At 41.4% G+C, this 72,089-nt stretch overlaps 1 protein-coding gene, 2 non-coding genes and 1 pseudogene across 3 annotated transcripts; 1 reads left to right on the forward strand and 3 right to left on the reverse strand.

Moving 5' to 3' along the window:
• Nucleotides 1-7,572: 7,572 nt before the first annotated feature.
• Nucleotides 7,573-7,763, reverse strand: LOC123454991. The gene has a single exon (XR_006633626.1). It is a non-coding gene; the product is annotated as a U2 spliceosomal RNA (small nuclear RNA).
• Nucleotides 7,764-21,679: 13,916 nt separating this feature from the next.
• Nucleotides 21,680-21,865, reverse strand: LOC123454994. The gene has a single exon (XR_006633629.1). It is a non-coding gene; the product is annotated as a U2 spliceosomal RNA (small nuclear RNA).
• A 6,576-nt stretch (nt 21,866-28,441) lies between these two features.
• On the forward strand, nt 28,442-54,098 carry LOC101609267 (sulfotransferase 2A1-like). The gene is made up of 7 exons (XM_045134199.1): nt 28,442-28,537; nt 30,630-30,835; nt 32,144-32,352; nt 42,444-42,570; nt 43,924-44,018; nt 47,292-47,469; nt 53,758-54,098. The coding sequence occupies exons 2-7, from the start codon at nt 30,703-30,705 to the stop codon at nt 53,868-53,870; spliced, it is 855 nt and encodes a 284-aa protein (XP_044990134.1). The 5' UTR covers nt 28,442-28,537; nt 30,630-30,702; the 3' UTR covers nt 53,871-54,098.
• Nucleotides 54,099-57,122: 3,024 nt separating this feature from the next.
• Nucleotides 57,123-57,824, reverse strand: LOC101613227 (annotated as a pseudogene).
• Between the last annotated feature and the right edge of the window lie 14,265 nt (nt 57,825-72,089).

Consider the following 72,089-nt stretch of genomic DNA (forward strand, 5'->3'; position numbering starts at 1 on the left):
AGGTGTGTTTCTTGAAGACAGCAGATTGAGGGGTCTAATTTTCTGATCCTCCCTGTAAGCTTGTGTCTCTTGATGGGTGAATTAGGGCCATTTATATTTAGGGTACTAACTGTGAGGTTTGATTTGATCGATCCCTGCCACATTATGTTGGTGTATGTGGTTTGGTGTTTTTATGGACTTTTTAGTTTTTTGTGCCTTCTCTGAGTTTGGTTATTGTGATCTGCTTCTTGTAGGCATTTGAGGTTGAATATTTGATTCTTCTGTGTGGAGAATTTCCTGAAATACTCTCTGTAGGTTTGGTTTTGCGTTCATATAGTTATAAAGCTGAGTTTTGTCATGGAAAGTGTTTCTTTTACCATCTATTATGAGGGATACTTTTGCTGGGTAGAGTAGTTTGGGTTGGAAGCCATAGGTTCTTAGAGTTTGCAGTGTTCCAGTCCAGGCCCTTCCAGCTTTCAAGGTCATTTATACCCAGCATCTTAACAACCAGAAAGTAACGTACCCTCTTGGTCTGACCCTATCTGAACTCCTCAGCCTTCTCAGCCCTCTCTCGTCACTTGCTTCAGGTTACTTCTTCAGACATGAGGTAATAGTACAAGCAGATAATGGGGGACAAGACATGACAAGCAAGCACCTCCTGTGCTGTAACGGTTAGAACACTGAGAGTAACGAGGGTGGAATGAGGCACATTGCGCAGTATGAAACGGAAATAAGATTTTGCATGACGGCATGATATTCCTTGAATATCTCCATGTGTATGCATGTTGGAGGCTTGGCTCTCAGAGAGACAAAGTGGAGATGTGGTGGTAACTTTAAGAGGTAGGGTCTAATAAGAGGTGCCCTGTCATGACAAAGGGCTAATGTAGTTCTCCTTATAGGATTGTGATCAAAGCTGGCTTCCTACGGCACATGCTTCTGCCATTGTTATCATGCATGAAGATGCTCCACCATGACATAAGTAAGAAGTCTGTGAGGTGATAAGTACATTGAATTACTTTGTGTTTACCACCTAGTTATTTCTATGTATAGGTATCCCAAAACATTTTGTGGAATGCTGCAAACATGTTAGTTTAATTTGACAACTACATTTTATTAAAGATGACTCATTTTACAGTCAGCTCCAAACTGATGGATAAAGGTCAAAACTATACACAGTTTCTGTGAGAAATGACATTTATTTTAGGGTTATAGATCCAGAGGAAGTTCTATAGTGGTGGAAGAGGCTGGCCCCCTATACTACATCTATGCAGAGAGAAAAATGGCCTCCAGCAACACAAACAAGCACACTGTGGGAACCTAGGCAGAGCTCAATCACTCTGATTACCTTAGGCTGGAAGTCAGATCCACGCCAAGTAATACCTTAGAGCTGGACCGCAGAGTTTGCCCACAGTGATATTTCTTCCAGAAAGGCAGCTGGAAATACAAGTTATAAATTTTCATAAACCACTTGAGTCTAATGGGGAACATAAATTCAAACTACCACAGGTGGAGTTGGAGAAACATGATTACTGAGGAGACCTCTGCTTTCATTGATTGCCATCAACACACTTTCAGCCTCCCCCAAACAGTGCCATTTGGATCATGGTTTGAGCACATCTGAGGCTGGATGTCCACGAGAAAGAGGGACAGCTTCCTGGTACTCAGTTATGAAGAGCTGAAAAAGGTACCATCATTCTTTTAAGTTACTCACTTGTTTGGCATATGTGTGTACTATATGTAGTAGGTGACCAGAGAAGGACACAGGGTGTACTCTCTCCCACACTTCTACCTGAATTCCTTGAGACAGAATCTCTCACTGAACTTCACATCATCTTTTAGGTAGACTTGGGAACCAGAATGTGGGCTGAGATGAACCTGACTGCCAGGGTCTAGCCTCAGTAGGGTTGTAGAACTCAAAGAGGATGTGTGGAGTCAGTGCTGTTCAGAAATGATTTGGACCAGTAGTTCAGTTGAAGCACACTGGATGAAGAGCAAAACTCTTCTTTATTTATATTTTTATAATACATTATATTTTTTGTAAGCAATTTATTCATGTAGCTTTTATTCTGTAAGAAATCTTGCACAATATTTTTCTTGGATTCCCCTCCTTTGGCTTAACTCATCATAACTCATTGCCCCATACACATTCTGTTAACATCTTAAACTAGAAAGTCAAAGATTGTAAGCTGGTTAATATCTTATTCAGGCTTATTGAAACTAGCCAAGAGCCCTGGCAGGTAGCTCTTGTGGTTATAAGATGAGACATTTTTGACCTCAGAAAGTGCTGTGTTAGCCACTCTCTACAAAATATTAATTTGCATCCTGAATAACAGTACATTTTTCTATTTCTAATCCAGTTTTGAATTAATTGTCTTTCTATGACCTTTCTTTGTTGCTCCATTTTGCAGTTTGGTATTGACCTTCCAAATCTCACCATAAAAGGAAGATTTTGATATATAACTCATTCTAGACCATCCTTACTCCATTAATGTATACCCCTGTATATGGTAAAGTTAATCCATACAACCAGTGTTTTGCACTGATATCTTTCCTATAGGAGTGCACCAAACTCTATTGTTAATTCTGAAAATTACATGTTTTGTCTTACTTTCTTGTGTGGGCCCAACCTAATTATCTGAAAGATGTTCACTTTTGCTTCCTAGCATTTCAGGCTCCTTTTCTAGTAAGTCATCTGTAGGTTCAGGAAATGTGCCCATTAATTCCTGTAATTGTAAGTGATTTTGTAATGTTTCCAATGCAGATATATGTACCTGTTTTTTTTTGGCCTCCTTACCTTTTGGGTCAGCTTCCAGTCTCAGCAATGCTGAGTGCCCACCTCGATCCCTCCATGTTGTGCTGTGGAGCTGGTGCTCTGGACAGCTCTGCTGGCTGCGCTGGGGGCTGAATGCTGGAGGTTCACAGTTCTGATGGTGGGGGAAGGAGAGTTCAGACTTCTGGAGTTCCTCACACAGGCCTACCTGCATGCCTTTCAGTAGCTCCTTAGTTGATCTTCAGATTTCTTAGCTTTGCAAGAAGGCTGATGAAGTTGAAAAATCCCCTTGTTTGGTCTCTGCTGCTGCCACTGCTTGGTGCTCCTGGTGGGGTGGTGCCAGGCAGGCGTATGGATCTTGGGGATCGATAGACTACAAGCACTTCATTGGGATTCTGGCCGTTTTCCTCCTCTCTGGAGTATTTTGTTCTCTCTGGCTTCTCCGCTGTGTCCAAAAGTAGCCTATACTCTTCACTTTTCAGAAGAAGAGCGTATTTTGCTGGGGTTTTGCTTAAATTCCTTCCTAGGCTGGTTTGGCATGGCTCCTATGCTGCCATCTTACCTGGAAGTCCAACCAGTGTTTATCATTGATGTGTTTCCTTTAGGAGCCAACCAAAGTCTATTGTTAATTCTGTAAGTTTCATATTTTGTTTTACTTCCTTGTGTGGGCCCAACACAATTATTTGAAAGATGTTTACTTTTCCCACCTAGCACTTTGGGCTCCTTTTCTAGTAAGTCATCTGTAGGTTCAGAAAATGTGTCCATTAGTTCCTGGAACTATCTTGACAACAAGAATTTACTTGTAAGTAATGTTTCTTGGGAACAATTGGTAAGGCATATAGCATTGCAAAGAACATGTCCTATTAGGTGAAATATACATTTGTGCATTGAGAAACTTTGTACATTCACACTAGTCATAGTTTCAGGATCCATAATTTATTTACCTTTTTAAACATTACAGCCTCAGAAAATTCTGTAGAAACATGCTTTTCCTGTTTAATCCTTAGTGACTGTATAAATATATCTGAATTGGATTCCCCTGTTACTACTGAGAAGGGAAAAATGAAAGCAAAAATAAGCAGTAATAAATATATAATAATTCCAAAATTCCAAGGAAAAAATAGCAATAGTGCAAATTGTCAGGCAACTGGCACTCCAGGAGGTCACTGAAAGAATTCTTGGCCCTGCCAAAGCATGTCTTGGATGCCTTTTGTACAAACTATAAAATTTTATTATTTCTTTCTTAGTAACTTTAACTCTTTTTTTGTGTTGGGTAAACTTAATGATTTTTGCATAAAGCAGTCTATCCTCAGATTTACTCTGTCCCATTTACAGAAGGCAATAGAACTTCTCAAGTTCTGAACCTATTCACCTGTCTCACCACACCTATATCAGGAGGTGTGCAGTACCCTGAGGTGAAGTCCTGTCCATACTGCAAATCAGGAAAACTTACGTCCTTTGAGGCCCACGTTGGGCACCAGTTGCAGAGGTCCAGCCTCAGTGGGGCTATAGAACTCGAAAGGGATGTGTGGAGTCGGTGTTGTGAGGAAATGATTTGGACAAGTAGTTCAGTTGAAGCACACTGGATGCTGAGCAAAACTCTTCTTTATTTATATTTTTACAATACATTATATTTTCTGTAAGAAAGATTTCGCAACTTATTCATGTAGCTTTTATTCTGTAAGAAATCTTGCACAATATTTTTCTTGGTTTCCCCCTTCTTTGGCTTAACTCATTAGCATCTTGTCCCATACACATTCTGTTAACATCTTAAACTAGAAAGTCAAAGATTGTAAGCTGGTTAATATCTTACTCAGGCTCATGTAAACTAGCCAAGAGCCCTGGCGGGTAGCTCTTGTGGTTATAAGATGATAGACATTTTTGACCTCAGAATGTGCTGTGTTAGCCACTCTGTACATAATATTACCTTGTAGCCTGAATAACAGTACGTTTTTCTATTTCTAGTCCAGTACCGATTTAATTGTCTCTCTATGGCATTTCTTTGTTTTTCCAGTTTACAGTTTGGTCCTTGTTATTTTTGTCAGCAGCTATGACATCAAAACTCCAGGTGTAAAGGAAGGATGAGCATTCAGAGGCAAGGAATAGAGGGCTTGGGGCAAGAGAAAGGAGGCAAAGTGGCATTTTGGGGTCAGGGGAAGAGTAACAACACAAGAGCACTTAAACTTGAGAGTGCCCACTGGGGTGGCAGTGTATTTATCCCTGGATGAGGTAGGGTAAGTGCTAAGAAAGGAGGGAGTCCGAGGAATAGTTCTGATTCTAGGTAAGGCAGGTGGGAGATCTGGGATCAGGGTAGGTGAAGTTAATCAGGGACAGGCAGAGGCAGAAGGCATGAGTCAATGTAAGAGTTTAGTATTGTAACTCAGCAACAGACAGGGGAGCCTATTAGTCTGACTCATTGCTTATATTGTAGTTATATTTTTCTTGTTGGGTGATTAAGACCATGTAGGCTGACAGAATTAACTGTATACTTTTTTTAAAAAAATTATTTATTTATTTATTTGAGAGCGACAGACACACAGAGAAAGACAGATAGAGGGAAAGAGAGAGAATGGGCGCGCCAGGGCTTCCAGCCTCTGCAAACAAACTCCAGACGCGTGCGCCCCCTTGTGCATCTGGCTAACGTGGGACCTGGGGAGCCGAGCCTCGAACCGGGATCCTTAGGCTTCACAGGCAAGCGCTTAACCGCTAAGCCATCTCTCCAGCCCTTAACTGTATACTTCTGAAGGTCAATAATGGCTCTGTAGGAAAGCCTTTCAGGGACCTGTGATGAGTTCTATGACTCTCAGCATTGTCATTTGCTAGGATAAGTCAAGACCGTGATGAACATGTGTCCCTCCCTCTTTTGGGAAACCTAGAGGACTGATTTTTTCTCTAATTGTTGTGCCAAAACCCCTGACCAGGAGCCAAGACCCCCAGTGACCCAGGAGTCACTCAGAGGGCTGCCACAGAAGCTGAGACACTTGAATGTAAAAGCAACAGGTTTCTTTTAATGTCAAGCTTAAGCAGGGACTCAATCCACACAGACCAATGCAGTGGGAGTGGGAGAAAGCCCCGACCTTCTAAAAGTAGGGGTTTATAAAGGAAAAGAGCAGGAAGAGGAAAAAGGGGTTACATCACATTGCATCTTTTAAAATGATTGGTTCCAAGAAGGCATGCACAGGAACATTTCTAGTTGATTATTTCTGGTCAGCAGACTGTTTGCAGAACCTATCTATTGCAAGAGGCCGGAGGCCCCCACAGTTAAGTATTTCTGGAATGTCCTGTTGAGCAAGTGAGCATGAGTTACAGAAGCAAAGGTCAGTGCATTAGTCAGCTAGTTCCCTATCTGAGCTGATCCTGGGCTCCTCCTTTGTTCACAATGGTTTGTCCTACAATGGCAGTCTCATTGTTTAATTAGTTATGTGTTATTTCTTTCTGGTCTCTCATTTCCCCCTCTCTATGTATCTTGGGGAGCCTATCTAGGGTCCCTATTTGAGTGTTCAAATATTTCCTGTATCTATGTTGGTTGTCACTGGTTGGTAGGAGTAATTTCTTTGTACCATCAATTGGATGGTGCCTAGCCGTTGTTTCATAAACTGTACCAGCTTATTTAAAATACAGGGGCGGAAAGTAAGCAACAGTAGTAGGATGAGTAGGGGTCCTAGGAGGGTGGATATCAAGGTAGTGAACCAGGGGGAGCGATTGAACCATGATTCAAACCATCCTTCTTGAAGTATGCGTTCACATTGCTGCTTCTCTAATCCCTAATTTTAGTCATTGATTCCTGCCCTGGCCAGCCGGGAGTTGAACAAGGACCCAAGGAGAAGTTAACATGAGTGGGAAAAGGCAAACAGACACAAGAAGGAGATCATGCTAGGTGTTTGTCAAGGCCTCGAGAGTTTATTCTTACATGTAGGTTTATATAAGGTTGTAGGGGGAAAGGGACATAATCAGACCAAAGATCACAGAGTTACTGGTTAAGCCACAATGCCTTGGTTTCTTCATCAGCTACTGGCAGCAGGGTGAGTAATCAGCCAAGCGTACGATCCCTTTCTTTCTGGTAGTTGAATATTAGGTGAGGAAGTAGAAACTTAACTTGCTACATGGCAGTCTTTGTTTCTGGTAGTTGAGTAGAAACTTAACTTGCTATATTGTGGTTTCTGTTAACATGGCCAAGGTTTGGTTCATAGCTCCCAACATCTCCTCGCTTCTTTTATACAAAAAGATGGGAGGCCCACTTTGCAGCGGAGGGCATTAACCAACTGGAGGAGTAGGGACCTGACTCCTCCTGTGGGATGTCTTTTCCCCACAATCTTTGGCCCCTGGTACCTTTTGGGGAGGGGAGGCAGGGCCTATGTGGCCGGAGAGCAAGGCACGGCCTTAGTGATAACGGTTATGGTTCCAACCTCTATGTAAGTCAGGTTTTTCTCTCAGGGAATCCAGAAGTGGTCAGAAAGGGACCTTCCCTTATGGTGCTTAAATTTGATAAAGCTTAAGCAAGCTATCCCAACATATTTTAGCCTGAAAATTAGTTTTTTTTTTTTTCTTTAAGAGTTTGTAAACAGTTTAAAAACCTCTAACTTTAGGCATGGTGTTTGGGTTTAGCCTGAAAATTTCTTTTTCTTTCTTTCTTTCTTTCTTTCTTTCTTTCTTTCTTTTTTTTTTTTTACATCCACACACCTTATTTATATACTTTAACATTCTGATGTAAGTACCACTCAAAAGGCATTTTTAACAAGTAATCATTGAAATATTCCTTCCCAGTTCCTTCAATCAATTAATCTTACCCCATCATTAATTATTATTATTTTTTAATTTCCCTGAGGAGGTGCACCATTCCTTGAGGTACTGCAATACCAGGTCAATACGTGGAGTAGACAGAGCAAGCTCCTATTCCAACTCTGAGCTCCAAAAGTCCATTTAATATATTGTCCTCAGATAGAGGGTGTATCAGATATCAAATTGATAAGAAAGGATACTACACTTGATCTTAGCCAAAAGGCCAAGAAGTAATTAATTATCTTTCTTATAAGGCTATTAAAAAATTACACCAAATTGATTAATCCTATTACTAACAAGAAAGTAGTCTTAATACAATTTTATGTCATTAATACCAATAACACACTTGGAAATGATTTCATTAGAAGTAACTAAGGCAAATTGTGTTGTGATCTTGAGGTAGGCTGCCACAGAAGTCAGGTCAGTGTCTCCTCCTTTTAAGTACATTACAATTTTTTTTTAATACCTGACATATTATAAGTTACCACTTTAGAGAGAATTTTTTATGAAAGTTGAAGTTGACCTAGAACATAAATTTAGTAATTATATTTATGATATCATGTAACAAAGTTGACACATTTTTTTACGTAAAACTTTATTTCTTTGTAGGCTGTAGTTAAATGTGACCTCTTTTTTTTGCCCCTTTTTGGTGCGCTGTTGTGGCTGGGTGGGGCTTGTATCACCTTAGATCAGCCCTGCCTTACTCCCTGAACTCCCCAGGGTCCGGTTTAGTACACATGGAGGTAATGGCCAAGAAGACTGCCGGGAGGCCAAGGATTCTGACTACCTGAAGGGGAAAGCGGGGGGGGGGGGGGGCTCCAGAACTGCCAAGAGGCCTCTGAAGAAGGTGGCCTTTTCTTTTTTAGCTGCAAGGAAAGTTTTTAGTGATTGCGCTTCCCGGGCAAGTTGGCGAGTCACCTGTTGGGTGACTGTTTCTAAATCACAATCAAGGGTTACAGGGGCACAGAAGTGACATGGCTTAGGCTTGTAAAGATAAGGTGGAGTGTCTAGACATGATTCCTCATCTGGGAAAGAGGGGCATTAGGGGGAGGGGTAACTGTAGTTTTGGAGAGAATAGGATAAATAGATTTAGGGGCAGGTGGGTCAAGTGAGTCACCCTTGGGCATAGGAACAATGACAGAAGGGCACGTTGAAGGGGTACCATTTGTCCTGCCTAGCACCTTTGCCTCCAGACCACTGCCTCCATGTCTGCCTGGAGGGCGGGACAGTTCGGGGAGGGAGCTGTAGCTGCTGCAGCTGCTGCAGCATGGGGATCCTGATGGCTGAGAGTTAGTTTATGAATGGGAGGGGTCTGGCTAGGTTTAAGAAAGAATTTTCCATCCCTAACAACTTTTGAAATGTCTGGTTGGCACTGGTGAATCTGTAGGACATCGTTTATTAAATTCCAATAGGAGAAGATCTGAACCGGGACTTTCTCAGGACCAAAAGTCTTATAATAGTCTTTTATACAATCTCCTACTCCCCCCCCCCCCATCTTTTTTCATCAATGGTACCTTCCTGGGGAAACTATGGACATAAATCTTCTAAGAAGAGGAAGAAGTGAACAAGGTCTTTTTTCTTAACTTTTGTCCCATGAGTCTTGAAGGAGTCTTTAAGTCCCTGGATAAAAAGTTCCTGCTTATTTAGGGTCTGGTCCATGATAGAAAAGGAAAGAGGAGAAACGGCAAGACCAGAGGGCAATGTTCCTGGTCAGAGAACCAGCACGGGGATTCCTCGTGAGCTTGATGCAAGCCTGTTCGCAAATTAAGGATCTGGCAGCCACCCTAAGGGCATTTACTGGCTGTTGCCTACCCAGTTGTGTTGATAGGAAGAGAGGCTAGATAGGAGGTCTTTGCCAATGCCTGAATGGGCTGTTGGGATTCACACAGGGACCTAGGGGCCTTCAGCCAATGCCAGAGGGTAGCCCTGGCCAAGAGGCTTCAGTTGCCCTGTTGCTATGTTGCAATTCCACACGATGGTGCCAACTGAAAGTAAAAGGAGGAAAAGAAGTGCAAAAAGAAATCCTGCAGTTCTCGTGTCTTGCAAATCTGACTAAATAATCTTTAAATGATTTGCCTAGAAGTCTGTGTCACTTGTCTTACCTTAGCGTATCTGTATCACAGGTGGGTTTTTTCTGTGGTGATTGAGGAGCAGATCTTACAGGTGTATTGCCTGTAGTGATCTATGTGAACCTTCACTCACCCCCCGGGGGGGGGGGAGTCCAATGGCGAGGACAGCCATCCACTCGAGCGATGCCCAGGTCACACTTCGTACCTTGAGCCCTAAGTTCAGGCGCCACTTGACCCAGCCAGTGGGGAGTTGAACAAGGACCCGAGGAGAAGTTAATATGAGTAGGAAAAGGCAAACAGACACAAGAAGGAGACCATGTTAGGTGTTTGTCAAGGCCTCAAGAGTTTATTCTTACATGTAGGTTTATATAAGGTTGTAGTGGGAAGGGGACATAATCAGGCCAAAGATCACAGAGTTACTGGTTAAGCCACAATACCTTTGTTTCTTCATCAGCTACTGGCAGCAGGGGGAGTATTCAGCCAAGCATATGATCCCTTTGTTTCTGGTAGTTGAATATTAGCTGAGGAAGTAGAAACTTAACTTGCTATATGGCGGTTTCTGTTAACATGGCCAAGGTTTGGTTCATAGCTCCCAACAGATTCCTTAATTACTCTGGAATGACCAACATAGAAACAACGTTCTTCTCCTAAAGCTTGACATAGTCCCCCTTGTTGTAGAAGGAGTAAATCTAAATGCATTCTAGTTTGAAGAACTACCTCTGCTAGGGAAGTAAGTGACTCTTGTAAATGGGAGATTGACTTTTCTAATTCTTGGATGTCTGAGTCTATTGCTATTCTGAGGTCAGCATACTGTTGCCTCTGAGTCACTATGGAAGCTATTCCCGTTCCTGCTCCTGCAAGTCCCAAACCTAGTAGTGAATTAACAGGGCGGTAATAGGTTCTGTCTTTGTTCTGATTAAGTCTACACCCAGATAGCAGTTTATCACTTTAGCTGAGTAGTAGGTTATTTTAGGGATTAATCGTACCTGAACACAGGAATCCTCAGCAGTGGTTAGCATGGCTGCATTAATGCAGGGTGTGAGCCCTGTATTGCAAACCCACCAAGAGTCTTCAGAGGGAATAAGATAGGAGGAAGAGGCATTGAGAAAAATGGTCTGATCACATAAGGGAATTGAGTTAGATTGGGCACCAGTGACACATAGTCCTTGTCTGGATATCTGTTGGAGGGTAAGTTTTATATTTCTTGGCTGTCGCATTTGTTTATATCTGATGATACATTATATGAATCATAGACTGCTATCCCTTCATAAAATGGGGGCCTCGCATTATGGCATAATCAACAGGATTCGGTGAGATCAGGTCTAGAGGAGTTAAGGAAACGATAGGTAGAGTCCTAGAGGGAGAGAAGAGGGTTGTGTTCTTCTTCCTCCATTGAATCCCTGCTAGGGTTTCTTTCTATGTCTTCTGCAGGCCTCCCTGGAGGTTTTTGTGTCGTCTTTTTATTGGCTTGTGATGGGGGGGGATGGGGCTTTGAAGGAGGTAGGGTCCTGGTGTTATTATGTGGGGCAAGGGGTTTGACCAGTGCAGCTTGAGTTAAAGCCTTATTGGGTCCTATAGCCTGCGGTGGCTATAGGGGTGTAATTTCTAAGAGAATGGTGAACAGGACTCTATTGTTTTATCCTGACTGGTAGAGTCACAATCCCCAAGAAAACTCTACATCCCACTTTGTCTCCTTTCTTCCTGTTTCAGTGAAGGAAATGACAATGAGATTACATGTAGGTTGCCTCGTGGTACATTGAGTGGCTTTGCTTCTTTGGACCTTAATGAGGCTGAAGGGTGATGGCTTTATCCAAGAACAAGTCCCAGTCTGTTCACATCCCCACGCTTTACAATAAATATCTGATTCTCCCTCCCATTTTGAGATTTTCTTCCTATCCATGGGGACTGGATATACATAAAAGCAGGTGCCCTGTAGTTTTTGTATGGCAGTGTGAGTTCCACATCCTGGTATTCCTATCCTACCTTGGTGATGGGGGTCCTGCTTAAAAAGGGCACATAAGTCTAAAGTCAGATCGGGCCACCAAGTTTTGGGGGGATGTGTTTTCCAAGTTTGCATCACCACCTGTTTGGAACTAGGGGTGATGACCTGCCAGAAAATATTATGTGGGAGATGAGGGTTGCTAGCAGCCCAGCAAACCTGGCTATTAATTAGGCAAACAGTAAGTAACAGTAACAATACTTGCTTCAATTTGGGTCTTTCCAGTGGAGGCGAAGCTTGAGTGGGTCCTTCAGGTCAGGATGGCTCGTCCATGTGTCTCCAGCCTGCAAGGGAAACTGCTTTACGTGGGCCCAATGGATCCATGATGTGAAGCCATCCACCTTTATGGCTGTGGGAGTGGTCATCAGCACGACGTAGGGGCCTTTTCATCTGGGTTCTAAGGACTTCCGTTGGTATCTTCTGACAAGTACTTTGTCTCCTGGTTGGAACCTGTGGGCTTTTGGGGGAGCAACAGTCTTATATCTGGCCCTTAAATGTGGCCAGATCTCTTTGTGAGTAAACTGTAAATGCTTTAAAGAGCGAATTAGGTCCTGGTCATCCATTTGTGCTAGAAGGTCATTTTGGAGGCTTGGGATAATAGGAGGCGGCACTCCAAACATTATCTCAAAAGGGGTCAGACACGTATGATATGTGGAGTTCCGGACCTGGAACAGAGCAAAGGGAAGGAGAGACACCCAGTCAGCGCCGGTCTCTAAAGCTAATTTAGCCAATGTCGCTTTCAGAGTTCTATTCATTCTTTCTACCTGTCCTGAACTCTGAGGGTGATAAGCACATTGCAACTTCCAACTGGCCCCCAGTGCAGTGGCTGTTCCCTGACTTACCTGAGATATGAAAGCTCGTCCGTTGTCTGAACCTAGAGAGATTGGGAAGCCATACCTGGGCAATATCTCTTCTAGTATCTTCTTAGCAACCACCTGTGCAGTCTCTGTTTTTGTAGGGAAGGATTCTACCCAGCCTGAAAAATGTATCTATAAACACTAGGAGATATTTATATCCTGTTTTTCCAGTCCTAATTTCAGTAAAATCTAATTCCCAATACACTCCCGATCTGGTTCCTCTCAGCCTGGTTCCTGGATTGGAGGGAAGAGCTGTAGCATTAGTCATACAGCAAGGCTGACAATTAGATACAATTTGCTCAATGGTCTGACTGGCATTTTTTATTTTGAGGTGGGAGTTACGCAGTAACTCCTGCATCCGCTTGATTCCTAGATGGGAAGAATGGTGGATCGTTTTTAGAATTCTCTGTCCCAATCTTTGAGGTAGAATCAGGCGGCTATCCTCTGTTTTCCACAAGTCATCAGACTGTTGAGCTCCTTTTAATTGTTTAATCCACGTTAAGTCTTCTGAGGTGTATTTTGGAACGTCTGGGAGTTTTCTGTCTCCGGGGTCTAGCAGGACAGAGGCTATCCTAGTTGCCAGGGCCACACGTTTGGCTGTCTGGTCAGCTAAGTTGTTTCCTTGGGGAATTAGTCCGTCCCCTTTTTGGTGTCCTGGACAGTGAATGATGGCCACCTGCGTAGGGCCCCAGAGGGGTTGGAGCAGATCTAGGATCTCTTGCTTGTTTTTAATGGTTTTTCCTTCAGCTGTCAAGAGCCACATCTCTCTGTAGATTGGAAGGAGTTAAAAGAGAGTTGAGAGATTTGAGGGAGAGTAAAAAGAAAGAAGACCTTAAAAAATCAGCTGGCCATTCTAAATGAAGACATAAAGAAATGCAAGGATGAATTCTAAGAATCATCAAGAAAATCAGAAAATGATGTGAAAAGGGAGCTTGACAGAGGGATGGAAATTATGCATAGAAAAGTAGTAGAAAATGCAAACTTAATTGAACAAATCCAAAACACTCTAGAAGCTCTCAAGAATAGAGTCAGCCAAGTGGAGGAGAGAAACTCTGATCTGGAAGACAAGATGGAAGAAACAGTTCGAGAGTTCAAAAATTTCAGGAAGTTCAAAAGTTCCTGTGAACAGAACATGAGAGAATTGTGGGATATAATTAAACATCCTAATATCAGGATCATTGGACTAGCAGAAGGAGAAGAAATACAGACCAATAGCATGGACACCTTATTTAATGAAATAATTAAATAAAACTTCTTCAATCTCTTAAAAGAAAGGCCCATCAAGATACAAGAAGCCAACAGAACTCCAAACAGACTTGACAAAAGGAGACACTCTCCAAGACATATGTCATTAAGACTCTAAACATTGACACCAAAGAGAAAATCCTAAAAGCAGATAGGCAAAGACTTCCTGAATGCAACCCCAATTGCTCAGGCAATAAAATCACAGATTAACCACTGGGACCTCATGGAATTACAAAGATTTTGTACTGCAAAGGACACTGTCAATAAAGCAAAGAGGCAACTTACAGAATGGGAAAAAAATCTTCGCCAGTTATATATCGGATAGAGGATTAACATCTAGGATACAGAAAGAACTCAAAAAGTTAAATAATTAGAAATCAAACAAGCCAATTAAAAAATGGGCTATGAAACTAAATAGTTTTCAAAGGAAGAAATACAGATGGCGTATAAGCATCTAAAAAAAATGTTCTATGTCCCTAGTCATTAGGGAAATGCAGACTAAAACTACATTGAGATTCCAACTCACTCCTGTCAGATTGGCTACCATCATGAAAACAAATGATCATAAATGTTGGTGGGGATATGGAAAAAGAGGAACCCTTGTACACTGTTGGTGGGCATGCAACCTGGTCCAGCCATTGTGGAAATCAGTGTGGAGGTTCCTAAAACATCTAAAGATTGATCTACCATATGACCCAGCTATAGCACTCCTAGGCATATATCCTAAGGACTCATCTCATTTCCTTAGAAGTACATGCTCAACCATGTTTATTGCTGCTCAATTTATAATAGCTGGGAAATGGGACCAGCCTAGATGTCCCTCAACCGATGAGTGGATAATAAAGATATGGCACATTTATACAATGGAGTTCTACTCAGTGGTAAAGAAAAATGAAGTTATTAAATTTGCAGAAAAATGGATGGATCTGGAAAGGATTATACTAAGTGAGGTAACCCAAGCCCAGAAAGCCAAGCGCCACATGTTCTCTTTCATATGTGGATCCTAGCTACAGATGATCAGGCTTGTGTTAGAGAAGAAAAAAACTCAGTAGCAGAGGCCAGTAAGCTAAAAAGAACATACAAAGGGAAGAGAAGGGAATGGAGGAGGGTACTTAATAGGTTGGAATTGTATATATGTAAGTAGAAGAATAGATTAATGGGGGTAAAAAGGCCCAAACTGAGGTCAGGAGAGGAGATTGAGTAAAAGAAAGGTGGAGGGAGGGCTAAACAAAATCTGAGAGGATATAAATAAATCAAATGGAATCCTTCAGTTTTGGACATTGGAACACTCAGGGGCCACAGATCGTTGCTAGAAAATTTTCAGTGCCAGGGATGGGATACCTTCCAGTGAGTTGTTGGCCAGGGAGGTCCCTGATGCCCCCAAAACATTATACACCATTGCCCCCCAAAACATTATACACCATTGCTGAGGCCCTTGGTTTCCCACCAGGAATAGATGGTAAGACCCTATTGCTGAAGAATCCACATACTTGGGCTGCAAGGCCACTGAGAAATCCTGCTGGAACTGAGCTGATAACCTCTTCCATGTAGACCAGCTGTCAGAAAGCTGGAAGAAGCCATTCTACATGCAGTTCAATGGGAGAAAGATACACCACCAGTGAAGATACTCAACAGTGGACAGTGCAAGCCTTATAATTGGCCAGCCAGGCCAAATGAGCCAATGGGTGCAGTAGTGACACGTCTGTCATGGTGGAAACCAACTGCCCTCCAATTGGACTGGAGGTCCACTTCAAGGGAGGGAATACGTCCCTGATACTGAAAACCTTAAACAGGGGTATTCATGAGCCCTAGGGTTGTAACATCTGCTGATGTCTGGATAAGTGTATATACTATGCTTATCAAACTGCCCAGTAAGCACTTCTCTTAATATTCATACCCTTATATTCATGCTACTCTCACTTTGGGTAGAGAATCTTCTCTTTTCAGATGGCAGTGACCTTGGGACAACTCAGAAGATATCATGGTGCTGGAAAGAAGTAATTAGAGTACCGAGTAACATCTCGATCACACCTTCCAAGGCTCAGGGTCTAATTCGGAAGAGGTGGTGGAAAGAATGTAAGAGCCAGAGGAAGGGTTGGTCTCCTTACAACGTGCTCCCTCCAGACAAAAACTTGGCCTCGATATCCATGACCTCATAGTGCCTGACACTACCTACATAAGACCATCATAAGAGGAGGGAAAGATCATGGCATCCAAATAGAGGAGAGACTTATTGAGATTGGGAGTGGATTTAATGGAGAATAGAATTTCAAAGGGGAAAAGGGGGAAAGGGAGGGCATTACCATGGGATATTTTTTATGATCATGGAAAATGTTTAATAAAATTGAGAAAAAAAAAAGCCAGAAGTGCTTGGAATGATGTATTCCAAGTTGCAAAAGATAACAACTGTCAACTGTAAGGGTCCAAGAATAGCTGAAGAAAGACCCCAGACTCAAGTAGTATGTAAAAACAAAGAGCATTTATTCTGCAGAATCAGCCAGCTTGTGGGGGTCAACCATTCATACAAAATAGTGACACAAGAGGAGCCTACAGGCCCCTTTTCAGCACAACTAGAGGAATTTTAGGTAGGTTAGGTAATCTTTATAAATGATTGGCTAGGCAAGAAACCGTTACAGTTGTACATCTCTGATTGGTTGGGGCACAGGACATGAAGGGTTGCAAAAGGGACACATCTCTAGAAAGTGACTCATCCCCCAGAGCCCACCACCTTGGACATGTCCTTTGTTTGCACATCTGGAGACGAGGTTTCTGGGGAAAGAACATGAGTGGAATCAAGGGCAGGGAGAGGAGTGTTTTCGGTTCAATCATCCACCACAGTTTGTATGCTGAAGCCCTACCAGCAGTCTCTCATAAAAAATGATAAGAGACCTGAGGTATGTCATGATATAAGGTCCTTAAATACAAAACATGAAGCTCAGTGAAGATTTCCCTAATACCATATTACTGGTGTCCTGACCAGAGGAGACTTGGACACGGACTGAAGCACAGAGACGTGACCCCGGAAGCATCACCTTCTACAGGCCAAGAGAAGCTGACTCCAGGAGAGAACAATGAATGCTGACCTTAGAGCATCAGGCTCCAGACTGTGAGAAGACAGATTTCTCTAAACTAGAAGTAAGACATGGCCCTAACAGAAGGTGTTATGTAATCTTGGATTTCCTATAGAAGTCAGAATTTAGCGAGGTTAATCATTGCATTTACATGAAGATGGTGTGAAATGGTAAGAACAGGAAAAAGGCTTGTGTAACAAGGTGGTGCCATGGAATGGCATCATGTTTTTGGCAGAGACACAATGAAGCAGATCTAGCAATATTTGGGACATAATACCACAAAACAGTCATAAATTCTCATTTTTTTTTTTCTAGAATAATTCTTCCAGCAGGTGAACCTGCTTGGTTTTTGGTCTCGCGCAGACACTGTTGGTATTTGTGACGCAACATGGAGAGTCAGCAGGAGTTAACATAATGACACTAATGACAGTTAACAGTGATCATGCACACATTGTCACAGACAAACTTCTGATTTGATTCCAAGAGTCACTCATAATTGAATTACTACAATGATCCCATTAGGCATGAAATTTTTGTATTTTCAGACCACTTCTACCTTTGACAATTGTTTTCTCATAATGGTATGATAACATATTTTAGCTAATAATCTATGAGGCCCATTGGAATTTGAGGTCATGGACGTTAGAGACTAAACCCTCAATCCCAATGCTTAACTCTGTCAGAATATTAGTACTGACTAGGTTGGGAATGAACTTATGGATGAAAAGTGTCAAAGTAAGAAAAGATGAAAAGGGGTAATATGTCCTTCTCCAAACAAGTTATCATCTGTTTCCTTTCATTGACTGGGAAGGTACAAGCTGACCCAAGGTGAATTTATTACCTCCATTTTTTTTTTAAAAGGTTGATTTGGCTCAGCCAGGAGTTAATTAATAGACCAATGTCAATGACTTATTTAGCCATGGATTTCCTATATATAACAATATGCCTTTTACTCCCTTGTGAGCCACTCTTCTCAAATGTTCTTACATGATGTCTGGCTATGATAGTTGTTCACTTAGGTTTCATGAGCCTGGTCTGAAGATAACAATAATTTTTTCCAGCTAATTGTGGTTCCTGAGTCTTCATTTTCAAGAATGGTGGCTGGTACAGAATATGAGTTTGCTGATATTTTTTCACAATCAGGAAAGTTAATAAATTATATATTATATCAACATGATTTGAATGAAGATAACATTTGATAGTTACTTTTCAGTCATTAAATTAAAACAGTAAGAAGTTTTTTGCAACTAAGAGAATGTGAATCTCCAAAGCCATTTCAGTGAAGTACTAAAGATTGCAAATATGACCATAAGCTCTGTGAAAATTTATTTAAAATTTGATATCCATGGCATTTTAAAGCCTCAATATTTAGAAGCTATAGGGAATGCAAATCATAGAGGGCATACCCACATTCAGTGAGTGCTAATACTAGTGTTTGATAGAACTTTTGTACAACGATGGAGTATCAGCCAAGATGTGCAGGCTAAAAAGTCTTCCAACAAAATTTGCCTATTGATGTCTTATCCCTCAGTACCTCATGATGGAGATAGGATGGTGGGCCATAATCTAATATGACTCCTGTACTCAAAAAACAACTGTTAGGCATAGAGTTACATAAAACACGATGAGAGCACAAGGGAGAAGCCTTGAGGCTACAGGCCAAGGAGAGCTTTACAATGGCCCTGCTGCACCCTGGCTTCAGACTTCCAGCATCCAGGACTCTGATAAAATTCAATTCTAAGCAGAAGTTTGAGAAAACAATGTGAAACATCTTGTTACGGTAGTCCAGATTGGCCATACAAGAGCTTGTGGAGATTTTTCAAGACAAAGAATAAAAGAGAAATCTAAGCAGAAATTGTTGCATGGAACAGGCATACAGTACATGAGATATTCTGGGTTTTGGATTAGTTTACGTTCATTTGCGTGTGTTTGGGGGGGGGGGCTGTTATGTAGCATCCCTGAAGTCTCTCTTGAGACCTGAATTATTAGTTTGTCAGCCTTATTGGATTTACCAAGACTTTTGTAGCTCAGAATTCTGTATGGCTTTCTAGCAGTCAGGTACGTTTTGGGTGGCATGTGGCAGAAAGAATCAAGAACAGAAGCTACTCTCATATTGAAGATGATTGTGAGCATGGGTATAAACATGGATGTTCACTGGGTCCCATTTACAGATAGGATATACTGTTATATTCATACTAATTGAAGATATATAAGATATATATATATATATATATATATATATGCCATCATATTAATTACTGTATTTGTGTGTTGTGTACCTAATTGGTTTAGTCAATATGCTAGTCAAATAAATTTAAATAATTTATCTGATACATCAAATAATAAAATATGAGTTCCATTGTGTATATTATTGGCTTCATATCTTGACCCATGTATACTGTGCTGGGTACTTTTTCCTCATCTGTTAAAATCAGATCAAGTTAATACCATCTTCATTTAATTAATTTTCTGAAGAGCTATGTATTAAGTATATACTATATATCTGATACTATGAAATTCTCTTAGACAATTTAAGGGTACTGTATGGTCCACAGTATAAAAGGGAAATGATTGGAGAATATAAAAAATGATTCTGCTGTGATGTAAATGCAGCCATGATGAGGGATGAGCAGTTCTGAATGCACTGGTGACAGAATCTCACTGAAACGGTTACACTGAAATGCAGACTAGAGAGAGGCCCGTGGCAAGATGTGACCGTCATGGACATCAGCCTGTTCATTCAAGGGCATCAGATGCCCAAAGTCAATGGACAACTACAACAACCCAATTGAGGTAGTGTGATAAATGGCCCAGATCCTTCAGAAATGAAGGTATGTATCACTCCTCCAGGTAAAGAACCAAGACCCGGAGAGGTGCTTGCTGAAGGTGGAGGAAATAGAGAATGGGTAGTAGAAGAAGGCAATTGCAAATACCAGCTAATGTCATGTGATCAGTTACAGAAATGTGGATTGAAATTGCCATGATTGTTTCTTGCCCCAACCAGCAAGGAGTTGAACAAGGACACGAGGGGAAATTAATCTGAATGAGAAAAGGCAAACAGTCACAAGAAGGAGACCATGCTAGATGTTTGTCAAGGCCTCAGAGTCTTTATTTTTTACACAGTGGTTATATAGGGGAAGAAGAGTGGGGGAAATAAGCTGGCTGATGTGATTTAGGGCTTTGGAATGTGTCAGGAAACCTAGAGGAGATGTAATTAGGTGTTCATCTAATCTTGCCTCAATGGCTTAACATCCTGACTGCACCAGGCCTCACATCCTGACCATAAACTGACCTTTTGCAAAAGATAAGATTCTGTAAGCAGTCTGATGACCAACGTTCCAGAAGTACCTAACTGGACCAGCTTTCTGAGTAATGAGTCAGCTTATGAGGAGGCCCAGGCAAAATGGAGAGGCTTTTGCTCTATGGCTCCTGACATCTCCTCCCTTCTTTTATATAAAAGAGGGGGAGGCCCTCTATTCAGCAGTGGGCTGCAATGCCTTTGTTTCTTCATCAGCTACCTACAGCATGGGGGAGTATTCAGCCAAGCGTACAATCCCCTGGTAGTTGAATATTAGGTGAGGAAGTAGAAACTTAACTTGCTATTTGGCAGTTTCTGTTAACATGACCGAGGTTTGATTCATAGCTCCCAACATCTCCTCCCTTCTTTTTTACAAAAAGAGGGGGAGGCCCACTTTGCAGCAGTGGGCATTAACCAACTGGGGGAGTAGGGACCCGACTCCTCCCGTGGGATGTCTTGTTCCCCCAATCTTTGGCCCTTGGTACATTTTGGGGAGGGGAGGCAGGGCTATGTGGCTGGAGAGCGAAGCACCACCTTAGTGATAACGGTTATGGTACCAACCTCCACGCAAGCCAGGTATACCTCTCAGGGAATCCAGAAGTGGTCAGATAAGGACCTTCCCCTGCAGTGCTTTGCCTCACAGTGCCCATATCACACTCACTTCATTGTGAGCCAACATGCATAGATCTGGATCCTCATGCAGCTCCCGTAGGAGGGGTAGCTATTTGGCCACACAGGTAGACCGCAGTGATAGCAGAGGTGTAGAGAACAGCAGTATAGCAAATAAGTACAGAATGTAAGATAAAGGGAGAGTGACAGCTGCAGGTGGTAGGTCTTCAGTGGCAACACCTTGATCCACCAGCTCAGGTCTGGGATAATGGACCTGTAAAGGCTGCATCTTAATGGCTTCAATCTGCTGACATACAAAAGACATGATTTTATTTATAATAACGGGTCAGATTGTGAGTAAGAGGATTAAGATAAGTAGAGGTCCTTCCAGCTTTTTCCTGTTAGGGAAAAAAGGGAGATTCTCTCAGGGAAGTGTTTCTTCCCTGGATATGTGAGATGTCACTGGAGGATCATCAGATTGTTTTACAAGTCTCTCTGGCAGCCATCTCATAGCATTTTCTTTGGTGTCAGACAAGCATACTGATCCTCGGCCCCAAATGAGTACTGGGTCTGGGCCATTCCATTTTAAAGTTAAAGGATCTTTCCACATGGCTTTGGCAAAGGTATTTTTGTATTTGTGTGCCAAAAGCGATCAGCTGCTGACTTTCCCTGAGTATCAAGGGTTAAAAAGTTTAGGACAAACAAGGCATGATGAAGAATATTTCTTGAACAGCCTTTTATGGGATATAAATCCCCCGTTTTTAACTTTTGGAGGGTAAATGGACCCAGAAGAGGGGCCCCTCCTGCCAGAACACCCCAGTGAATGTAAAGTCAGTGGCACAAATGACCAGGAGAAGAGGCTTTTTATAAGAGATAAAAGTGATCCCTTGGCTCAGAATTGTAGCCTCCACTATCTTCAGGGCCTCTAAAATTTACCACAGGTAAACTAAATGTAAAATGCTGATGATCCTCAGGGTGTAAGGGAATTGTAAAAAAGCAATCCTTTAGGTCCATAATGATTTTACTGCAATACCAGGTCCATGCGTGGAGTGGACAGAGTAAGCTCCTATTCCAATTCCAAGCTCCAAAAATTTATTTAATATATTGTCCTTAGATAGAGGATGTATCAGATATTAACTGATAAGAACAGATACTACACTTGATGTTAGCCAAAAGGCCAAAAAGCAATTAATTATCTTTCTTTTTTTAAAATTTATTTTTTATTATTATTTATTATTTATTTGAGAGAAACAAAGGAAGAGAGAGAATGGGTATGTCAGGGCCTACAGCCACTGCAAATGAACTCCAGACGCATACGCCCCCTTGTGCATCTGGTTAACGTGGGTCCTGGGGAATCAGGCGTCAAACCGGGGTCCTTAGGCTTCACAGGCAAGCGCTTAACCGCTAAGCCATCTCTCCAGCCATAATTATCTCTCTTATAAGGCTATTAAAAAATTATACCAGATTGATTAATCCTATTACTAACAAGAAAGTAGTCCTAATACAATTTTATGTCATTAATACCAATAACACCCTTGGAAATGATTTTATTAGAAGTAACTAAGGCAAATTGTGTTATCTTGAGGCAGGCTGGCTTAGAAGTCAGATCAGTTGCCTCCTCCTTTTAAGTAACAGGACATTACAGTCTTTTTTAAAAATATCTGACAAATTATAAGTTACCTCTTTAGAGGAAGTTTTGTTGTTTTTAATCATCCTCTATGTAAGGTGAACTTGACCTAGAACAAATATCTGGCAAATTCACTCCTGTAAAAGTCTTTAACTTTTCCTTTTTAATTTCTATGCTTAGGTCTTTGATTTCCTTGAAATCGTTCTCTAGTAGAGAAAGGGGTGTCACCTGCGTCCATCTCATCTCTTTAGTCACAAACAGTCACAAACATGACACAACTAGCAAGCACAATGAGCACACGTAAACACATACGCACACACATATAAAATTTGCTTACAGAACTTGAAGCAATCTCAATTCCTTGTGCTTTTAGAATGTCTTTTACTAGGCAATTAGCTCCTTTTTACTCTTTGTTAAATCTTTTTTTTTTCTTCACCCGTGTTCCTTGTGCCTTGAGAGAAGTTTTAAGCCCTTTAACAATTTATGCTTACTTAGGTCTGTCCCATGATAGAAAAGGAAAGGGGAGAAATGGCAAGACCAAAGGGCAATGTTCCCGGTCAAAGAACCTGCATGGAGGATTCCCCAGTGAGCTTGATGGGAGCCTAACTGCAATTTTAAGAACTACCAGCCACTCTAAGAGCATTTACTGGCTGTTGCATAACCAGGTTGTTGGTAGGAAGAGAGGCTAGGCTAGGTGTTTGTCAAGGCCTCAGAGTCTTTATTTTTTACATGGTGGTTATATAGGGGAAGAAAATTGGGGGAATAAGCTGGCTGACGTGATTTAGGGCTTTGGAATGTGTCAGGAAACTTAGAGGGGATGTAATTAGGTGTTCATCTAATCTTGCCTCACTGGCTTAACATCCTGACTGCACCAGGCTTCACATCCTGACCATAAACTGACCTTTTACAAAAGATAAGATTCTGTAAGCAGTCTGATGACCGACATTCCAGAAGTACCTAACAGAAAGCTGAATGGACCAGCTTTCTGAGTAATGAGTCAGTTTATGAGGAGGCCCAGGCAAAATGGAGAGGCTTTTGCTCTATGGCTCCCGACATCTTCTGTCTTACCTTGTTAAGAATGTTTGTACATACCTATACCAGTATTAAGATGCATTTGTTCTTTCACTATTTCTGTAGTAAGTAATGAATACTGATTAAGATCATATTGCTAGTTAGAGATTATTGAATTTATATTTGACTTATATTAGAGACTGAGCATTCCTCCTGGAATTTTGCTTTGTATGTGTGTGTGTGGGGGGGATATTGTGCATTTCTGGTTGGACAAGGGATAGTTATATCATGTTAGGTGGAGTTATGACCTTGTTACTATCTTCATTTGGAAATTAAGTGTGATGTAAGGAGATATGGTTTGGTTTCAAATTGGCAAGGGGTGGACTTGTGATGGTTAGGTTTGTGTCAACTTTATCTGTTTAGGAATCCACAGACATTCCTCATAAATTGGTCTCTGAGGTTGCTTCCAAGAAGGATTAACTAAAGGTGGAATCCTTCCTCCAGGGTGAGCCCTTCCTCCAGAGCAGGTGGCCCCTCTCAGAGGGGAGGCTGTTGCAGTCCGGTTCGCATTGCTGGTAGAAATCACCCAACAAAGAGCAGCTTCTGGGAAAAAGAGGTTTGTTTATTTTGGCTCACAGGCTTGAGGGGAAGCTTCACGATGGCAGGGGAAAATGATGGCATGAGCAGAGGGTGGACATCACCCCTTGGCCAACGTAAGGTGGAACACAGCAACAGGAGGGTGTGCCAAACACTGGCATGGGGAAACTGGCTATAAAGCCCATAAGCCTGCCCCCAACAATACACTCCCTCCAGGAGGCATTAATTCCCAAATCTCCATCAGCTGGGGAGCTAGCATTCAGAACACCTAAGTTTATGGGGGACACCTGAATCAAACTACCACATTCCGCCCCTGGCCCCCATAAACTGATATCCATACATGATGTAAAATACAATGCTTTCAGTTTGACTTTAAAAGTCCCCATAGTTTTTTATCAATCTCAATGATGTTCATATATCCCCATAGTTCAAGATCTTTTAACTGAGCCATAATACCAAAATATAACCTCAAAAAACCCATAATGGCACAGAATAAATATTCACACTGCAAAAGATGGCATTGGGCATAGCAAAGAAACATTCAATCAATACAAGATTTAAAACAACCAGGGCAAACATCAAACTCTGTAGCTTCAAGTCCAGCAACTCAAACCAGTGACAAATCTTCAAGTCTGATAATTCTAACCAGCAACAAGTCTCTGGCATTCCAATTCCGCCCCTCCAGCTAGGCTACTCACAGTCCTGGAAAACTTCATCGGGGCCGGCAGCTCCTCGGCAGCCATCTCATGGTCCCGGCATCTCCACTGGGTCTCCACTGCAAGCCACGGTTCATCTTCATGGCCCCATGGGGTCTCTATGCAGGCAACCAGCAAACCTGCTTCACACTGCCCATGGCCATTTCCAAAACACAAGACCGTGTTGCAAACTCAATGACCCTCTTTCCAGCATTTCTTATACTCCACAATACCAGGTAGGGTGCCAATTTGTTAATCCAGGGTGGAATAAAGCAGACTTTGAAGAACAGGACTCCTTGAGCACTCAGGCCCTTTCAAAAGAGTTGACATTCTTTCCGTTGCCCCAGCGCAGGTCAGCTAGCCCAGTCTCAAAGGTTGTAATCTCTCAGTTGCAGCTGAATGGGCAGCAGTTCACCCAAAGATTTTCCTTTCTGTGCCATATCCCTCTGCACACACCAGTTCATTTCTATGCAAAGCAACCCTGCACAACTTCTCAGGACATGGGCACAAGAGCAAACTTCTCACACAAACTGCTAGCCCAGTCCAGGCACAGCTCTTTCTCACCCTCATAAGCCAAACCTCACAGTCCATAGTTCTTACTGCATTCAGGTCTTGGAGCTCAGACCAGAATAGTCCATTAAGCTGTACTTACAGCACTGCAAGGCATCTCTTAGGCCAAGGTTTCAAATCCTCCCACATTCCTCTTGAAAATCAGCTCCAAAAGGCAAAGCCACACAGTCAGGTGTCTAGCAGCAATCCCACTCCTCGGTACCACTTTACTGTTGCAGTCCGGTTCGCATTGCTGGTAGAAATCACCCAACAAAGAGCAGCTTCTGGGAAAAAGAGGTTTGTTTATTTTGGCTCACAGGCTTGAGGGGAAGCTTCACGATGGCAGGGGAAAATGATGGCATGAGCAGAGGGTGGACATCACCCCTTGGCCAACGTAAGGTGGAACACAGCAACAGGAGGGTGTGCCAAACACTGGCATGGGGAAACTGGCTATAAAGCCCATAAGCCTGCCCCCAACAATACACTCCCTCCAGGAGGCATTAATTCCCAAATCTCCATCAGCTGGGGAGCTAGCATTCAGAACACCTAAGTTTATGGGGGACACCTGAATCAAACCACCACAGAGGCTTTCTGAAAAGAAGTTCTGGAAATAAAGGTATTCTCCTCCCCTCCCACCTGGCTGCCAGTGCTGCTTGCTGTTTTGCTGCTTTCCAGTGTGGACTAAAGACCATTGTGGACTGAAGAGCAGCTTCTCTCCAGGACACCTGCAGGCTTTCAGTGCTGGATTGGGATTGCTGAGGCATCCATCCTCGTGGACTGAGCAGCTGCCAGGTTCCTTGACTCTCGGGCCTGTAATCTGCTGTTGTTGGACTGTCGTAAACTAATCCAAGAAATTCCCTTTTAATACAACTCATTCTATCAGTTCTGTTCCTTGAGAGAACCCTGACTAATACAATTGCTAAGTGGTTAAGGTGTTTGCCTGCAAAGCCTAATGACTGGGGTTCAATTCTGCAGCATTCACCTAAAGATACCTGCACAAACTAGAGCATGTACCCGGAATTTACTCGCAGTAGTTGTGGTTGTGCACTTGCTGTTGTGGTATGTGGTTGTGTGGGGTGTGGTTACCCTGATGTGTCCATTATATTTGGCTGTCTCTTCTCTCTACCTCTCATTGCTTGCAAATAAATAAATCAAAACCTGTAAAAAAAAAAAAAATAGGACAGGCCTCTTGTTAGATTTTTGGGTTCTTGATTGTGGTGTTTTGTATTTAATGTGTAAGCTAAGAAAGTTGATCATCCCTGATGGTCCAGAAAAGCTGAAAGTGTGGAAACCCTGACGTAGATGCACCGGAGGACAGAGCCTGTGCTACTGCTGTTACAGGAGGAGCTGAGAGGTAAGTTGGGAATTCCTTTTGAAGTAGGGAGATGTGTGCATGGGCTCAAGGCAGAAGAGGGGTCCTCCACAAAGCCGTTGGTCATTAGCAGTAGTAGCCTCACTGAAGGCAGAAGGCAAAAACCTGTGGAGGGAGGAATATGAGAGGTGCTCAGATCCACTGTCCATTCTGTTCTCAGTGTGTACCTTCTGTTTTTCCAGGCATCTCTGGTGATTGGAAGAATCACTTCACAGTAGCTCAAGCTAAAGACTTCAATAAAATATTCCAGGAAGAGAAGGCATGTTTTCCTCCAGATCTGTTCCCATATCAATAAGGCTCAAAATATTCTAAATTTTATGTGGATATTGATATTTGCTTTTCTGTGTTTCTACCTGTGTATGATTGGGAATCATCTTGGAATAAAACCCATTATTTAATCTTAGAACCTTTAATTATCACATATCTGCTGTGCATAATGTGTGGGTTGGCAGTTTCTGTCTTTCACATTTTTAATTGATCATTTTAAGCTCTACTGTTTTTTTCCAGTTTCTCTTGTTAAACTGTAAGTTTTCCAATAGGCCCATCTTTGTAAGTTATTGGTGATTCTGTTTTTCTGCTTTCTATATACTTCCTTTGCTCTGTATTTAAATACTTTTTTTTTTAACTCTAATATGACAAGGTATGATTCTTTCTGGTCTTATCTGTTTGGTGTTCTAAATGCTTCATGCATCTGTATGGGCATCTCTTTTCCTGATTTGTAAAAATTTTCTTTTATGGGGCTAGAGAGATTGCTTAGTGGTTAAGGCAATCACCTTTGAGGTCTAAGGACCCCTGCTTAATTCTCCAGGTTCCATGTAAGCCAGAGGCACAAGGTGGCATATGCATCTGGAGTTTGTTTGCAGTGGCTAGAGGCCCTGGTATACCCATTCTTTCTCTCTCTTTCTCTCTCTGTCTCTAATAAATAAATTTAAAAAATGAGTTTATATGTTTGGGTTATGTTCTTTGGCATATGTACCAAGAAAATGGCTATATTTTTCTCGTCCTTAGTTTTATTTTTGAATCAATATTAATATTTTTTCATTCGTAGTTGGTATAAGCCTGCCATGTTAGGTACAAATGATGGCATACAATTTGTCCTGTGGGTTCTTATTCCCCTGATATAAATAGTATATAATATAATATTGTATAATTTTTGGTGTGCATGTGTGGATTATACATACACATGTGTATGTTTGTATGCAGGTGCACATGCACGGAGGCCAGAGGTTGATGGTGGGTGTCCCTTCCATCACTCTTCCCTTTATGTTTTACATCTGTAACTCTGTCACTGAACACTGAGCTCACCCATGCATCTAGACAAGTGAGCCATGAATCCCCAGAGATTATGAAATAGGGATAATACCATGGGGGCCCAAGACCATAATGCATGGTTCAAACACAGTGGAAATGTTTCTCTGTGGTCTCTGTGTGGGAGGTTTTGCTCTTAGGGTGATGATATTGCGATGTAGTAAAGCCACTAGTAGGCAGGGCAATTTAATCATAACACATACAATCATATTATAATGAAACAAGCGTGTCCATTCAAGGAGGTTGAGATAGTTCTACGTGGAGAATTTTGTTAAGCCACAAGATCCCTTTATGCTTCTATATTGGGATGTGATTTCTTCCTCTGAAACATTTCTAGTACATGCTGGAATATTCCATGAGGCTTGCTTGTATCATTCTGGACAAAAGTCTATGAGACAATAAAGACGCTAACATGTCACATCTCATAGTCACACATGTAAATTTGTGTACATAGCTATCACAATATGATGCTGAATGCTATAAACATAATCATGTTTTGCTTGTCAATTTTACTTTAGTAAACAGGGGTTAAGGGTCATAAGATTATGGAATGGTTGCCTGTTTTCAGCTGGTTATAATCTATACATTTTTGTGTCTCTTCCCCACAGTGCCATTCAGATCATGGCTTGTGCACACCTGAGGCTGAATGTACATGAGAGAGAGGAACAAATTCTGGCATTAATTTTTGAAGAGATGACAAAGGTACTACACACTCTCACTCCTACTTCTCTCCCTCTAACACCCCCATTCCTCTTTATTCCTTCTTCTCCAAAGTTAGACCCATAAATGGTCTCTAAGCATGAGCTGAGAGACCTTCAATGCTCTGCTCTGGATGACCCTCCAAGGCCCAGACTCCTCCTTTCCTTATTTTATATCTCATTTTACAACCAACCTGTGGGACTTTTAGGAGCACTCTGGTAGACATTGATGGCCTAAACTTGCACTGGCAGTTGTAAAAGCTTCTGTGAGCAGAACACAGCATGATGACCACAATCCGGTTATGAGAAGCTGCACTGACCTCAATTCATGTCCTATCTCACCTCCCATGTGTTGGGATCACCTGCCTGAGCCAGACATGCCTGAATAAATATTACTCTCTGTGAAGATTTCCCTGGGATGTTCACTGGTAATTCTATTTTAAGGAAGATTCACATGTAGTTCAGCCAGGCCTAAAACTTTTTACATAGATAAGGATGACTTAAAATTCTGATTCTCCAACTTCTCTATCCAAGCGTTTGGATTCCAGGCATGCCCCACCTTTCCTGATCTTTTCTATATGATGATCCTTGTCCTGAAACCTTTGTAAAAGTTTGTGTATTAATCACAGGTGTCCAACACGCTGTTGAACGTATGTACTTCCTCACCTTGCCTCTCCTCTCTGCCTCTTTCTCTTTTCTTCTTTGTTGCTCCCATTTCAGGAATTTCACTTGTCATTATGTTGTTCCTCCCTATTTCTTATTCTTCTTCTCTTTCTCAAATTTCTTCTTCTCATTTCCTTGTCTCTGATCTTTACTTGCATTTTTTTTTTCATTTTTAAGGACACCAAAAGTACCCTGGAGAAGAAGTTTCAGCTCCTAAGAAGGAATTTAGAACCAGAAAAATTGGTTTAGTATTTCAGAATCACTCCTTCCAGGTCATGAAGCAGAACAAGATGTCCAGTTATTCTCTCTTAACTGATATCACTCCCACTTTCTGATTTATGAGCAAAGCTAAAAGAAAATACCGTGTTTTCACAGTACATCATAAAATATCAGGAGCTTTCTTGAGCATAGAGAATAGAATGCTAAAGGTTCAGATGTCTCTATTTTATGATTTTTAAGTGCACATCCCTCATAGAGCTCCTCACATGATATTGTCTGGGAACATACTCACTGTATTTATGTCTGGGCCTCTAGCCATTTCAATCTACTTCCAGACATATGTCCCCACTTGAATGCATGTATAATATTGCAAACTTGTGTCACTGTGGTCTGGCTTCTGTGGGACCTAGAGAGTTGAACATGAGTCCTTAGGCTTCACAGGCAAGGGTCTTAACTGCTAAGCCATTTCTCCAGCCACATAAACAACTTTTGTGAGAATTCTCCTAATTGAAATGACCCAGTCACTAAAGAAGTAATACTATATGTTCTATCTAATGTGAAGTGATTATTGTAATAAAATTTAGAGGATCAGAGTAGAATGGTGGCTGCCCTGGGCTGAATTATTTAATTATTTATTATTTAATTATTTTGTGAAATGTCCCCTGATGTGTGTTCATATAAGAGGTTTGTATGAACACATTCATGTGTAACAGATTTACATCTAAATTTCCTGGACTTTGCGACTAGTGACAAAATATGCAGGCATATGCAAACATCTCTGTGATATGTCAACTTAAGAGCCCTTTGTTAGATACATAATAGGGGTAGAGCTGGACTATATGAACATTTTCGTTAGAACTTTGGAAAGCTGGAATATTGATTTCCGTAACAGCTGTACTAGTTTGTATTCCCACATATAGTGAATTAAGTTTACAGTTTCTAGAATTTCTTGCTAGCTTTTATTATCATTTGCTTTTCTTATGATAGCTTTTCTTCAAATGAGATGAAATCTGGAATTCATTTGCAGTGGCTGGAGGCACTGGTGCTCTCTCTCCTCTCTCTTTCTCTCTGTCCTTTTTCTCTCACCCAAATAAATATAAGCTTTGATTGCAAGTGCCAATATCTATTTCTCATTAACAGTCTTAACTTCATCAAGAGTAACAGGAATAACAAGAGTAGGTTAATGATCGTTTGGTCTTTCCTTTAAATCTTAGCTCCCAGTATTTAGTACACCCTCCACTGGTGGCTATCGTGGCAACCCTAACACCACACAGAGAGATCTTTGCCATGGCAGAGTACCTGTGGTTTGAAGGGACACCATTTCCTCCTTTGGCTTTCAAAACTGAAACCATCAGAGCATGTCGTGATAAGTTTGTGATGAAGGATGAAGACACAGTCATACTGACTTACCCTAAATCAGGTAAGGAGTCCAGATCCTGAGTCTTCTATGAGAAATGCCATGACCTTTGTCTTCACTCACTGTTCAGATGGACAGAATGATCTCTATACCTGATAGTGCCCAATGCTTTGGGGAGAGAGCAGTGCCTCATAAAAGACGGTATCCTGACGTGTGATCCAAAGAGAGAAGAAAGAAAGGAAATAGAGAACTCAATATCAGTGAACACCAAGGCAGATTCAGGCATTGACATGTTTCAAGGGGAGGAGGGAAGTTAGGGGGTGACAGGTGGGAATATAATAGAAGAAATAACATCGAAAATGAAATGACAAGAAAGACTATTAGAACACTTGGAGGAGGTGGATATTTCCATGCGAGGAATGGTTATAGATAGAAGTAGAAAAAGCCTGGAATATTCAAGAAAATGACCAGAAGCTGGAACTGGTGGCACATGCCTTTAATCCCAGCACTGTGGACGCAGAAGTAGGGGGATAGCCAAGAGTTTGAGGCCACCCTAAGACTACATAGTGAAATCCAGGTCAGCCTTGGTTATAGCAAGACCCTACCTCAAAAAAAGGAAGAAAGAAGGAAGGAAGGAAGGAAAGAAGGAAGGAAAGAAAATAACCAAAAATGCAATATAGGGTTCTTTCCAGTTTTTATTTATTTATTTAAAGAGAGAAGCAGTTAGAGACAGAATGTGCATGACAAGGCCTCCAGCCATTGTAAATTGGGTATCTGGCTTACATGGATACTGGAGAATTGAACTGGGGTCCTTAGTCTTCACTTATGGCAGGTGCTTTAGCTGGTAAGCCGTCTCTCTAGGCACCAGTGTGGCTTTGAGTATAGAGTAGGGAGGTGGAAACACAGGTAAGTGGGCAGGTTTTAAAATCAATGATATTGAAAGTGATTAAATGTCAAGGTCAGTGGTAATATGAGAATGTCAGAAGTGGGCATAGATAATGCATGTACACCAAACGTGGTAAACATACCTTAAAGAATATATTTATCTTAAAAGAAAGCATACTATGTCACATACTACAACATATGTTATTCCTGACTTATGAAATATTTTACATAGTTAATTTCATAGAAATAGAATGTACAATCACTGTGGCCCAGGACTAGAATGCAGGTTAGTAAAAAAGTGTTATTTCATAATTACAAATATTCATGTTTCCAGAAAGGTTGAACATCTGCATATTGTGTCATCATCAGAGTATACTTAAACTGCAAAAGAGTGCCTGAACACAGTTACAATCATGAACCTTACTGCATGTATAGTTTACCATAAAAACCATGGTGAAATGAGTGACCACTTTTTCTTCTTTCTAGGAACTAATTGGTTGGTTGAAATTGTCTGTTTGATACACACCAAAGGGGATCCCAAGTGGATCCAATCTGTGTTCAGCTGGAGACGCTCACCCTGCCTAGAAAGCAACAACGGTTATGCCTTACTAGAAAACACAGAGGGTCCGCATCTCATGAAATCCCATCTACCCTTCCGTCTCTTCCCCAAGTCTCTTTTTAATTCCAAGGCCAAGGTCAGTGCCTAGTGGTCAGGCAATATTTCATAATTGCTACTTGAAAACTCAGTGTTCCTATCTATATCCTGAAAACTTTGCTGAATTGTGCTCTCTCTCTGTCTCTGTCTCTCTTTCTCTTGAAATGCTCTTCATCTGTAGGTCTGGGTGGGGCCTGAGCTGATCAGGAACTAGATGATGTTAATGGGGCCTTCCTCAGACCACCCCTGAGATCATCCTAGCCAGATTTAAATGAAACTATAATATCATAATGAGATTCCAGAGGCCACATTTGAAGCTGAACTAGCATTCCATACACTATATATTATGTACTAGACCATCCATACTTGTCATTAACAAAATAGTTATCCAGGTTTTTCAATAGTCATGTGACTTTCTTCTTCAGTCACTGTGTGAGTGCCCCACTGTAGGCTTGTCCATGGGACACTGCATAGGTATGTACATGTGCAAACACAGCACATATCAAACCTCTGTTACATAGCACATCACACACACACACACACACACACACACACACACACACACACAAACTACACACACCACACACACACAAAATAACCACAAAGACACACTTAGAAGAATCACTCTTGGAAATGCCCCACTGTTCACCAAAGCGTAGTTATCTCAATGTGTCTTCTTGAGGTAGGTAAATTCTTGACAGGAGAATTGGAGTCTCCTGACTGAGACTAGAATAATGTGAACTTGGTACAAAATATAAATTCTCATGTTTGTAAGCTATGTGGCCTTGCCTCAGTGAACTATAGTTTGATGGCTGTGTACACACATGCACAACTAGATCACTATTATCCAGACAGGATTTAGAACACATCTACTACCCAGAAAGTTCCTCTATGTTCTTTCCTAACCATGCCAGCTGCCAAATACACATTCATCTTATTTATAAGTATAACTACTTTTGCTTGCTTTTTCATTTTACATAAATAAGCACATGGAATTTAAACTTAGGCAGGTGGGTTCTTTGGCTGAATAAAATTTTTTGCCATATATTTGTATTGTATATTCCTATGTATCTATGAATATGATATTATGTAATAAATCTCTAGCCACTGCAGTTGAACTCCAGATACATGTGCCAACTTGTGTACATGAATGACCTTGCATCTACTTCACTTGGTGTGTCTGGTTTACTTTGGATCTGGGGAGCCACACCTGCATCCTTAGGCTTTGCAGGCAAATGCCTTAACCACTAAGCAATAACTGCAGACTCCTCAATAAAGTTTTAATTTTCTTTTCCTTGTTGGCTATGGAAGTTGAATAGTTTTGAAATATTTATTGGGAATTTGTATTTCTTAATTTGAGAAACTCTCTTTTCAGTTAGCCCTATTTTGTGTTGTTTTCTTGATGTTCATTTTTTTCACCTCCTTGTACAATTTTTTAAAAATTTTTATTTATTTACTTGAGAGCGACAGACACAGAGAGAAAGACAGATAGAGGGAGAGAGAGAGAATGGGCACGCCAGGGCTTCCAGCCTCTGCAAACGAACTCCAGACGCGTGCGCCCCCTTGTGCATCTAGCTAACGTGGGACCTGGGGAACCGAGCCTCGAACCGGGGTCCTTAAGCTTCACAGGCAAGCGCTTAACCGCTAAGCCATCTCTCCAGCCCTCCTTGTACAATCTTGATATGAATCCTCTGTCACATGCATATATGACAAAGACTTTCTTCCACTTTGAAAGATGTGTCTTTATTTGGCTACCAATTTCCTTAGTGAGCAGAAATATAATTTCATGATATTCAGTTTGCTGATTGTTGGCCTTATTACTTGTGTGACTGAAGTCTAATTCAGAAAGTCTTTATCAATGTCTATAGTTTGTAGGTCAGTTATGTAGAAGATCTTGACATCTGCAAATATGGCTAATATGTCTTCTGTTTTTCCAATTTTTATTCCTTTGATTTCTTTCTCCTGTCTTATTTCTTGGGGTAGGACTTCTAGGACTGTGTTGGAGAGAAGTGGTGAGAGTGGGAACCCCGTCCTATTGCCAAGGCCAATGAGAGCTCCTCAAGTCTTTCCCCATTAGGTATTATTTGGCTACAGTTGCTTTATATATATATATAGCTAGATATTGAAAATGTAATCAAAAACCTGCCCCAAAAGAAAAGTCCAGGACTGGATGGCTTCTCAACTGATATCCATCAACCTCTCATTGAAGAACTGAAACCAATATTAATCAAAGTGTTTCACATAATTGGAATAGAGATAATCCTCCCCAAATCCTTTTATGAAGGATAATACCAAATAATACCAAAATCAGACAGTGATACAACAAGAAAAGAAAACTATAGGCCTATAACTCTGATGCTTTTACAAGAAAAGTTGCTGAACAAATTTACAATTTTGATTACGACTCTAGGATCTCTAATTTATTAATTGTATCATGTACAAACAATGATAGTTTTATTTCTTCCATTCATATTTTTTCCTTTTTCTGTGCTCTTGTATTATTAGTGTGCCTAAGTCTTCATACTGTATAAATTGGAGTGGTGAAAGTGAAACTCCTGTCTTGTCCATAATTTCAGTTGGAATGTTTTGAAATTTTCTCCATTTAGGATAATGTTAGCTATAGATCTGTCATGTGTAATGTTTACTATATTGAAGTAATTCTCCACTATTCTTACTCTTCAAGTCTTTTATCATAAAAGTTGTAGGTTTTTTGTCAAATGCAATTTTTTCAGCTATTGAGAGGTTCATGTGATTCTGTCATTGACTCCATTTATATGATGTATTGCATTTCTTCATTTATTTATATTGAAGCAAGTCTACATTTCTCATCTGCATGGAGTTTGGGCCAATTATTTTCCAACCTGAACAGCATCACCCCTCCTTAGGCGCCTCATTCCTGCACGTCAACACATTAATGCCAAAATTAGTGTGGCTGCCCTTGTTGGCACAGTGCACTAAACTAGTTCAAAATTCCTGTACGCAAGCAATCTTTCAGCCAAAGCCAAAGCATGTGGCATGATGCCTCTCTGAGCCTGCAGTGGGGAGTGTGGTGGAGACAGAGTGTGCGGTACATGTGCCCTCTGGCCTTCACTAGCCTGGGTGTAAACATGTGCCCTACAACTCATTTTTCTAAAAGCTTCTCGAGGATTTGCACATTGAAAGTCTAGTATACAAGAAAGAAAGAAAACACAGGATTTCTGTTCCACAGTTATGTTCTTTTTTTAGTTAAGATTTTAGATATTTTTATTAATTAGTTTTGTACTCAGCGGATACAGTCAAGTTGGTGCCATTGTTAGGCTCATCCATGTCCTGTCCCCTCCCCCTGGCCCCTCCTTGTGGAGGTGTATGGGTCGTGCGTTGTGGAGGTAGCCCACAGTTATGGGTAGGATAAATGTCTCTGCATATCATGACCCAATGTGTGGCTCTGACATTCTTTCCGCCCCCTCTTCTGCAAAATTTCCCTGAGCCATGTTGGGTTCATTTTTGGTCTGCTTCAGTGATGAGGTGTTGGGGGCCTCTGGGTCTCTGGATATCTGATTTGGTAGGAGTTGATTTTTCTCTGTGTTGATCTCCTTCACCCTTGTGCTGGTACCCGGTTCACCAAGAAAACAGCAGCCTTGCTTGTTTCACCAATTGTTCTTAGTTTCAGCCTGGGCCCTTTTGAGGTATGATGGGGTGGCTCTCTCAGTATCTGCGTCTATCTGAAAAAGAGAAGCAGCTTCTCCAAAGGAGAGTAAAGTTAGCACCCGACAAATGAGATAACCCTTAACTTTTTCATAGAGAATTTAATAGGTGTAGGCCCTCCCCAGTTATGTTCTTATCTCAGAGACTAATCTCCAGAGACTATTAGGTAAGTTTTCTTAATGAATGCTATAATGAGCGCATTAAATTCATTGATATTTAATTGACATTTATATACAATAATTAAGGATCAGTTAAGGACTCTGAGGCAGGAAGGATGGGACAGTGGCTCAGTAGACAAAGCACTCATTGCTCAACGCTGGCTACCCTAGTCCCATCCTCCTGCTGCACATGAAAAAACAAAAAGTTTGTGATGAAGGATGAAGACACAGTCATACTGACTTACCCTAAATCAGGTAAGGAGTCCAGATCCTGAGTCTTCTATGAGGAATGCCATGACCTTTGTCTTCACTCACTGTTCAGATGGACAGAATGATCTCTATACCTGACAGTGCCCAACGCTTTGGGAAGAGAGCAGTGCCTCATAAAAGACGGTATCCTGACGTGTGATCCAAAGAGAGAAGAAAGAAAGGAAATAGGGAACTCAAAATCAGTGAACACCAAGGCAGATTCAGGCATTGACATGTTTCAAGGGGAGGAGGGAAGTTAGAGGGTGACAAGTTGGACTATAATAGAAGAAATAACATCTAAAATGAAATGACAGGAAAGACTGTTAGAACACTTGGAGGATGTGGACAGTTTCAGGCAGAGGAATGGTTATAGACAGTGGCATAGAACTAGGAAAGAGCCTGGCATATTCAAGAAAATGAACAGACATAAAAATAGGGTTCTTTTAGTATTTATTTATTTATTTATTTATTCTGAAGGAGAAGCAGTTAGGGACAGAGAGGATGGGCATGACAGGGCCTCCAGCCACTGCAAATAAACTCCAGATGCATGATCCTCCTTGTGCATCTGGCTTATGTGGGTACTAGAGAATTGAACTGGGGTCCTTAGCCTTCACATGCCAGTGCCTTAACTAAGATGCCATCTCTACTGCCCTTAATACAGGTTTTGAGGTGTGGGGCAGGGAGGTGGTAGCCCTGAAATGTGGGCACGTTTTGAAGCCAGTGGTACTGAAAGTGGAATGTGATTGGAACTTCAAGGTCAGTGGTTATATGAGAATGTCATAAATGGGTATAGATAATGCATGTATAGCAAAATGTGGTAAACTTACCTTAATGAGCTTATTTATCATAAGAGAAGGCATACTATGTCACATACTACAACATATATCATTCCTGACTTATGAAATATCTTGCTTAGTTAAATTCGTAGAAATAGAATGTATAATAGTTGCAGCCCAGGGCTAGAATGTAGGTTAGTAAAAAAGTGTTATTTCATGTTTACAAATCTTCATGTTTCCAGAAAGGTTGAACATCTGCATATTGTGTTATCATTATAGTATACTTAACACTGGAGAAGAGTGCCTGAACACAGTTGCAATAGTAAATTTCACTGCATGTATATTTTACCATAAAATTTTTATAAAAGGCATGTTGAAGTGAGTGGCTACTTTTTCTTCTTTCCAGGAAGTCACTGGTTGGTTGAAATTGTCTGTCTGATACGCACCAAAGGAGAGCCCAAGTGGATCCAATCTGTGTTAATCAGGGACCGCTCACCCTGGCTAGAGAGCACCAAAGGATATGCCTTACTAAAAAACACAGAGGGTGCACGTCTCATGGGCTCCCACCTGCCTTTCCATCTCTTCCCTAAATCTTTTTTTTAATTCCAAAGCCAAGGTCAGTGTCTAGTGGTTAGGAAATATTTCATAAATGCTACTTGAAAACTCAGTCTTCCTATCTATATTATAGAAACCTTGCTGGTTTGCTCTCTCTTTTGAAATGCTCTTTTTCTTTTGAAATGGGTTGGATGTGAGGTGATCATGAACTACATGATGCTAATGTGGAATTACTCAGACCATGTCTCAGATCATCCTAGCCAGATTCAAGTGAAAGTGTGACATGCTACTGAGCTTTGGGAGACTACATTTGAAGCTCAACTGGCCTTCTGCACACTATATATTATGTACTAGACCACCCACACTTGGGTGCTAACAAAAAAGTTATCCAGTTTTTTTTTTCAATAATTATGCTGCTTCCTTTTCCTGTCACTGCAAGTGTGAGCACCCCACTATGGGTTCATACATGTGGTACTATATGTGTACTTACATGTGCAAACACAACACATATCACACTTCTGTTACATAGAACATCACACACACACACACACACACACACACACACACACACACACACGCTAAAAATAACTACAAAGAGAGACTTAGAAGAATCACTCTTGGAAATGCTCCACTGTTCACCAAAGTGTAGTTATCTCAATGTGTTTTCTTGAGGTAGGTAAATTCTTGACAGGGGAATTGGGGTCTGCTGACTGAGACTAGAATAATGTGAAGTTGGTACAAAATATAAATTCTCATGTTCATAAGCTATGTGGCTTTGCCTCAGCTAACTGTAGTTTGATGGCTATATACACATATGCACTATTATATACACATAGATCACTATTATCCAGACAGGATTTAGAACATACCTACTACCCAGAAAGTTCCTCTATGTCCTTTCCTAACATGCCAGCTGCCAAACATTCATCTTATTTATAAGTATAACTAGTTTTGTTTGGTTTTGCATTTTACATAAATAGGCACATGGAATTTATACATAGGTATGTGGATTCTTTCACTGAATAACATGTTTGTGACATATATTAGTATTGTATATTGCTAATATCTAGGAATATGATATAATGTAATAATAAGATATAATGTAATAATCCTCCAGTCACTGCAATTGAACTACAGATGTGTGGTCCATATTGTGTGCAGGTGTGACCTTGCACATTAGTCACCTTGTGCACTTGGCTTTCTTTGGATCTGGGGAGTCACATATGCATCCTAAGGCTTTGCAGGCAAGTGCCTTAATGACTAAGCAATCTCTCCAGACCTCTAAATAAAGTTTTCATTTTCTTCTCCTTTTTGGTTGTGGTTGCTGAATAGTTTTGAAAGATTTATTAGCAATTTGTATTTCTTAATTTGAGTAACTCTCTTTTCAGTTAGCTAGCCCTTTTTTTGATTGTGTTGTTTTCTTGATGTTTAGTTTTTTCTACCTCCTTGTATAATCTTTATATTAACCCTCTGTCACATGTACAGCTGTCAAAGACTTTCTTCCAGTCTGGAGGATGTGTCTTCATTTGACTGTCAATTTCCTGACTGAGTAGAAACTTGAATTTCATGATATTCAATTTGCTGATTGTTGGCCCTATTTCTTGTGTGAATGAAGTCTTATTCAGAAAGTCTTTATCAATGCCTACAGTTTGTGGGACACTTAACTTTTTCCTTTAGTATGTTTAGTGCTTTAAGTGCAGTTGATTTTATTGTAGGGTGGGATAAATATCTAGTTTGATTCTTCCATGTGTAGGTATCTAGTTTGTCTAATCCCATTTGTTGAAAGTTTTCTCTTCTTTCCAATGTGTACTTGTGGCAACATCATCAAAACTTTGGTGGATGCAATTGTGTCAACTTATATCAGGTCCCAAATTTTGTCCTATTCTGTGGGTAATCTATTGGCTCTGATTATGGCATGTTTGTCTGTGGAAAAGCTTTGTAGCTTCATGAAATCCAGTTGGTTGAGTGATTGTTTAATTCTGGGCTACTGAGGTTTTGTTCAGGAAATCTTTGCCTACTTTTTATCAGGGATAGTTCCTCCAAATCTTTCTTCCAGAAATAGCAGAGTTTAAGACCTTATATAGAGATGTTTAATACACTTGGAGTTGATTTATGTGTATGGTGAGATGTGTGAGTCTAGTTTCATTTTACTGTGTATGGTTATCCAATTTGTCCAGCATCATTTGTTTAAAATGTTGTCTTTTCTCCAGTCTACATCAGTGACAACTTTGTCAAGGATCAAGCAGCTGTAGTTGCTTGAACTAAGGTCTAGATCTTCAATTCTGTTGCATTGGTCTTTATTTCTCTTTTTATTCTACAGCCATGCTGTTTTTGTTACTATGGCTTTGTAATATACCTTTAAATCAGTATGGCAATACCTCCAGAGGTATTTCTTTTGCTGAGGATATGTTTTGATATCTGAGTTATGCTGCCATTCCATAAGAATTTTGAGATCACTTTTTTTTTAATCTCTGTGAAGAATGACCATGGAATTTTTATTGTTATTACTTTTGATCAAATTGCTATTTTCACAATATTAATTCTACCTATTCAGGAGCATGGGAGGTCCTTCCAACTGCTCAAGTTCTCCTCAATTTCTTTCTTGAGTGCTTTTAATATTTTCATTATAGAGTTCTTTCATGTCCTTGGTTAGTGTGGCTTATTCTGTGTCTTGAAAAATGTAACAGTCTCATTGATTTCTTTCTCTGTATATTTGTCCTTTGTGTATACAATGGCTCTTGTCTTTTGTGTGTTGATTTTGTATCCTGCCAACTTACTGAAGGAATTAATCACCTTTAGAAGTTTTGAGGTAGAGACATTTGGGTTACTTATGTGTAGGATCTTGACATCTTCAAATAGGGCTAATTTGTCTTCTGTTTTGCCAATTCGTATCCCTTTGATTTCTTTCTCCTTTCTTATTTCTTGGGCTAGGACTTCTAGGATTGTGTTGAGGAGAAGTGGTGAGAGTGAGAACCCTGTCTTATTGCCAATGTCAATGAGAACTCTTCAAGTCTTTCCCCATTAAGTATTATTTGGGCTACAGGTGCTTAATAAATAGCTTGAGATTGAAAAGTTAATCAAAACCTCCAAAAAGGAGAAGTTCAGGACTGGATGGCTTTCTAGCCAACTTCTATCAAACTTTCATTGAAGAACTGAAACCAATATTTCTCATAGTATTTCACATAACTGGAAAGAGAGTAATGCTCCACTACTCCTTTCATGAAGCTGGCATCAGCATAATGCCAAAACTAGACAGTGATGTAACAAGAAAAAAAACAAAACTGTAGGCCTATACCACTGATGAACTTAGATGCAAAGATCATGAACAGATTTAAAATTTTGATGTAGTCTTGGGGAACTCTAATTTACTAATTGTATCATCTATGAACAAGGATAGTTTGATTTCTTCTGTTCCACTTTTTCCCCTTGTTTTTTGTTCTCTTGTATTATTGGTGTACCTGAGTCTTCACATTGTATTAAATAGGAGTGGCAAAAGTGAAACTCCTGTCTCGTCCCCAATTTCAGGTGGAATGTTTTGAATTTTTCTCCATTTAATGTAATGTTGGCTATAGACATGTCACATGCAATGCTTATTATATTGAAGTAATTTTCCACTATTCTTACTCTCTTCAAGTTTTTTTATCATGAAAGTTGTTGGGTTTTTATCAAATGCAATTTTATTTTGCGACCATTGAGAGGTTCATGTGATTCTGCCATTGACTCTATTTATGTGAGGTATTACATTTCTCCATTTATTTTTATTTAACCATGTCTATATTTCTCATCTGCATGAAATTTTGACCAGTTCTTTTCCAAGCTTACCAAACCACCTCTCCTTAGATTCCTCATTCCTGAAATTCAACATATCTATACCAAAATTAGGGTGGCTATCTCACTGGCAGACTACACTAAAGTTCAGAATTCCTGTACTCAAGCAATCTTTCAGCCACAGCCAAAATTTGAGGCAAGGTGCTTGTCTGAGCCTGAAGTGGGAAATGAGGTGGTAGAGACTGAATGTGGGGTACATGTGCCCTCTCTCCTTCATCAGCCTGGGGTGTAAACATGTGCCCTACAACTCATTTTTATAAAAGCTTCTAGAGAATTTGCACATTGAGAGTCTAATATACAAGAAAAAACAAACAAACAGTATTTCGATCCCACGGTTATATTCCTGTCCAGTCTCAGTGACTAATCCCCAGAAAGTAAAAGGCAAGTTTGCTGAATGAATGCTATATTGAAAACATTAAATTCATTGATATTTAATTGACATTTACATATATTGATTAAGGATCAGTTAAGGACTCTGAGGCAGGAAGGATGGGACAGTGGCTCGGTGGATAAAGCACTCATTGCTCAACGCTGGCTACCCTAGTCCCATCCTCCTGCTGCACACGAAAGCCAGAAGCCATGGCAGGCCTCTGTGATCCCAGCACTCTAATGGTTACACGGGAGCTACAGGCACAGGAGGGTTTCTCAGGTCTCAGCAAGGGCAGACGACACAACAACAGTACAGCGAGACTGAGAGAATCCCTGCCTCCACCGAGGTGGACCAAGGAGAACAGCCCAGAGCAGTCACCTGGCCTGCACTGCTGCTTCACTCAGACATGAGCACCTATGTACACAAACACATAAAAATCCTATAATGAATAAGTAGATAAAAGTATTTGAAGAGTGACTGCATTGCTTGTTCCTTTACCTTTCCATCTCAGGTGATTTATGTCATCAGAAATCCCAGAGATGTCCTTGTGTCTGGTTACTTTTTCTGGAAAGACTCAAAGCTTCATAAGCATCCGAAGTCCCTGCAGGAGTATCTAGAATGGTTCATTGAAGGAAACGGTGAGTGTGTCATGAAGCACAGAAGCGGGGGCGTGCACAGTCTGTTAACTTGTTCTGTACGACCATAGCCTTAAATGTGCTGTCCACACAAGATGACCTTCAACTCCTGATCTCCTAATGCCTCTACCTTCTGATGCTGGGGTCACAGGCATGTGTCACAACTTTATGCTGCTTCTTGGTCTTTCTAAGATCCTGGAAATGATCTGTCTCCTATGGTACACTTCACATTCTGTTCACAGTGGTCTTTGTGGGTCACTTACACCCAGCATCAAGTCCAGTCTTAACATCCAGGACGTCATGTTGCCCTCTTGGTCATGCCCAGCTGAACTCTTCAGCCCTCTCTCATCACTTGCTTCATGCTGCTTCTTTAGAAACTATGCAATAGTGCACGTGGGTAGTGGAAGGGAAGACATGAGGGGTAAGCACTGCCAATTCTGGGACAGTTGACGCACTGAGACTAAAGAGGATGGAAAGAGATGCATTGTGCAGTATGTAAAGGACATGCGCCATTTAAATGAAGGCATGATATTTCTTGAATATCTCCAAGAGTCTATGTGCTGGAGGCTTGGTTCTCAGGGTGAAAATATAGGGATGTGGCGGTACCTTTAAGAGGTAGGGTCCAGTGAGAGGTGCCCCGCCATGACAATGGGTTAATGTAGTTCTCCAACTAGAATTGTGGTTAAAGCTCTCTTTGGCTTCCTCCAGCACACACTCCTGCCATTGTTACCGCCCATGAGGGTGCTCCACCATGACGTGAGTCATAAGTCTGGGAGGTGATGAGTATGTTGAAGTACTTCACGTTTACCTCCTTGTTATTTCTATGTATAGGTACCTCAAAGCATCTGGTGGAATACTGGAGATATATATTAGTTTGACAACTATATTTTATAAAGATTTCCGGTGTTCCAGTCAGCTTCATACTGCTGGGATGAAACTGAAAACCAGACAGTTTATGTGAGGAATGACATTTATTTCAGTCTTTCGTGTCCGGGGACGTTCCACAATGGTGGACGAAGCTGGCCCCCTATGCCGCGTCCACGCAGAGGGGAGAATGACCACCAGCACCACAAGCAAGCGCACTACAGGAGTCCAGGCAGAGCTCAATCACTCTGTACACCTTAGGCTGGAACCCAGCCCCACCCACAGTGTCACCTTTGGCTGATCACCAGGGCTCACCCACAGTGACACCTCTCCCAGCCAGGCAGCAGGAACTCCAAGTTATAAGCTTTCATAAAACATTTGAGTCTATTGGGGAAATTCATTCAAATGACTACAGCTGGCGGTAGAGAAACATGATTACTGACCTCTGCTTTCATTGATTGTCATCAACAACCTCTGCCTCTCCCTAAACAGTGCCGTATGGATCATGGTTTGAGCACATCCGAGGCTGGATGTCCATGAGAGAGAGGGACAACTTCCTGGTACTCAGTTATGAAGAGCTGAAAAAGGTACCATCTTTCTTTTAAGTTATTTATTTATTTGGCAAGCGCATGTAGTATATGTAGTAGGCTCACGTGGACCAGAGGAGGACACGGGGTGTACTCTCTCCCACACTTCTACCTGAATTCCTTAAGACAGAATCTGTCACTGAACTTGGCACTCCTTCACACCATCTTTCAGGCAGACTGGCTTATCAGTGAGCTCCAGTGAAGCTCCTCTCTCTTGTCACCTCAGCCCTGGGTTCACAGATATCCATGACCATGCCTGGCTTTTTTGTGAATGCTGGTGTTTGATCTAATCTTCATGTTTGCACATTAAGCATGATTTGCTACCCGTTGAGCCATCTTCCAGGTCCCCTAGCCGTCACTCTTACAGATGTCACACACTGTCTTACCACCATCTTTACTCCACTCAACATCATACATACCCGACGTCTCCATTCCACCCTTGATGTCAAAGTTTAGCCTTGTGAAGATGGAGGTACCTCTGTGTTTCTTCTACATTCTTCTGTTCTTTCTCTCTTTTTCTTAGTTCCTCCCCTTCTACCCTCTCTTTTTATTCTTACTTGTTCTTTTCTTTATTTTTCTGAGACATGTCCTCTCACACCTGGAATGTGGAGGTCATATGGTCAGGAATTAAGAGCAAAATTTTTGCTGTGAGGAACCATGTTGCCATAGGATGCTTTAAATTCACTACGTAGTGAGTCTGGCCATGATCCCCTAATCCTCCTTTCTCCACAGTCCAAGTGCTCAATTTTAGCCATGTGCTAATTAAATTTTTTTATTTTCATTTATTTATATGAGAGTGACAGAGAGATAAAGAGGGAGGGGGGAGGAAGAGAAAGAAAGAGAGGGAATGGGTGCACCAGGGCCTGCAGCCACTGCAAACGAAGTCCAGATGCATGTGCCCCCTTGTGCATCTGGCTTATGTGGGTACTGGGGAATCAAGCCTCAAACTGTGGTCCTTAGACTTCACAGGCAAGCACTTAACCACTGAGCAATTTCTCCAGCCCCCGCCCCTATGTGCCATCTTGCCCAGATTATGTCTTATTTATTTCATCCTATTATGTCCTGAGGACATGCGCCATGGCTTATGGCTATAGCAAGAGCTTTAAAATTTCCTTGTGAAGACATGCAGTTCTACTCATAACCTAGCAACAAGAAGGAACTGAGTAAAACTGGATTAATTGCATAGATTTGCCAAACATGTGGCATTTCCGCTTGTCCAGCAGCAGAGGTACAATGTCATTGAGAAAACCTGTGTGAGGTGCTAAGTACTACAGTGACAGCTAAGGCTCCAAATTGGAGAGATGGGGACTGGGGTGTAGGTGGCTGGAAGGGTATAATCTATTGTTTTAATTATTTTTTATTTATTTATTTATATATTTATTTAGAGAGGGAAGAAGACAGAGAGACAGAAGTATTGGTTCAGCAGGGTTTCTTCCCACTGCATAAGGACTCAAGTTCCATGTAGCACTTTGTACAACTGGCTTTATGTGAGTATTGGGAATTCAACTTTAGCAGCAAACACATTTAATTGCTGAGCCATCTCTCCAGCCTGGATAGCATCACTTCTTAGTAGCACTGTAGGATGATGATTGTTGACAATAATTTTTCTGATATCACAAATGAGCTCATAGTGACTATTTCAAGCATCCACAATACAATGTAATGGCAAATAGGTCAGCTTGGCACATAGGTCAGTACCCTGATATGATGATTAACATTTTATATGGAGTGAAATTCCACAAGGAGCTTCATGAAAATGTGCAATCACTGTTGTAAACACAAGATATATAATAGTTAAGAAGGAAATGTTAGAGTTCCACCTAGGGCCACATGCCTGCAATCCCAGCACGTAGGAGTTGGAGACAGAAGGATCAGAAGTTCAAGGTCATCCTCCATTATTCACTGAGTTTCAGGCCAGATTGGGCTTCATGAGACTCTGTCAAAAACAAATGAAAAAAGGAAGAAAAACATTAAAGACAGAAAGATATTTTAAAGAATGTAAGTGAAAAGAATGTATGGCATTGAGTACATCTAAAAAGACCGTTATCTGTACAAAAAAATAGAAAATAGCACACTTCACATAAGGAACAGAACTTCTGGTCACACACCTTTGTCCATTCCTCTATAATCCTGCATATTATTCTCAAAGAATTTCTAGTTTTAACAAAATCCTTATAAACTAATCTTCACAGATGTATCTTATGACATTTATCTGTGAGTTTTCTTTCTAATAATTTACTAGTTCCTGTATTAATTTTTTGCCATAATTATCTACATCATTTTAGAAAGTAACCAGAGCTCTTAGAATATATATATCAAGAAAGAAAAGCAATAAAATCATTGTGGCCCTGCAGAGATCAATACAAGAAGACAGGCTTTACTTCTTCTAAATCTCTAGTTTACACCATAATCTTCCAGAATTAAATGGATGTGTGGACATATGCCTCTATACCCAGTACTCGAGAGGCTGAGGCAGGAGGATTGTGAGCTTGATTTCAATCTGCAATGTATGTCTCAAAAAACAAAGAAAATATATAAATTCTATAAGAATTATGTATCAGGCAACAATTATACAGGTCATATATGAGAAGATCTAAAACTGTGTGCCAGACATAGACATTTCCTCCTATCCATAACTAATGGCTAACCTCAAAATGCACCACCCATACATCCCAACAAGAAGGGTCCCCACGGAGGGTGGCCGTCAGGGAGGAGGCTAACAATGGTACCAACTTGACTGTATTCACTGAGTACAAACTAAAAAAAAAAAAAAAAAAGCCATAGGAAATAGTTTTATCAATTGTAAGTAATTCTTCATGTTACCTTGATCCATCTTAATCACTGTTAAGAACTGTTTCTAAACATCTCTTTTAAAATCCCAGTATATTTAGCTAAATATGGTTGTATATTCATTTAGCCCAGCTCTTGGGTGGGAGAGGCAGGGTATTCAGAATTTGAAGGTAAATGTTTGCTATACTGTGAGTTTGGAGACAGTATGGGTTACATGAGACTCTGTCTCCAAAAATTTAAACTTTGTGAACAAAACACAGCCCAGGAAAGATCTCTGTGACTGCAGAGCTCCATCCTGCTGTCAAATCCATGTTGTTCCTCACACTGGGAATGTGATCCCTGCCCTCGAAAGTCCTCTCATTTCACCAGATCCTGCCTCCCGCTTATTTTCAACTCCATCCTGCTTCAAAATCTTCCTCCTTTCATCACCTTTCTTATTGTCTTCCTCTTTCCTCACTTAATTCTCATTCCTTCTTCTCTTAGGACACCCGAGGAACTATAGAGAAGATCTGTCAGTTCCTGGGAAAGAAATTAGAGCCAGAAGAACTGGATTCAGTCCTCCAGAATAGCTCTTTCCAGGTCATGAAGGACAACAAGATGTCCAATTTTTCCCTTGTCCCTACACATTATTTTCCTAATGGTGTACTGCTTATGAGAAAAGGTAAAAAGAATTCTTTGGCTCAAATATGTATCCAAGCACTTGGAAGTCTGTTTTGTGCTAACAGGATTGTAAGAACAATGTGGTGAATGTGTTGGGATCAATTATCCATCAGTCAGGAGGTTTCTTATATTTAGAGGGGAATGTCTTTTGATTGTGATATGCAGGTTTCAAATACTTAAAGAGAGAAACTTGATTTGCAGTAGGAGCAGACCAGGGTATTGAAGAAGGTCATGTCATGTCTACCTAAAAGGTGAGTTATCAGGGAGAAACACCTTGGAAAAATAAATACATGGAAAAACAACTCAATTTGGAAAGGGAGAGAATAGAGACTTAATTCTTTTATTATGAAAGATAAATCATGGCTATACTTTAGGGCTCAACAGTATGACAGTGTCTAATGCATGGAGGTAAAATGTATCTGCAACGATAATTGAAGAAACACAAAAAGCACGGCAACATCTCTTGAGCAAGTCAGGGCTGCTGTCACTCAGCGGGTCTGGAGCACACAGTGTTAACACTGGGATGACTATTTTCAGGGTAGGAAACATAGGGGAACATGAAGCTCTTCAGTTTGGATGGCTCATGATCCAAAACCCCCTTATTCTTTCCCAGTTGTCTCTCTTGACAAGGGAATATCTGTCCTAATCTGCCCCACCATCTTCCTCTTGGGAGCAGATGGTGTGTCTTATTTTATAGTTTTGCAGCTGAGGAGTACGTGTGTCCCAGTGAATCCAATATGCAATCTCAGCCATTGCAACGTGTGAATGATCAGGTGGGATGAGGCACATTGTTGCTAAGGGGATGGTGTCAGAGTTTGCACATCTGGAGATGAGGTTCCTAGGAAAAGATCATGAGTGCAGACAAGGGCAGGGAGGAGAGCATTGGGGTTCATATTGTTGTCCCCCACAATTTATATGCCACAGCCCTAACCAGCAATCCCTCAGAAAATAAGAATAACAGACCCTAATTATGTAGTGATATCAATTATTTAAATATATACATTTAAATCAAGATCAATGAAGATTTCCCCTAATACCATATTACTGGCGTCCTGACGAGAGGAAACTTGGATGTAGACTGGAGCACAGAGACGTGACCAGGGAAACATTGCCATCTGCAAGCTAAGAACAGCTGACTCCAAGAGCGACTGCTGCTACCGATTGCTGACCCAGACTGTGAGCAGACAGATTTATCTAAACTAGAAGTAAGACATACACCAAAGAGAAGATGTTATCCAGTCTTGGAGTTCCTGATAGAAGTCACAACTTACCAAAGTTATTCACTGTATTTATATGAAGATGGTGTGAAATGGTAAAACTAAAAAAAAAAAAAAAAAAAAAGGCGTGCTTAATGGGGAAGTGCCATGGAATGGCATCATGTTTTTGGCAGAGACAAAATGAAGCAAATCTAGTAGCGTTTGGGACATAATACCACAAAACAGTCATAAATTCTCATTTTTTTCTAGAATAATTCTTCCAGCAGGTGAACCACTTGGTTTTCCGTCTCCCGCAGACACTGTTGGCATTTGTTACACAACACGGAGAGTCAGCAGGAGTTAACATAACGACACCAATGGCAGTTAACAGTGATCATGCACACATTGTCACAGACAAACTTCTGATTTGATTTCAAGAGTCACTCATAATTGAATTACTACAACAATCCCATCGGTCATGTAATTTTTATATTTTCAAACCACTTTTGTCTTGGACAATTTTTCTTATAATGGTATGATAATAGATTTTAGCTAATTCTCTATGAGCCCCATTGGAAACTAGGCCATTGATGTTAGAGACTAAACCCTCAATCTCCATACTAATTCTTTCAGAATGTTAGTATAGACTATGTTGGGAATGAACTTATGGATGAAAAGCATTAAAGTAAGAAAAAATGAAAAGGGGTAAAATGTTCTTCTCGAAAACAGTTATCATCTGTTGTCTTTCATTGACTGGGAAGGTACAAACTGACACAAGGTGATTTTATTGCCTCAATTTTTTTTTTTGTTTTGTTTGTTGGTATTTTCGAGGTAGGGTCTTACTCTAGCCCAGGCAGACCTGGAATTCACTATGGAGTCTCAGGGTGGCTTCGAACTCACACTGATCCTTTTACCTCTCCCTCCCGAGTGCTGGGATTAAAGGCATGTGCCACCACGCCTAGCATTGCCTCAATATTTTAAAGGTTGATTTGACTCAGGCAGAAGTTAATTAGTAGACCTATCTCAACGATTTTTTAGTCACTGATTTTCTATATACAACTATATTCCTTTTACTCCCTATGTGACCAACTCTACTCAATGTTCTTACATGATGTCTACCTATGATAGTTGTCCATTTCAGTTTCATAAGTCTGGTCTGAAGATAATAATTTTTAAATATTTTATTTATATTTATTTATTCATTTGACAGAGAAAGAGGGAGAGAGAGTGAGAGAATGGGCATGCCAGGGACTCCAGCCACTGCAAACGAACTCCAGATACATAAGCCTCCTTGTGCATCTGGCTAATGTGGGTCCTGGGGAACTGAACCTGGGTCCTTTGGCTTTGCAGGCAAGCTCCTTAACCACTAAGCCATCCCTCCAGCCCAATAACAATATTTTTTTTCCAGCCAATTGTGAATACTGTTGTTCCTGAGTTTTCATTCTGGAGAATGGTGGCTGGCACAGAGTGTGAGTTTTCTGGCATATATATATATATATATATATATATATATATATATATATATATATATTTTAATTTTAATTTTAATTTATTTATTTCAGAGCAACAGAGAGAGAGAGAGAGAGAATGGGCATATCAGGGCCTCCAACCACTGAAAATGAACTCCAGATGCATGCACCACCTTGTGCATCTAGCTTACATGGGTCCTGGGGAATCAAACCTTGAGCCGGGGTACTTAGGCTTCACAGGCAAGCACTTAATCACTCAGTCATCTCTCCAGCCCTCTGATATTTTTTCCTCAATAAGAAAGGTTAATAAATTACCTATTATCTCAATATGATTTGAATGACAATAACAATTAGTGGTTATGTTTCAACCATTCAATTAAAACAGTTAGAAGTGTTCTTCAAGTTAAGAGGATGTGAATCTCCAAAGCCACTACAGTGAAGTAGTAAAGGTTGCAAATATGACTTTTAGCTCTTCTAAGAATTATGCAAAACTTGATATCCATGGCCTATTAAGACCTCAACATTTTGAAGTTATAGGAAATGCAGGTCATAGAGGGGCTTAGCCATATCCAGACAGTGCTAATACTAGTGTTTGAAGGAACTTTTGTAAAATGATGTGGTGTCAGCCTAGATGTGCAGGCTGAATTTTCTTCCAACAAAATGTGCATATTGATGCCCTGTCTCTCATTACCTCCGGATGGAGGCAGGGTGGCGGGCCATGGTCTAACATGACTGCTGTATGCAAAACACAACATTTAGGCACAGATGGAGCACGATGAGAGCACAAGGGAGAAGCCTTGAGGCTACAGGCCAAGGAGAGTTTTACAATGGCCCCGCTGCACCCTGGCTTCAGACTTCCAGCATCCAGGACTCTGATAAAATTCAATTCTAAGCAGAAGTTTGAGAAAACAATGTGTATTATCTTGTTACAGTAGTCCAGATTGGCCATACCAGAGCTTGTGGACAAAGAATAAAGGAGAAATCTAGGTAGAAATTGGTGCATGTAAGAGGCCTGGAGTACATAAGATATTTTGGGTTCTGGATTAGTTGAAGTTCGATGTGTGTGTGTGTGTGTGTGTGTGTGTGTGTGTGTGTGTGCATGTGTGTATGTGTGTGCATGTGTGTATATGTGTGTGTACATGTATGTGTGTGTATGTGTGTGTGTGTGTGCATGTGTGTTTGTGTGTGAGTGTTAGGTGGCTCCCTGGAGTCTCTCTTGAGACCTGATTTATTAGTTTGTCAGCCTTAATATGCTTGCCAAGATTCATGGAGCTCAGCACTCTGTATGGCTTTCCACAGTCAGGTGAGTTGTCACTCACATGTGGCAGAAAGAATCAAGAACAGAAGCTACTCTAATGTTGAAGATTGTGAACATGGTGTGAATGTGGATGTTCACTGGGTCCCATTTACAGATAGGATAGTCTGTGATATTCATACAAATTGAGGATAACATATTTATACACACACACACACACACACACACACACATATGCTATAATATTGATTACACATAGCTGTGTGATCTGGGTATCTTACTACTATAGTCAACATACTAGTCAAACAAGTTTAGATAATTTATCTTAAACATCAAATAATATAATTATGTCAGTAAAAATATGGTTTCCATTGTCTATATTATTGGCTTCATATCTTGATACATCTATACTCTGCTGGGTACTTTTTCCTCATCTTTTAAAATGAGATCAAGTTAACACCTTATTCACTTAATTAATTTTCTGAACAGCTATGTATTGAGTATATACTATATATCTGACACTCTGAAATGCTAAATCTTTGTTAATTTAAGAACATGTTTTGGGTTTTAAAAATTTTTTTGTTCATTTTTATTTATTTATTTGAGTGTGTGAGAGAGAGAGAGAGAGAGAGAGAATGGGCGTGCCAGGGCCTCCAGCCACTGCTAACGAACTCCAGACGCATGCACCCCCTTGTGCATCTGGCTAACGTGGGTCCTGGGGAATCGAGCGTTGAACCAGGGTCCTTAGGCTTCACAGGCAAGTGCTTCACTGCTAAGCCATGGCTCCAGCCCTGTTTTGGGTTTTTTAATGTATTAGCATTATATGCCCCATAATACAAAAGGGAACTGATTGCAGAATAGTAAAATGATTCTGCTGTGATGTAAATGTAGCCATGAAGAGGGATGAGCAGTTCTGAATGCACTGGTGACAGAATCTCACTGAAACAGTTACACTAAAATGCAGACTAGAGAGAGGCCTGTGGCAAGATGTGACCGCCAAGGACATCAGCACTCCAGGTCAGAGAACGTGAAATACAAGCACTGTGAGGAGTGGAAACCCTGGAGTTTTGGGTCCCATCTGAAGACCTAGTGTTGTGGGACAGCGAGAGACATTGACCAATCATAGAGGATGGAGCTAGGAAGGACAGGGCACCCAGTCATCCCCACTTACACACAGTCGAGTGAGATGACAAGTCAGGGAGAACCTCAGGCAGAAGTGATGGACCTCTAACATCCCGGGGAAGGAGTAACGTGGGTCAAGGCTGTGAAAAATTTCTATAGGTGAAAAGTAAATAATGGAAAAAATAAACCTCTTAGGATAATTGAGTTTAGAAATGTTGTTGAATACTGTGGTAAAAATAGAGATGGTCAGGGCTGGAGAGCTGGTTTAGCGGTTAAGGGCTTGCCTGTGAAGCCTAAGGACCCCGGTTCGAGGCTCGGTTCCCCAGGTCCCACGTGAGCCAGATGCACAAGGGCGCGCACGTGTCTGGAGTTCGTTTGCAGAGGCTGGAAGCCCTGGCGCACCCATTCTCTCTCTCTCCCTCTATCTTTCTCTCTGTGTCTGTCGCTCTCAAATAAATAAATAAATAAATAAATAAATAAATAAATAAATAAATACATAAATACATAAATAAATAAATAAAAATTAAAAAAATAGAGATGGTCAGAAGTAGCTAGAATCTAGATGGGGGTGTCCATGCTATAGCCTACATGCACATGTGGCCCAGTAGCTATGAATGTATCCAGCTCAATACTAACATTTATTAAGACATTGGGACAGGGATGGAGAGATGGCTCAGTGGTTAAGGTGCTTGCCTGCAAAACCTAATGACTGGGGTTCAATTCTACAGCATCCACGCAAAGCAACCTGCGCAAAGTGTGGCACTCACCTGGGATTTACTTGCAGTGGCCCTGGCGTGACCTTCTATGTGCTTGTCTCTTCTCACTGCTGCTGAGTAAATAAATCAAAACATGTAAAAAAAAAAAAGTTAGGACAGGTCTCTTGTTCCTGATTTTTGGGTTCCTGGTTGTTGTGTTTTGTATGTAATGTGTAGGCTAAGAACATTGCTGTTCCCTGACAGACCAGAGAAGCTGAGAGTGTGGGAACTGAGACATAGGTGTGTCAGAGGACAGAGCCAGCACTACTGCTGGTACGTGAGGAGCTGAGAGGGGAAGTTGGGAATTCCTTCTGAAGTAGGGAGATGTGTGTATGGGCTCAAGGCAGAAGTGGGGTCCTCCATGGAGCCCTTGGTCATTAACAGCAGTACCCTACCTGAAGACAGAAGGCAAAGCCTGTGAAGGCAGGAATATGAGAGGTGCTCAGGTCCACTGTCCACCCTGTTCTCAGTGTGTACCTTCTGTTTTTCCAGGCATCTCTGGTGACTGGAAGAATCACTTCACTGTAGCTCAAGCTGAAGCCTTCAATAAAATATTCCAGGAGAAGATGGCATGTTTTCCTCCAGAGTTTTTCCCATGGGAATAAGGCCCCAAATATTCAGAATCTTATATTGCCTTTCTGCCTTTGTACCTGTGTATGATTGACAGTTGCCTTGAAATAGAGCCCATTATGTAATCTTAGAACCATGAGTTATCAAATATCTGCTGTGCATAGTAGTGTGGGTTGGCAGTTTCTGTCTTTCAGATTTTGAAATGATCATTTTAAGCTCTACTGTCATTTCCAGTTTCTCCTGATAAACTGTAATTATTCCAATAGGCCTGTCTTTGTAATTTATTGGGGCTTCTGTTTTTCTGCTTTCTGTATACTTCCTTTGCTCAGCATTTCAATACTTTAACTCTTATGACAAGGTGTGGTTCTTTTATGGTCTTATCTGTTTGGTGTTCTAAATGCTTCATGCATCTGTATGGGTATCTCTTTTCCTAATTTGGAGAAATTTTCTTTAATAGTTTTGTTGAAAATATTTACTGTGTGTCTATTGACTGAAACTCTCCTTCTATGCACAGAATTATTTGACTGGGCATCTTCCTAATCCCTAGAATATCCTAAATATCCTGATTTTTTTTTTTTTTGTCTTTCATTGATATTTTACTAGTTGTTGAAACACTTCAGTTCCTCCACCTGGTCATCACTCTGAGAAATTCTGGCCTTCCCTGGATATACTCTACTGATGTGAACTTCTACAAAGGTTTTATTTAACTTTACTGTGTGTTTTTTATCTCTAGTATTTCATATTGGTTTTTCTTCTGTATTCCTATTTCCTCATTCATACCTTATAGTGGCCCATTTAATTCATTGAGCTGATATTCTATATTCCTTTAAGGATTTGTTTTCATCTTTACTTTCTTTTTATTTTATTTTATTTTTTTTAAATTTATTTATTTATTTGAGAGCGACAGATACAGAGAGAAAGACAGATAGAGGGAGAGAGAGAGAATGGGCGCACCAGGGCTTCCAGCCTCTGCAAACGAACTCCAGACGCGTGCGCCCCCTTGTGCATCTGGCTAACGTGGGACCTGGGGAACCGAGCCTCGAACCGGGGTCCTTAGGCTTCACAGGCAAGCGCTTAACCACTAAGCCATCTCTCCAGCCCTCATCTTTACTTTCTTGAACATACCATAAAATTCATTCTTTTGAATTGCCTGTCTGGCATTTTGTATAACTCACTGTCATGGGAGGCCATGACTCTGGGATTTATAATTATTTGAGGAGTGTGTGGCCTGGCTTTTCTTATGGTACTGCATTGGTATTTTCATATCTTGGGTTCTTAAATTGCTTGACTTTTCTGTTCGTTATATCAGCTATATTTTAGGATGTAGTTCAGAAATCATGGCCTGAGTTTAGTAGCTCTAGCAGTCTTGTGTGCCCTCTATACTGTTCTTAGATTATACTACTTACCTTAGGGGTGACCAGTGAAGTTTAGTATTCCTCCTATGCCAAGGTCATTGTGACAAATCAACGTCAGTGGTACTTTGATTTCAATGTTTGGTGTATAAAGGAGCAAAAAGCTATTAAGTACATTAGGAATTCATTTACTTTGAAGTGGGGGGAAGTAGACAGGGATAGGGATGTGGACTGGTGTTGACATTGGGAAAGATGGAGGTAGGAAAAGCAGAAAGCATGAATCTGGAAAGAATCATACTAAGTGAGGTAACCCATGCTCAGAAAGCCAAAACTGCATATTCTTAATCATATGTTGATTCCAGCTACAAATGTTTAGATTTCTATTTGAATTGGGGTAAGCTTGGTAGCAGAGACCAGTAAGTTAGAAAGGGTCTATAAGGGCAGGAGAAGGCAGGACTGATGGGGATGGTATTTTATATATGTAAATAGACAATCAGAGGACGTGGGGTGATATGGGCTAGGTGAGCTCAGGGGAAGAGATTAAGTAAAGGAAGGGGGAGGGTTAATCAAAATTTAGGACAGTATGAATAACCTGTATGAAAACCTTTGTTTCAGGACAATGGTGCACTCAGAAGGCATAGATTGTTACTAGAAAAATTTCAGTGCCAGGGATGGGATACTTTCCAGTGAGTTGTTGGCCAGGGAGTTTCTTGATGCCCCAAAACATAACATGTCATTGCCTGGGTTCTTGACTTCCCACCAGGGATAGATGTAAGACCCTATTTCTGAAGTCTCCACATGCTGGAGCTGCAAGGTCTTTGAAAAATCAAGCTGGAGTCAGCTGAAAACCTTCTCCCTGTAGACCAACTGCCAGAAAGCTGGAGAGAGCTGCACTACATGCAGCCTTATGGGAGACAGAAGTCATGAGTGGAGACAAACAGCAGTGGACACTGTAAGCCCTCAGTTTGGCCCACCAGGTCAAATGATACAATGGGTGCAATAGTGACATTTCTGTTATGGGGGAAATTAACTGCCCACTAATTAGACTGGAGACCTGCTCCATGGGAGGGAATGCATACCTAGTACTGAAAACCTATGTGATGGGAGGTCATGAGGCTTATTAGAATAAACCTAGTTAACTTAAAGATACAGTATACAAATATTCAAATCTGGGGAACTTTTGTTCCTAGAAAATACAAATTTTTCTTCCAAAAACAGTATCCGAAAACCATGCAGATTATTCACAAGTCATGAGTCAAACTTTCTAGATTCCTTAAATGAAACTTTTTATATTTAATCAACCAATGAAAAATTCTTTCTTCCCCAAAGCTATTTTCAGAATGCTTCGATAATTAATTTACAGTAGTCTCCTGCAATCTGTAGTTTTGCAGTATCTTCGGTTACCCATGGTCAACTCCTATCCAAAAATATTAATGAGAAACTCCAAAAAAAAAAAAAAAAGGAGAATTCTTACTGTCTTGCTCAGGAAATGAATCACTGCTTCACCCAGCTCATCCACACTCCAGCCTTTTACACATCTAACTAGATGCCAGAGCTGTCAGCATGACTATTATTGTATTACAAACGTTGTATACATGATTTTTGTTTTGTTTTGCAAGGTGTGGGGGGGGGGGGAGAACAAGAGAGAGGGGAAAGGGAGAATGGGGACAACAGGGCCTCTTGACACTGCCAACCACCTGTAGATGCATGTGTGCAACTTTGTGCATCAAGCATTATGTGGACACTGGGGAATTGAACCAGGGCCATCAGGCTTTGCAAATAAACGTCTTTAACCACTAAGCAATCTCTCCAGCTCTGAATACAGGATTTGGTATTCTCTCTGGGCTCAGGCATCTAGTGTTGTTGAATATATCCAGGACAGATAAAGGGAGAACTACCTTATAAGTACAGCTGCCTATTTTTGAAACAGTTATTTCATTGAAATTTTAAATACACTTTACTGTTTGGGGTGATCTTCTTAGGCACCTCTTCAACAGCTGCTTCTTTCTTTCTTAGTACATGCTTAAGTCTTATTTTTTCATCTCAGATTGCTTCTTCTAGTTCTTCTGGGGTTGCTGGTAAACTACCTTCAGTATAGTTTTATTGAAGGGATTGCTTTGCTCAAAAGCTGCAAGTGAGCTCCATGCACCTTTCTCCTGTTTCTCGTGGCAACAGTGCTCTAACTCCGTTCTCCTTTCTTCCCTGGTTTGCTGTGACTGAAGGCCATGTTGTGACCCATCTGAATACGGTGAAGCATTGCTAAGGCCTTGGGAACTGGTGACATTAATGCGCCATTTATGACTGTGTCAATAGCACTCTTGGTTTTTCTCCTCTTTGTGTATTCCATCTTCTTAAGGGCTTTTGCTTCTCTTAGCAAAACTTTTTTTTTCTTCTTCTTCCTTCACCACAAACTCTGCGTCTTTGTAACTACTCTTCAAAGAATGGCTAAAGGAATCAAACCCTTTTCCAGAGCCCAGATGGTCAGGGATTTGAGTAAGGCACACTCTCAGTTGTTTCGCGAGCTCAAATATCTTTTTAAATTCAGCAGAACTCATTGGATATGATGCCTTATTACTGCTTCCTCCAGAATTTCTTGTCATTTCTTTCCTGAGGACCTTTTTCTAATGGTGCTGCCATTTCATTCCGGATCAGCGTCTTCCTCGGCTTTGGGGAAGTCGTCCTCTGGAGTAGGGGACCCTTAGAGGGCGGTGGGGGACGGGGGGCTCCCCGGGGCGGGCTGGGGCGGAGGACTTCACGTGGGGCGCCACACTCTCAGCGCTGGGGTGCTCCCCCAGGGCCCAGCTCTTGCCTTCACAAGGGACTGTGGCTGGACTGCACCAAACCAGAAGACCAGAGGACAGTGCGCCCTGTGGGCCTCAGTCTGGGTAGAATCAAGTGGACCTCTGCTCAGGAGCTGCGGGCCAGAGTGGCCGAGGGGCCGGAGCTGCCCAGCAAACTTGTCACTCATACCACCCCCAGGCGCCCCATCCTTGAGGCACAGCCTCTAACCTCCAGGATTCATTGATTTCAATAGTTGTTAGGACTATGGAAATTTGTACTTACCTAGTATAAAGAGGAGGCAGTAAGGAAATGTTAACCCGAAGTAGAGGTTGCTATGCGAGAGTAATATTGGAATTGTGTACAGGAGGATCTGTAAGATCTCAGTAGCAGACTTGGGGGTGAAGAAAAACACAGTACAATCCTACAATCCGTCTGAATAATGTACAAACACAAACAAAACCATTCAGAGACACCCAGGGCGACTTCTGGTCAGGGGGGCCCACCTAAGCATGCTTCAGCTCCTGAGGTAATGCCGGGCAAGAACTGTGGGTTCCAGGGTCAGCAGGTCCTAGCTCACCTCCAGTGGGAGAACCTTGAGGAGCAAAGTCGGAATCTGTTCGTTCCCATGCTCTAGGTCCACTAGACCCCAGCCCCTCAGGCACCCACCCCAGCCGCCGCCCCACAGACAAGGTTTGCTCCTGCCCTGCCTGCGTGCTCTGCAGGATGGGGCCACGTGCCTCTCACCTCCCCACCCCACAACCCGGTCACGTTCCTCCCTCCTTCCCTTTTCCCACCACCAGGACCCCTCCACACAACCTGCCTTTGTTGAGCCCACACCTTCCCATCCCCCACCACCCACCATCAGATCTGTGCACTCCCCCACCCCGCCCCCGTCAGCCTCCCCCATGAGTTGGAGCCGTCTTCTTCCCCTGCTCCACCATCTGGCACCTGCTCCAGACCTTACTGTCTCCTGGCCCTGCCGCCAAGCGTCCTGCTATCCACCAGGCTAGAACTCCACCCCCTGAGCAGACAGCGCCTCCTGACATCAAAAGCCCAATCTACTCAAACGTCAAAAGGAACAATCACTGAAGACACCTCACGAGTAAAACCACAGCCTCCTCCTGAATTAAATAAGATTCCCACACTGTGATGGGCAGAACACAGTGCAAAAGTAACATGTAATATCAAATGGAAGGAACTCCAAAAAGGTTGCCTAGTCCTACAATGGAAGTATCTAATCAAAACGTAGAAGAGACAATAGGAGCAGAACCCCCAAAGGAAGACACAAGTATGTGACCCCGACCAAGCAATTGGCAGAATTTGCAGAAGATCAATAAAAGTGTGAATGCTGTCCTCACTAAGTTGGACCCAATAGAAACAAAGAAAAAGTTTTAGAGATTTCAAAAGAGAGTTAAGTGGTCTGATGAAAAGTCAGAAAACAGAGAACCTCATTAATGAGCTGACTGAGCTTAATGACATCATAAATAAATGCAAGGGTGAATTCCAAGCAGCATTAAGAAAATAAAAAAACTGACCTGAAAAGGGAACTTGACTAAGGATGGAAACTATATAGAAAAAGAGAAGTATAAAATACAAACCAAACTGGGCAAGACCAAACCTCTCTAGAAGCCCTCAAGAACAGAATCATACATGTGGAGGACAGAACCTCAGAACTGGAATACAAGACAGAATAAACAGCTCAAAGTCCAAAAACTTGAATAAGTTCAAAAATGTGAACACAGCATGAGGGACCTGCGGGATACCTTCCAGCATCTCAACATTCAGACAATGGGTACACCAGAAGGGGAAGAAATTCAGATCAAAAGCATGGAGAACTTGTTCAATTGGACTCTGATCCCAGAAACAGAGAGAAAGTGAACAGGGAGGAGCAGAAAGGAAAGAAAAAAATACACAGAAAATAGAAGAGAGAGAGAGAGAGAGAGGAAGAGAAAGAGATACACACAGAGAGTGAGAGATGCAGAAACAGAGAAGAGAGACAGCAGAGGGCTGGTTAAGAGATGGGGCAGCAAATGCACCCTAACTCAAGAATTCAAGGGAAAAGAGATGGAGGAACACCTGAGAAAGGTCATATGTATGCCTCCTTTGGAGGAGAGGGAACTAAAATAAATAAAAAATCAAATGACAGCACACCAGTACAGTAAACCAGTACAGTAACACCAGTTACTTCAGCAGATCAATCTGTACTAATAACTTAAGTCTCTACATGTAGGTACAGTGTGAATTAGACCATTATTAACTCCGTTGTCTGATCATGTGCAGACTCTAGCGGATTGAAGGGCAACTCTTGGAATGTGAAGATTGCCTCTATGGACACCTGTGGTCCTTGGATGCACTCTTCTCTCATGCAGAACGGGAAGCAGTATTAAGTAGAAGATGATGTTTCATTAATAGAGGTTAGAATAAGTTAGGTCGTCTGGTATCTGTAGCAGCAAGACCATCCTTCCATATTCTGTGAGCTTCTTGTTTCAAGGATGTTTTCTACTCCAGCCTCCACAGTATTTTATTCACTTTACATGAAATTTCTTCAGTTTTGGCCAATAGTGCTCTATGCTATGTGGTATTATTTTACTAGTTCATTTGGTAAAGAGTGAACTCTCTCTGTGTGTGAGGGGGAGTGAGGGGGTGTTGCTTGGGAAGTGTAATAATAAAATTGTGTAATAGTGGAAAATGAAACAGGTGTTTCCATCACCATTACCTCAGTGTGGTATTCAGCCCTCTCCCACTTCATTATGAAAGATTCCTCAAACCAGTCCTGGCAGCAATTAACGTGATACGGTAGACTTTGGAAAAATTAGACCTTATATTAGATCATGTCTTGAATAACTTGACCAGAATTTTTCCCATTCCCTTAACATTACAAGACATTTGGCAACTGTTGGTGTCATAAGTGTCTTTCGTAGTTGTACAGACACCATATTTTATGGAATAATTTGATAAATGAAAAAGAACATTACTCACAAATTTGTGCTTTTTTTCATTTGTTAATTGTGATGTCTCAGTGCATAATGTCCCAACTTATGGCTCTAACAATCTATCCACTCCCTCTCCCTCGAATTTCCCTGAGCCATGTTGGGTTCGTTTTAGGTCTACTTCAGTGATGAGGTCTTGGGAGCCTCTGTGTCTCTGGTTGTCTGGTTTGGTAGGAGTTGAGTGTCCTCTGTGTCTGTCTCCTTCACCCCTGTGCTGGTACCAGGTTCACCAGGAAAGCAGCACTCCTGTTCATCACACTTTACGCTGAGGATAACTGTGACTCTTTGAGTTACAGAAGGCAGACTTACACACAGAGTACTGATCTGAAAACCTTCCATTCCTAATCACAGAGTGCCCAAAATTTGGCACTTAATATGACCAGGGTGTCTTTGTAGATGTGACTAATGTTGCCAAGAGACAGATGCCCCAAGGAGGTTCATCTGATCATGACCCTTAGAGGTGAAGAACCTTGGGGCTGGAGAGATGGATAAGCAGTTAAGAAACTTTCCTGTGAAGCTTCAAAACCCGGGTTCAACTCCTAGGTACCCATGTAAACCCAGATGTATAAAGTGGCACATGCATCTGAAGTTAGTTTTCAGTAGCTACAGGCCCTGGAGTACCCATTCTCTTTCTATTCTCTCTGTGCGTCTACCTCTCTACACTTGCAAGTAAAAAAGTAAAAATATTTTTAAAATGTTCATAACCTTGTCCTGTAGCAAGGAATCCCTTGGGGAATATCAGTAATCCCAGTCAGGAGGACCCCTAGTGGAATGGGGGCAGGGAGGAGGGAAAGGATGGTACCAACACATGATGTATCCATGCAAAGTATGATCTCAGTCAAAAAAGAAAAAAAAAAAATCACACAAAGAAAAATCAAGATCAAAAAGGAATAAAAGATGAATGACCAAGGGTCAGCAATACTGCACCGTGACTGTGAAATGCCGCCGTGCTGGTTCTGAGATGCAGTCGGGGCCTGCAAGAGTTGCAGAGGGGCCCTAGGAGCTGAGGACAACACGCCTCCATAGACAGCAAGGATCTGTAGTTCTCAGTTCTATAAAAGTGTGTAATTAAGTTCTATCACCAACCAAATACACAGGGAGAAAATGATTTACCTCGGCCTCCAGGCAGTGACATAATTTCCTGTATTCAGTAGTAACCAAGGCTCCAGGAGCTAGGATGATTATCCTCACTTCGTGGCCTTCACAAGCAAAGTGCCAGGGTGTTCTAGTGCTGTATATTCATGGTGGAGTCTTGATTCGGGTGGAAAATTTATATGCCAAGTAAGCACTCAAATACTGACTTTGAAGAGCTCTTATGTATTCATGGCGAAGCCTCAATTCGGAGAGAGAAAATGAACATCCAGCAGGTCCTCAATTGCTGGGTCTGAAGAGACTTTTTGAAACTGGATTTACCTCAGTGGGAATTTGTGGATTTATTCCCCAGGTTCAGTTGGTGGAGGTCTCTCTGATTCATGCAGTCTCATTCTTGACATCGCCATCTCTGCATTCCCTGAGCACCATCCATCTTTCCTCATCCTCACTGCTGCAGCCTGCATTCACTCCACTCCCTGCACAACCCAGGCACCATGTCCATCCCTCAGTCACTGCCACACACAGCACACACCGTGCACACATAGAATCCCTGCTCTTCTGAGAACAGTGACCCACCTGTACCCTCTGTACTATGGTTCCTGCTTTCTCAGGCTAAGTGAGCCCCTTCCCTTAGATTCAGGAACCACCAAGGCCTGCTGCAGAGCCATCATCTAGCCCTGCCCCATTGAGCATCCAGGAGGGATATGCTGCTCCTGACATACTGTCTAGTTGTGTTGGACAACTAACATTCATTCCGTGCATGGAAAAAGGTTATTATTACCCACAAATCGTGAAGCTGTTAATTCTTCAAAACTAGTGCCTCTCCCTCTTACGTCCCTGCATTCCTGTGTGGAGTCTTCCACATAAGGGAAGATGGTTTAAATGTGCCCATGTGGTAAGAAAAGTTTGCTAATAGCATGATCAGACTCCTTGGTACTTAGCAAAAACTCCTGAAGGAAAGGGGGAAAACAGCTCATTACAAGAGCATCCTTGTACAATCACTTCCTAAGGACAGGAAGGCAGCTTCACACTTGGGTCTCTCCCAAACCCACAGGACTTTGAGGAGCTTCGATGGCTCTTGTATGGAATATGGCCATGGAGAACCCACACATTAGAGGGGAGCAGAACTCTCTGGTTCAATGCTTAATTTTTAAAGTTATTCATTTATTTACTTACAGAGATCAAGAGGTAGATAGAAGTAAAACGTGGGTGGGGGGATTAGTGGGGCAGGGCCTCTATCCAATGCAAATGAAGTAGATGCATGTACCACCCTGAGAATATGGCTTATGTGGGTACTGAAGAATCAAACTTGGGTCCTCAGGCTTTGCAGTTAAGTGCCTTAACCACTAAGTCATCTGTCTTTTTTACTTTTTTTTTTTACTTTTGAATGAAGGTAATTTCTGTACATATGTATCAATCTCATTAATTAAAACCAACATTACCACAAGATTTCCAGACTCTTTTCATCATCATTTTTATAGTAAAATTGTCCATTTCTCCTTCCTTCCTAATCTACTTGGGTTTTAAGCTATTTTTTAACATTTTATTTTTATTTATTTATGAGAGAGAGAGAGAGAATGTGCTTTCCAGGAACTCTAGCCACTGCAAATGAACTCTAGATACATGGGCCACCGTGTGCATCTGGCTTGTGTGGGTCCTGGGTAAATTGTCTCTCCCCCATAACTGACTGCTGTCCCCACAATGCATGACCCACAAGCCATGGTGTTGACCTGCATCACCAACGAACAGGGCCTCTTCTAAAAAGGGGCAGGGATGAGGGAAAGGATCATACCAACTAACTGTGTTTACATACTAAGTATGTCCATATCTAATAAAAATAATTTTTTAAAGAACAAAATAATTTTGTCTCTAGCCTATATCTCCCAGTCCCAGAAATTGGTTGCTTCCCACAATGGAATGTTGATTAGACAGACCTAAGTGGACAACTATCATAGCCAGACATAATTTAAGGAGATTTGAGAAGAGTGGCTCACCTAGGCAGTAAAAGTCATCTTTTGTGTATAGAAAATTCAGTGACTGAAGAAAAATCATAGAAATATGTCTACTAAGTTACTCCTGGCTGAGGCAAATCAACCTTTAAAAAACTGAGGTGATTATTTCACCTTGGATCTGTTTGTACCTTCTCACTGAATGAAGTTGTACAAATGATACCTTGTATTGGAGAAGGGCAAAATTAACCCTTTTCATCTTTTCTTACTGTGAAATGTTTCATCCATATGTTCATTCCCAACCTGGTCCATAACAACATTCTCAAGGAGTTAAGCATGGTGATTGTGGGTTTAGTCTCTAGCATCGGCACTCAGGTTTTCAATGGGGCTCATAGCTTATTAGCTGCAATCTGTTAACATACCATCATGATCAAAACTATTCCAGGAAAAAAATGTGGTCTAAAAATACAAGAATTAGTTGTCTCATGGGATTGTTGTAGTAATTCAATTATAAGTGAATTCTGAGATCAAAACAGAAGTCTGGCTGTGATGATGTTTTCATGATTACTGTTCACTGTCACTAACGTCATTACGTTACTGCTGCTGACCATCACTGTCATGATCACTGTTCACTGTCGCTAACGTCGTTACGTTAACTGCTGCTGACCATCACTGTCATGATCAGTGTCCACTGTTGCTAACATCGTTACGTTAACTGCTGCTGACCATCACTGTCATGATCACTGTTCACTGTCGCTAATGTCATTACGTTAACTGCTGCTGACCATCAGTGTCATGATCAGTGTTCACTGTCGCTAACGTCGTTACGTTACTGCTGCTGACCATCACTGTCATGATCAGTGTTCACTGTCGCTAACGTCATTACGTTAACTGCTGCTGACCATCACTGTCATGATCACTGTTCACTGTCGCTAACGTCGTTACGTTAACTGCTGCTGACCATCACTGTCATGATCAGTGTCCACTGTTGCTAACGTCATTACGTTAACTGCTGCTGACCATCACTGTCATGATCACTGTTCACTGTCGCTAATGTCATTACGTTAACTGCTGCTGACCATCAGTGTCATGATCAGTGTTCACTGTCGCTAACGTCGTTACGTTACTGCTGCTGACCATCACTGTCATGATCAGTGTTCACTGTCGCTAACGTCGTTACGTTAACTGCTGCTGACCATCACTGTCATGATCAGTGTTCACTGTCGCTAACGTCGTTACGTTAACTGCTGCTGACCATCACTGTCATGATCAGTGTTCACTGTCGCTAACGTCGTTACGTTAACTGCTGCTGACCATCACTGTCATGATCAGTGTCCACTGTTGCTAACGTCGTTACGTTAACTGCTGCTGACCATCACTGTCATGATCACTGTTCACTGTCGCTAATGTCATTACGTTAACTGCTGCTGACCATCAGTGTCATGATCAGTGTTCACTGTCGCTAACGTCGTTACGTTACTGCTGCTGACCATCACTGTCATGATCAGTGTTCACTGTCGCTAACGTCATTACGTTAACTGCTGCTGACCATCACTGTCATGATCACTGTTCACTGTCACTAACGTCATTACGTTACTGCTGCTGACCATCACTGTCATGATCACTGTTCACTGTCGCTAATGTCATTACGTTAACTGCTGCTGACCATCAGTGTCATGATCAGTGTTCACTGTCGCTAACGTCGTTACGTTACTGCTGCTGACCATCACTGTCATGATCAGTGTTCACTGTCGCTAACGTCGTTACGTTAACTGCTGCTGACCATCACTGTCATGATCAGTGTTCACTGTCGCTAACGTCGTTACGTTAACTGCTGCTGACCATCACTGTCATGATCACTGTTCACTGTCGCTAACGTCGTTACGTTAACTGCTGCTGACCATCACTGTCATGATCAGTGTTCACTGTCGCTAACGTCATTACGTTACTGCTGCTGACCATCACTGTCATGATCACTGTTCACTGTCGCTAACGTCATTACGTTAACTGCTGCTGACCATCACTGTCATGATCACTGTTCACTGTCGCTAACGTCGTTACGTTAACTGCTGCTGACCATCACTGTCATGATCAGTGTTCACTGTCGCTAACGTCATTACGGTAACTGCTGCTGACCATCACTGTCATGATCACTGTTCACTGTCACTAACGTCATTACTGCTGACCATCATTGTCATGTATCAGATAACGACAGTGTCTGCTGGGGGCTGAGAACCAAGCAGGTCCACCTTCTAGAAGAATTGGTCTAGAAAGAAGTGGAGAAATGATAACTGTTTTCCAAAATTATGCTCCAAATGCTATTATATACGCTCCATTTTGTCTCTGCCAAGAATATGTTGCCATTCAATGGAAATTCCCTGTTATGCAAGCCTTTTTTTTTTTTTTTTAGTATTTCACACCATCTTTATATAAATTCAACGATTATACTCTGCTAAATTCTGGCATCATTAGGAAATGAAAGAATGGATAGTATCTCCTTTTACGTCCATATCTTACCTATAGTTTAAAGAAATACGTCTTCTCACAGGGTGGAGCCTATTAGTCGAGGTCAGCAACCAGTACCCTTGGTCTCTTTTGCAGTCAGCTGTCAGCTGTTCTTGGCTTGTAGAAGGTGAGTATTCCCTAGACACGTCTCTGTGCTCCAGTCTGTGCCCAAGCTTCCTCTTGTCAGGACACCAGTAATATGGAATTGGTATTAATCTTCATTGACCTTGATTTTCTATAACTAAATAACTGATATAATGACATACTTAGGGTCTGTAATCCTAATTTTCTAAGGGGCTGCTGGTTAGGGCTGCAGCATATAAATTGTGGTGGACAACAATGTGAACCCAAAACCCTCCACTCCCTGCCTTTGTCTACACTTATGTTATTTTCCTATGAACCTCATCTCCAGATGTGCAAACTCTGACACCATCCCCTTAGCAACAATGTGTCCCATCCCACCTGATTATTCAGTTTGCAACAGCTGAGATTTCATATGAGATTCATCAGGACAGACGTACTCCTCAAGTGCAAAGCTATCTGCTCCCCAGAGGAAGATGGTGGGGCAGGCATAGGATAGATATTCCCATGTCAGGAGAGACAACTGGGAAAGAATAAAGGGGGCTTGGGTCATAAGCAATCCAAACTGAAGATCTTCAAGTTCCCCTATGGTTTCTGCCCTGAAAATAATCATATTGGTCTTAATGCTGTGTACTCCAGACCCACTGAGTGACAGCGGCTCTGACTTATTCAAGGGGTTCTGCAGAACTTGATGCATTTCTTCAGTTATCATTGCAGACAAATCTTTACCTCCACACAGTAGACATTGTCATAGTGTTGAGCCCTAGAGTATAGCCATAATTAATCTTTCACCATAAGGGAATTATTAAATCTCTACTCTCTCCCTTTTCAAATTGAGTTATTTCTGCATATATTTATTTGACCGGGGTGTTTCTCCTTGATAACTCACCTGTTGGGTAGACCTTACATGACCTTCTCCAATGCCATGCTCAGCTCATACTGCAAATCAAGTTTCTTGAAGTATTTGAAACCTTCATTACAACCAAAGAGAGATGCGCCTGTAAGTGAATATGAGAAATCCCCTGACTGATAAATAATTAATCTGTACACATTCAACACTTTAATTCTTACAATCATGTTAACACAAAACAGACCTCCATGTGTTTGGATATATTTTTATGCCAGACCATTCTTCTTAACTTTTCTTATATGCAGCGCCCCATTAGGAAAAACATCTTAGGAATCAGGGAAAAATTGGATACTGTTGTCCTTCGTGACCTGGAAGGAGCTCTTCTGGATGACTGAATCCAATTCAACTGGCTGTAATTTCTTTCCCAGGAATTGACAGCTCTTCTCTATAGTTCCTAGTTTGTCCTAAGAGAAGAAGGAATGAGAATTAGGTTAGGAGAGAGACAGACAGTAAGATAGGTGATGAGTAGGAGAGAACTTTGGAGGCGGGGTGAGGAGAGTGGAAAAGAAGAAAGGAAGGACATGGTGAAATGAGAAATGATTCTGGAGGCAGAGATTACAGACCCCATGTGAGGAACAATGTGCATTTGATGGGATGATGGGCCTTTTACTCACAGAGACTTTTCTGGGGGGTTGTGTTTTCTTATGATGTTTAAGTTTTTTTTTTTTTAATTTATTTATTTGAGAGCAACAGACACAGAGAGAAAGACAGATAGGGGGAGAGAGAGAGAATGGGCGGGCCAGGGCTTCCAGCCTCTGCAGACGAACTCCAGACGCGTGCGCCCCCTTGTGCATCTGGCTAACGTGGGACCTGGGGAACCGAGCCTCGAACCGGGGTCCTTAGGCTTCACAGGCAAGCACTTAACCACTAAGCCATCTCTCCAGCCCGATGTTTAAGTTTTTTGAGACAGATACTCATGTCAGACAGGCAGTATTCAAACTCATATTACAGCAAAGGTTCCTCTTCAAATTCTTCCCTGCCTCAATGCCCAAAGGCTGGAATTACATGAATGTACTATCATGCTGAGCTAAATGTTCTAGGATTTTAAAAGAGATGCTTAGGGATATTAACAATGATAAATATTAATCCAGGTAACATGCAGAGAGAACTTTATAATGATTAACACTTCTCATTGTTAAAACTGTTTCCTATGACTTTTGTTTGTAACAAATTTTAGTTCTTCTCAATTCTGACCTCTATAATTGTTGCCTGATATATATTCTATAATTTATTTTATATATTTTGTTTGGTTTTTTGAGACATGCTGTGCAGATTGAAATCAAGTTCACAATTCTCCTGCCTCAGCCTCCTGAGTACTGGGTAGAGTATAGAGGCATATTCCCACACATCCAGTTAATTCTGAAAGATTATGGTAATAAACTAGAGATTTAGAACAAGGAAGACGTTTCTTGTTTTATTATTACTTTCTTGTTATCTGTGTGACCATAATGATTTTATTGCATTTATTTCTTATATTCTTATTCTATGAGCTCCTGTTACAATATACAATGATAATTATATATATGGAAAAAATTGAAGTAAAAGATCTATTGAATAACTTGAAAGTAGATTTACAGGGAAATGTCATAAGATGCATTTAAGAAGACCAGGTTATAAGGATTTTGAGAAAAATGAAGTTTGTTGAGAATAACGTACAAGATTGTACAGCGATGGGCAAAGGTGTGTGACAGGAAGCTTGTTCCTTGTGTGAAGGGTGCTACTTTCTGGTTTTTGCACAGATCAAGGTCCTTTTCAGATGCACTCATCACCATGATTCTTCTCTTTTACATTCTTTATAATGCCTTTAACTTTTTACTTCCTCCTTTCATTTGTTTTTGACACAGGGTCTCATGAAGCCCAATGTGGCCTCAAACTGACTGCATAGTGGAGGACGACCTTGAATTTCTGATTCTTGTGTCTCCAACTCCTCTGTCCCAGGACTGCAGGCATGGGACATGATGCTGAGCTCCAGCACTCCCTTTTTAACTGTGGTGTATCTTGTGCTCATGACAGTAGTTGTACATATTCATGAAGCTCACTGTGGAGTTTCTGTCCATATAAAATGTGATCCGATCAGGGTAGTGACCCATGTGCCTAGCCAGACATTTGCCATTACATTGTGTTGTGGATGCCTAAAATAATCATTAAGTGCTCTTTTGGAATATAGGACTAATTCTTGTCAATCACCTTCATCCTACTGTGCTACAAAGAATGGATGCTATCCAGGCTGGAGATGGAGATATGACTCAGCAATTAAAGGGGCTTGCTTCCAAAATCTGCCAGCCTGGTTCAACTCCCCCACCCAATGCCCACATAAATCCAGTCACATAATGTTTTACATGGATCTGGAGTTCTTTTGCAGGGCCAACAGGCCATGGTACTCCTTTTCTCCTCTCTCTCTCTCTCTCTCTCTCTCTCTCTCTCTCTCTGTCTTCCCTCCTCTCTCTTCAAATAAATAAACAAACAAAAGAAGTAAAACAATAGATGTCATTCTTCCAGCTACGGACACCACAGTCACCATCTCACCAGTTGGAGCCTTTCCTGTCATTCTAGTACTTGGCACCTCACGCAGGTTATTTTGATGGACAGCCCTCTGCTGGTGGACAAGTGGAAATGCTATGTACTGACATATCTATGTGATGAAGCTGAATTTACCCAGTTCCTTATTGCTGCTACGTTATGAGTAGCAGTGTGTCCTCCCCACAGAGAAATGTAAAGACATTGACGAGCCGTGGTGCATGGCCGTGAGAGACTGAAATAAGACATAAAGTGGGAAAGATGGCACGTGCCTAAAACTGGAAGCGTCGGAAGGTGTGACAGGAGGAAGAGTAGATTATGCCCAGACTCACTATGTCGTGAAATTACAGCCATCCTGTGGCAACATGGCGCCGTATAGCAAGGGATGTCCTGAACTCCTGATCATCTGACCGCCCCATCCCAGGTGTCAGAGGGCATGTCTCAGAAGAGGAAGGGAAAGGACAAGTACAAATAGAAAGGTAGGGTACAAGAGGAGGGACTCAGAAATAGAAACTAAGAAAAGGGAGGAACAGCCAAAGGATGTGAAAAAACATAAAGATATCTCACTGTTGACAGCCCTAAACTTTGGCACAAAGTATGGAACAGTGACCCTGGGGGATGTACAATGTTAAGGAGTGAAGATGATGGTGGGACAGTGTACGGCAACTGTATTAGTGATGGCTAGGGGCCCTGGAAGATGGCTCAGTGGGCAGGAAACCATGCTCGATGTACAAGCATGAAGATTAGATCAAACACCTGCACTCACATAAAACGCCAGGCATGGTCATGAACACCTGTGAACCCAGGGATGAGGTGACAAGAGACAGGAGTTTCACTGGAGCTCACTGATGAGCCAACCTGCTGAAAGGTGATTTGAGAGTGATTTTTGAGATTTTGAGAGAAATTCTGTCTCAAGGAATTCAGGCAGAAAATGTTAGAGAGGTACAGCCAGTGTCCTCCTCTGGTCTCTGTCAGCATGCTCTTAGGACCCAAACTTGGGCACACACTCACAGAGGCACATATATCACACACACACACCTCACATTTCACACACATGCTTATACACACACACTTCTCCCTACTACAGATAGTACCCATAGATGCCAAATGAATAAATAAATAAAATGTAACTTGAAAGATAGTACATTTTTCAGCTCTTCCTAACTAAGTACCAGGAAGTTACCCCTCTCTCTCATGGATATCCAACCTCCAATGTGCTCACACTGTGATCCATATGGCACGGTTTAGGGAAAGGTCGAAAGTGTGTGCTGACTATCAATGAAAGCAGAGGTCTGTTCAGTACTCATGTTTCTCCAACTCCACATGTGGTAGTTTAAATTTATATTCCCAATAGACTCCAATGGTTTGTTAAAGCTTATAGCTTAGATTTCCAGCTTCCTGGCTGAAAGAGGTGTCACTGTGGGCAGACTCTGAGGTCCCACCCTAAGGTGTTACAGGGAGTGGCTCTATGCTGTATGCCATTCATGGAAGAAAGAGAAATCACCAGTGGAGATAAACAACAGTAGATATTGCAAGCCTTAAATTTGGCCAACCAGGCCAAATGAGCCAATGGGTACAATAGTGGCATGTCTGTTATGGGGGAAACGAACCATTCTCTAATTGAACTGGTGGCCCATTCTAAGGGACAGAGTACACCCTAAAGGTGTAACATCTGCTGCTGTCTTGCTAAATGTATATACTATGCTTACCAAATTGCCCAGTGAGTACTGCTCTTAATGTTCATACCCATATATTAATGCTACTCTCACTTTTGGTTAAAGAAGCTTCTCTTTTCAGATGGTGGTGACCTTGGGATGAATTAAAAGGCACCATAGTGCTAAGAAGAAGTGACAGAGGAGTGCTTAGCTCTGAAATATCTCTATCACACCTTCCAAGACTCAGGGTCCTTTTGCAGAAGAGGTGGCAGAAAGAATGTAAGAGCCAAAGAAAGGGTAGGACTGCTTCCAATGCCCTCTTACAGATACAAAATGCCCTGGACATCCATGACCTTGTAATGCCTGGGTCTACCTACACAAGACCACCATAACATGAGGAATAGATGATGACATAAAAATAA

This window comes from Jaculus jaculus, chromosome 14 (assembly GCF_020740685.1).
Source record: "Jaculus jaculus isolate mJacJac1 chromosome 14, mJacJac1.mat.Y.cur, whole genome shotgun sequence".
NCBI lineage: Eukaryota > Metazoa > Chordata > Mammalia > Rodentia > Dipodidae > Jaculus > Jaculus jaculus.

Excerpts from the sequence above, each read along its gene's own strand:
- LOC101609267 (XM_045134199.1), top strand. The coding sequence starts at position 30,703 with ATGGCAGAGTACCTGTGGTTTGAAGGGACACCATTTCCTCCTTTGGCT. Across the intron at positions 42,571-43,923 it reads ATGGTTCATTGAAGGAAACG|TGCCGTATGGATCATGGTTT; the intron begins GTGAGTGTGTCA and ends CTCCCTAAACAG. Across the intron at positions 44,019-47,291 it reads GTTATGAAGAGCTGAAAAAG|GACACCCGAGGAACTATAGA; the intron begins GTACCATCTTTC and ends TTCTTCTCTTAG.